We start from the raw sequence: 67,357 nt of genomic DNA, 5'->3' as shown, positions 1-67,357 counted from the left end.
TTAGAACTCAGGTGAGGGAGTGCGCTTTGATTGGCTGGTGTGAGAGCCTGGCAGATCTGCAACAGGCCATGGCACAGTCTGCGCATCCTTGGACGAACCTTCTCACATCCCTAGCCATGTTGCTACCAGAAGCGATCCTTTAGCAGCGTAGCAGTGGTGTTATTGGCCCCTGGGTGGCCAGTGGCCAAAGATGTGCACAGAGTGTATAAGAGGTGTGCGTCGCGCTCTGGTGACATTGACGTCCGGGGGGACAGCCCGGCGGAGCGGCGTTGGAGGAAGTGATTCCTGTTCTCGAGCTGTTCTCAGATTCTATGCAATGTGAAGTACAATTGAGCAGGCCCCTCCCACGACTGTTGATTGACACTGCAGTTTGAGCATAGACCCGCCCTGAGTGAGCTGGACACAGAGTCTGCCATTGTTTCGACGCTTGATTAGCTGTAGACAAGAATGTCTCCTAAACGATTGAGGTGTGTTGTTGTTGGATGTAAGAATGAACATAGCAGTCTTCATTTACTCCCGTTGTTACTCGAGGATGGATCAGTACTGTTTGTGATCCAGCTTCAGTCTCCGGAGCGACAGGCCTAACGTTACTGACCACGGCAGAAATGAAAGTGAGAGCACGCACTTTATGACAGCTCATCGAGTCATTTTACGGATATAAGGTTTACCAGCTTATTTAGCACCCACTGAAAAGGTGTGTATATATTTGTTTACTGTTAGTTGTAACGAGTGTTTTGTGTACTTCGCTGTGTATGTTGTTGATAATGAAAGGGAGAGAGAGAGAGTTTATGGATAAGACTTTAATGCCCACTTCTTATACTGTGTTTATTCAGCTCTTACTGTGATTCTCTGGAGTAAAACTAATGCTTCATCTTTTGTGTGATGTACAATAAACTTCATTGAACTCGTCAGTATATTTTGGTCATCATTCGGACAGGGTCTGCTACAGCAGGCTTGTATTAATAGTGGATAAAAGCAGATGACAAGTAAATTATAACCATAATTAAACTAAACTATACCTGTTCTATCTCCATACAGCATATATTCTCTGGCTCTGTGGGCATTATTGTCCGACTCTGAGTCGAAATGAACACCGCAGCTGAGAGTTTCTGTTCTGATATTATCAGATGACATGTCCTGGTTCTGAGCGCAAGCTCGTGAGGCTCCGCCCTCTGGGCCGGCAGCAGCAGTTAATTTGCATTTAAAGGGCACACACTAAAACAGCATGTTTTTCTGAGCCACATGCTGTAAAAAATGATCTGTTGGGTATTTTGAGCTAAAACTTCACATACATACTCTGGGGACATCAGAGACTTATTTTACATCTTGTGAAAAGAGTCATAATAGGTGCCCTTTAAGTCTCTTGGCTTCCTTTAAGTACTGAAGGTTTTTATGGTCGGTTATGACTGTGAAGGGGTGTTGTGCACCCTCCAACCAATGGCTCCACTCCTCTAGGGCTAGCTTGATGGCGAGAAGTTCTCGGTTGCAGACATCGTAGTTACTCTCCGCCAGGCTGCGTTTTTTGGAGTAGAATGCGCATGGATGGAGTTTGGCTGAGATCCCCTACTGCTGGGACATTACCCCGGTAGTGGAGGCATCCACATCCACGATAAACGGTTTCTCGGGGGCTGGGTGGATGAGGAGAGGTGCGCCGGTGAATGTCTTCTTCAGCAGTTGGAATGCTTTGTTGGCAGACGGTGACCAGGGCAGAGACTTGGGCTTGTGTCTCAAGAGACTAATGAGGGGGTTGGTGATGGAGCTGTAGCCATAGATGAACCATCTGTAAAAGCTGGCGAAGCCAAGGAAATGCTGGATTTATTGATAGTTTATGGTGTGGGCCAGTTCTGGATGGTTTCCACCTTCTCTTCATCCATCTGAATACCTGTGTCGCTGATGTTATAATCAAGGACCTTCACTGAGGTTTGGTGGAAGGAGCACTTCCATCTACAATGGCAGTCGTTGCGTTACTATAGATGCTTATGATTTTACGAACCTACATCAGCATCCAAACACAGCGAATCCAACGCGTTCGTGCAACTCAGCATGATGCATAGACAGAGATTACAATCGAGTTGCTATTAGCTCGATTAGCTACCATTTAAAAAATGGTGGTCACAAGTTTCTGTTCATCTTGTTGGTCACGGTAACCCCGCCTTCAGTCCCTGACGCAAGCGGTTCTTACTTCTAGACCAGCAATGTTTTGGTGCTACTTACGAACCACTTTTACTGATTCAGAGCTGGTGCTTTGGGTGTCGAAAGACAAAGAACTGATTTGAAACTAGGCTCTGGCTCTGAACCAGCACTCAAACTGCCTTGGTGGAAAAGGGGTATGCATGTCCAGTGGGGGTCACAAAGGCAGTCTTCCACTCATCCCCCTCACGTATCCGGATGAGGTTGGAGGGCCTTCTCCTTCATGGCCTTCTGTCCGGAAAGAGACAAGCGATTGATCTTCCCGTGGGGCACTGGCTCACCCGGAATCAGGTCGATGGCGCAGTCCCATGGCCGGTGCGGAGGCAGCAGAGAGCCTCTTATTGGGCAGAAATGTCACTGAAGGGGGCATAGCAGGTTGGGATGTCGACCGACTGCTTCTCGACTGGACTTTCGACGGAGGTGGAGTTCACCGGGAGCACCTCGACCGGTGCTGGAGCAGGGCGAGGAATCAGAGGGAAGCAGTCGGGGAAACACTTCCTGCCCCACTTCAGGACTTCGCCGGTCTTCCAGGAGATGATGGGATCATGCTGCACAAGCCACAGGTGCCCTAGGATCACCTCAGGGTGAGGAATCAGAGGGAAGCAGTCGGGGAAACACTTCCTGGCCCACTTCAGGACTTTACCGGTCTTCCAGGAGATGATGAGATCATGCTGCACCACCCACGGGTGCCCTAGGATCACCTCAGTGGTGGAATTCTCCAGAACCAGGAGATGGAGGGATTCTACATGAAGTTGACCAACCTGTAGCTTGATGGGACCGGTGCTATATCGAATATATTTACAGCATAGTGGTCATCCGGTCACCGACTGGATCTGGTAGATGGTCTGAGTTGCGGTCGTCGGAAGTTGAGTAGGCGGCAGAGGCTTCCGGAGATGAAATTCCTGGCTGACTCAGAATCGAGGAGGGCATGAACTGGGAGAGATACATTTGAAGCAGTAAGGGTTACAGTGGTAGTGAGTGGCTTCAAATTCGTGATTGGACTCTTCAATACACTCACCACTGGGCGTGGAGGATGGATGGCATACCTGTCAACATTTGGTTTTCAAAATCCGGGAGATTTGTGAGGGGACCACTTGCGCGATGGGGGGGATACACCTCACGTGTGTTAAGTGTATTATTTACATTGCAATAACCATAAATGAAAACATAACTTAAGATATAACTTAACTTATAAAGTTCTTATAAAATTATAAGAAATAGGCTAGCTTTAAAACCTTGTCATTAGATTATTTGTCAATACCTGCTCTCTCCTCATCTTCATATTTCTTTTTCTCAGTCTCCTTATCCTGGCCTATTTCTTCCCCTCCTAAAGCTGAACTTAGTCTTTTCATTTTTCATCTGTGTCAGTGACGAAAGTAAACATAGGCTCAACTGATATTTATACGTTTATGAATCATTTTCTTAGACAAGTTAATTTACTCAAGGCTACCAGGAAAGCTGTCAGTATTGCCATTAGGAACCTTCTGCAAGCTTTGGAATTTGAAAACGTCTGTTTTTAAATGTTAAAAGTAATTTTAAATAATACAAATTATAGACTACGTTTACCGCAGTTGTTGTAATTGGCAGACGTTGGCATCGTGCGCTGTGGAAACGCGTCAAAGCATTCTCAGGTATAATTATGCAGCATTAATGCACAAATGATTTTGAATGAATATTTTCATCATGTCGATATACAATGGTCACATAATGTTAAAACTAATCTTGCTATTGATATCTTTGTTAGACTACCGGCCCTATAGAACAAATGTCCGGCTAATATCGAACCTAAAACGAACTTTACCACGCTCAACCAGCGGGAGTGCATTTCACGAATTAGTAATCGCTGGCGTTCAGCGGGGAGGGAGGAAAGTCTGCGTGAACCCGCATAGATGCACTTTATGCAGTTAAGACTGTAAAATGTTTGATAACTTTATTAAATTTCTGTGTATTTCATCCTACCTGTCAGGATCCCTTAGATGTCATGTGCCCCTGGGCTGGGCAAGTGACCAGTTGCCCTAATCGTTAATTCTGCCCTGCCTTCACCTGCCATGTCTATCGGCTCGCTTTCGGGTTATACTTTCCGCGACTTCAACTGGGTTATATAGGTTGCCAGGTTGAGGTGACAAACGGGTTGAAATTGTATATGGTGTGTGGATTGTGTGAATATAATGCATTTAATACAAGATCTGGCAACTGATCAACATTAGACAAACATATTGGTCCGATAATTCATAAAGGAGTTTGGGCCATGCAAATTACGGGAGTTTCCCGGGAGAAATAACAAACCGGGAGGGGTCCGGGAGATAGGGCTAAAAAACAGGAAAAACCCGGGAAAAACGGGAGTGTTGATAGGTATGATGGATGGGCATGCAGAGATGATATGCCACAATACACCACAATACAGGCAAAGCCCCTGGGTCAACCGCCTCTGCCGCTTCGTAAACGGTAGCCGTGTAGAGTCAACTTGCATAGGTTCATGGCCTGGTTCTGGAGTGCTGAGGTGCTCTGGATGGCGGAGGAAGATAGATGGTGTTTCACCCTGGTGCTCTTCAAGACGCGACTGCATACGGGTGGTGAAGCGGATGGACAGTTGGATGAAACGTTCAAGGCCGATGGCATCATCGTATGCAGCGTGATGCAGCCACACTCGGGGATCCAATACCTGCCGATAGGTGGTGAGGAGCGAGCGTTCATTCCTGCCGGTGGCAGCCGCGAGGGTTCTAAACTTGAGAGCATAATCATTTATTGACATATTCCCTTGAGGGAGATAATAAAGATGCACACCCACTGATGAATCTTCCACGGGTTTGCCGAAAACTTCACGAAAGTGTGTGACGAAATCATTCAGGGACTGGGTTACAGCACTGGATTGAGTCCAGATTGTTTCTGCCCTTTGGAGCGCTCACCCCTTCAGCAGGGATGATGAACGCGATCTTAGCCCGGTCATTGGTAAAGAGATGCAGCTTGATCCTGGAGTGGTTCCAGTGACCTCATGATGTTGTCTGTCGGTATTGGTCTGGTCTTCTGTTACAGAGTCAGACAGGAGATTGAAGTTAACAGATAGTTAAGACAACAGCTGAGCGGATGAACAAAGCAGGTAAGTGGTAAGTGCAATGATAGATTGGAGAGCGGAATGCTGGCAGTGAATAGTATGTTTCATAGTATGAATGAGAAGGATCGCTGGAGATATCAAGTAGATCGTCGCAAAGGCAAAGTAAGTAGTCCTCTTTATATGAACAAGACCGGACAATGAACTGTGGTGAAGTGTGAGTCTCAATAGTGGCAGTAATGAGGGTGATGATGAGGTGCAGGTGTGTGTAATTAGAACTCAGGTGAGGGAGTGCGCTGTGATTGGCTGGTGTGAGAGCCTGGCAGATCTGTACCACTGATATACTTAAAAGGAAATTAAAGAATGAAATGGTGCATTTCGAACAAACAAAGTCTGAAGTCCAAAAAAATTATTCAAAGTCCAAATAATGCCTGCTGCGATTTCGGCAATCCTATATGATCATTACAAATCCCACTGTATGACATGGATCTAATAAACTTTGGTACAACATTTATGTAGACTGTACGATGATGACACCTATTTAATCGTATGCTATGATGCAAGATATTATAGAAGAATAAAACATCATCAGCATGCACTAGTGGTAAGAAAAAAAGAGCAAGATGAATCAGCAATTGTGATTTTTATGTGCGCTGATACAGTAAAAAGAGGAGAAATTGAAAGAGGGGAATATGGGCACAGTCATGGCTAGGGAAAAGAGGCCAACTTGGAATGCCAATTTTGCAAATGGAGCTTGAGGTAAGTAGTTTTAAGTTTTAGCGTCATGTCGCATTGATCAACATGCCATTTCATGGTGCAGTTTTATTGGCTAGTCAGTAGACGTATGTAGCACACGGCTCGATACTAGATCCTACAAAATCAAAACCATGGACCAGAAACAGAAGACTTGGATCGACTCACAGAAGCAAGTATTAGCAAAGATGATAGTAAAAATTAATAAAATAAATGAACCACTCAGACTACTGGAATGCCGCTAATTAAAAGGTAAGTGTATTTCTTTTCTCTTTGTTTGTTGTCTTGCATATGTTGTATTTTTCGAAATTGGCAGAATGAAATAAAACAAAACAAAAATAAAAACAAATGGATAACAGTAACACACAGTATTCGAAATAAATGATAAACACAGAAACAGTCAACAATTCCAAATGTCAGTTTCTGAAATTTGACCTCAGTGTCTCAATTTCAAGTTCAATGTCTCAATTTCAAAAAATTAAATAAAAAAATAATAATAATAGGAATGTTCATCAAAAATGAATTAATTAGTTCAGTCCATGAAGAGAAAGAGGAAACTTTGTCCTCAGGGAAATCCAGGAAAAACTTGGAAAAAGAAAAAAAAACCCGTAATGTGTGCAGTTCTGTCCTACCAATCAGAAAACTCTTTCTCGCAACTCTCACAACTCTTTTGCTCTGTTTCCAGGTACGAAAATATGGGGTGGCTCGCCAGTCCAAACCAGGGATAAGTATCCACAGCCAGGAGAGAAATCAGGATCACAGCGTCAATTCAGAAACTCACAAAAGAGAGAAATAAAACAAGAAACAAACAAAAAAAAAACCTGGCCTTGCAAAAACAAAGCCAAAACAATCATCAGTTAAACTCATTCAAATAAACAGTTTCAAATTACTAAAATGTCTGTTTCAATTATTTGGATACAGGAAACAAATACATGCTAGTCACCATGTGCTTAATCAACACACTAGAGTCTATATGCAGAGCTAGCAAAGCTAGCACCGCATGGCACACACTTTACAATAGAGAAAAATATAATCTCAACAAAAAGTATGTCTTTCAAACATTTAAACATAACTATATGCCCTCACATATTATATCAGAAACACTTAAAGCATTTTCAAACTAATTTTTTACATCACTCATCATGTTTCAAATGTATTTTACACATTGAGATTACAAAAACAGTATCCACATTCCCAAAATACATTTCTTATAAAGAAATTGGTACTCACCAAAAAGAAATATAAATCAGAGAACAAAAGAAAAAAAAATAGAAAAATAGTTTCAAGGAAAAAAGATCTCTAGATTGATCCTATCTCACTAGTTTTATCTTCTCTTCGCAATCAGGTTCACAACGAACTTCTCAAATCTTAAACATAAATCTACTTCTCACTTTTTAATGATCTATTGCTGGATTATTAAACAGCTATTCTCAAATCATTTAATCTACTATCACTGTCGTGTCTCTCGTGTCGTTTGCAGTCTCTCTCACTCACTCTCATTTCTGCTTGTACGCGATGATCTTCTGGAAACTTTCCAACAGGGGCGGAGCTAACCTTTCACCTCACCAATAAGGATTTAGTTCAACTTCTATGTTTTGGATTATTTATAGTGAAATAAATAAATTTTACTTTGTGTTCTTCTTTTCTTACCAATTGTTTATAGTGATATAAATAAAAGAATACTTATTATTAATATTAGTGACCCGAGTTAATGACCTGGGTTACACTCTCCCTTCCTGAATGTATGCAGGTCCCTCTGCATGCTCAAGGTTAAAGGGTTTCAATAGGGGAGTCATTTCTAAGGGCCTTCCAAATTGGTAGTAATCGCAGTACTCAGACTTGACAGCAGGGATTGGATAACTAAACTAAGAGGGTTACCCAGTTGCGGGTACTGAAGTCTTTTGGGGGGTTCACATTGTCTCCTTGAACGTCTAAGACCTCCTCCAGTTTCAGTCAATTCACTCTGGTTATGTTGAGAGTCACAAGGAGTGGCACTTTCTGTTTGAGGGGAAAGGATACTTCCTTCTCTGTGCGCATTTCCAGATGATTGTTCACCATCAGCATCCAATTTCTCACAATTCCTCATCGATTCATTTTCATTTCCAGTTCTATCAACCGAACTTTCATCAAGAACTTCAACTTCAGGCAGATCTGATGGGTTCCCTTCTACCGATTCCTCTGAAGTAGGATGATCAGCCTTCTGCACATTGGAGAATTCCATATCAGGTAAGTTTCCATTTTCAGCGGGTTCTTTCGGGCTAGGACATCCTTTATCCTTTTCCATCACAGGTTAGTCCATCCGCATCTTGATTTCTACTCCCAGCTCGGTATTGTATTTTGAAAGTGAATGTTGACAAACTTGACAGCCACCTATAGCTGGTGGCGTCTAGTTTTGCGGAGGACAGGATGTAGGTCAACGGATTACTGTCAGTTATCACAGTGAAATCAGTCCCGTACAAATAATCGTTGAATTTGGTGGTCACGGCCCATTTCAACGCCAGAAATTCCAACTTGTGGGCTGGGTACTTTGCTTCACTCCTGGTAAGTCCTCGGCTAGCAAAGGCAATGACTCTCATCTATCCGTCTTGCTCTTGGTATAATGCTGCACCAAGCCCGGTGGTACTGGCATCTGTGTGCAACACATATGGGAGTTTGGGATTAGCAAATCCTAATACTGGAGCAGAAGTGAGTTTCGCAATGACAGTATCAAATGCCCTTTGACATTCTGGCGTCCATCTTTCACCAAACTGTTCCTTCGGACTGAAATACTGTTTTGCTTCGTCTGTCTTTTTCTTGCGAACTTTCTGTAATGGAGGATACCCAGCAGTGAGATCATTAAGAGGCTTCACTATTTTCGAATAATCTTGCACAAACCTTCGGTAATAACCAGAGAATCTGAGAAAAGCTCTGAGCTCCTTAAGCGTTTTCGGCCTTGGCCAGGTTTTGAGGGCTTCCACTTTCGCTGGATCAGTTTCAACTCCACTCTGCGAAACTATGTGGCCTAAGTACTTGACAGAGGTTTGGCAGAACTTGCACTTCTCAGGTGAAAGCTTTAGCTTGAACTCACGCAACCTTTTGAGCACTTCTTTCAGACGAGCTTCATGTTCTTCCAGAGTTCTTGAGAAGACTATCAGATCGTCAATGAACACAAGCACTTCCTTCCGATTGAGATCTCCCATACAACGTTCCATCAACCGTTGAAACGTGCTAGGTGCGTTCGTGATTCCTTGTGGCATCCTATTAAATTCCCAGAAACCTAATGGGCATACGAAAGCAGTCTTCTGTTTATCAGACTCTTCCATTTCAATTTGATAATAGCCCGACTTTAGGTCGAGGACTGAAAACCATCTTGATCCGGTCAAGACTGAGAAAGCTTCTTCCAGGTTAGGAAGGGCGTATGCATCCTTGATTGTCTGAGAGTTTAATTTCCTGAAATCAATGCACAATCGCACAGAATTGTTCTTCTTCCGCACCACAACTATAGGAGATGAGAATGAAGACTCTGACTCTCTGATAACTCCAGCTTCAAGAAGCTCTTGGAGATGCTGCCTGACTGCATCCACGTCTTGGGGGTGAATTGGTCTGGCTCTGTGCTTGAATGGTGTCTCATCACTAAGCTTTATCCGATGTTTCACTTGGTCAGTGTGTCCATAGTCCAGATCATGTAACGCAAACACATCAGGCATGGAATTCAACAGTGATGTTATTCTCTCTTTCCAATCTGACGATAGTGGAGAATCTCCAAAGTCAATTGGAATCTTTGACAGACTTGGCTCCATCTTTTCACTTCCAGCATCCACTTTGGAAAACTCTTTTTTCATCACTCGCTGGACTCCATGGACTTCAGTTATCACAGTCTTCGGGGGAATCACTAGGTCAGTTTGAGTGTCATTCCTCACTACTACTGGTAACTGAGCAAAGCGTTGCCTTGAAGGTAGACTGTGCAGACAGCTTGCCACCAAAAGACCACCAGGTAAGGAAGACGTTGTAGGTGGTTCAACTGACACCCATTTTTCGAAGAGAGGGCCTTTCACATGAATTAGTCCATCCAGAACTACAGTGCACCCTACCGGTACAACCTCTTGTTGGTTCCCCTTTAACTTCACACATCTCACAGTTCCACTCGAAGCTTGCCATTTCCTCTTCTGCAGCACATTTATCACAGCCTGATAGCCATAACAAAGTGACTTGATAGTACCCGTGCCCCTTTGAGTGCAATCGGCATATAACACATCAAGCGAGTTGGTACCAATTAGAATCTGTGGTATGTTTGTCAAGTCTGGGACTATCAGAGCTAGCGTCGGGACCTCGGCTTCCACCCCCAGGAAACTTTTGGAAAACTTTAAGTTGAGCTCGACATAACCCAAATAGGGTACGGCTTGTCCGTTGGCTCCCTCTACTTCAAGAAGATGCTCCAAGGATTTCATGGGGTGCTTGCACAGATATTTATCATAGTAGGACTTGGGAATGGTTGTCACCTGCGACCCGGTATCTAGAAGGCAGTTCACTTCTCTCCCTTCAACTTGGATTCTGGCGGTGCACCTGGTCCCTACTAATCCAGTAGGTAATTCACAACGTGAAGATTCATGAGCATGCTGGTGCAACAGGTATTCATTCTTCTTAGGGCATTGTTCTCTTCTTCCCGCCCCGCAACTGAGACGGATTTCAGTTTAAATGCTAAGTGTTAGAGACGTTCTGCAGATCCCATCTGGCCTGTCGCTCTCTTAACTCACGGCGCTTCTCTTCAACCTTGCGAGGGTTTGGTTCATTTTCACAGTTAACAGCAAGATGTCCATCCTCTCCACAATGAAAACAATAGCCAGGGCAGGGTCTGCTGTGCGATTGCCAGGTGGGTCTTACATCTTTGTTCACCTCAGGTTCCATTGGCTTGGGTCGGTATTTTGCAGGGAAGGCGCTCAAAGCTGGAGACTCTCGATACTCCCCTTGAACTCTTGGGACGAGATGAGCTTGAAGCTCAGCTATCTTCTGCCTTAATTTCGAAAGAAGGGGATATAACTCTCTTTCCTTCCAGTTGCAAATCAGTGATTAAGCTGTTGTCCCAGCAACTTCTGCAAAATTGCTTGAGGAGACAACAGTTCCGTTCAGCTGCAGCACACAACCTCTTCTAATTGCAGCACTCAGCATTACATGAAGACGGTGAAGGTAGGTGGATGATTTTTCCCCTTGATTTTGCAAGGTGCCAATGAACTTCGCAAACAATTCATCTCCATCTTCCACTGAGCCATATATGGACTCCAACAGTTCCAAACAGTCTAGTGGCAGGGCATATGGACCGATGTGCTTGACGACATCCGAGGCTGGAGGCAGTAGGCTGTCGAGAATCTTCCCAGTCTTGTGTAGATCAGAGAGAGACTCATTCAGTAGGAAATCCACACTCGCACGCCAGGTGTCGAAGTCTGGTTCATGGCTTGGGCGAGGGATTCTTCCTGAAAAGGATTTCAGTCGGAAAGTAGCATGCGAAGAGGACAAGGATTAACTGGTCTTTACCACATGCTCCATCACTACTCGTTGGATTCCTGGTGGACTCAAAGCACTAACAGGTAGGTTCAAGGACATGGTCTCTGCAACACTGGCGTCAGAACTCCGTATGTTATGAGAGGACTGTGCCAGGGTGCTCCCCTTGGCTGGGTTTTCAGGTTCTTGGGTTGGAACACTCAATAATGGAAAGATCTCTGGTGAGGGTATTGCAGCTGTTTCTGCCGGTCCTTGTTGCGCATTAACAGATTGTTGACATTCGGATTCAAATTTGTGGGGGTACTCACTCGCACACTACTGTCATCTGCAGGTTGTTCACTTTCTGCAAACATCAACGCAGATATCTTCTGCAGCTCGCACTGGCGCACTTCCTGCACAGTTCTTCCACTGCCTCTGGCGATGGCCTTCAATTCTTCCAGGTACTCTTCAGTGATGTTTCCACCCGTGTCAGAAGTGTACACACTACTCAGGCTGCGTACCTGGAACACAACATTAGCATCTAGTGTGCTTCTGATAGTCAAGGGCAGTGAGGCTTCTAAATTGTGCATGGCAGACTCGTGTGAGAATTCCACAATAGCACTGTGGTGATACTCTGACTTGGGATCGTCAATGATTACGTTGCGTTTGATGGACCCATATTTTAGCAGGCAGTCTTCTATCTCTAAATCTGAGTCAGAAAGGGTTAAGCCACTTACAATGACTGCTCTCCGGACGTTAATGTCTTCACGTTTCACTACTTCCATTTCTGTCTGTTCAAATCAAGCAAAGCGTTAGTTCAGACAGGCCACGTAGGCATAGGCTGCAATCAGCTGACGCGGTCAGCTGTCAAATTGCTCCAACCACTACCGTTCTCCTATTAGACCGGAAGGATATATATACGCGCCACTTCCGCCTGGGAAACATGCTTAAACTACTCGCAACCCCCCCACCCTCACCACTATAAGTATCAAGCATATTTCTGTGCACCTTTTGGCTGTTGTCTTCTTTGTTTCAGATTATCAAGGCTTCCAAGTCCTAGAGCCACAGACATCATCGTGAGAGACACACCCTTCCTCATAGCAAGCTACAGTATAGACGTCCCGGACTTCACTGCTATGTCTACATGTTTAACCACAGCTTAAAGACATTACTAAACTGTCTTAATCATCTGTGTATTGCTCAAGCTGATGGTTCCATAGGGGGGTTAATGCTAAAGCTACGTATGTCATTAATTATGGAAATTATGGAAAGAACCCCCATAAGGAACCATACCGCCAAAGATAAATTGTGTTCAATAAACTCAAGTAAACTTGCCAAAGTGGTCTCGTCTGAACTGTTATTCTACTGAGCAAGTGAGCTTAAAAAAAAACAAAAAAAAAAAACAAAAAAAAATCTTCTTACTTTTCTCTTAAACTCTTTGTCGTCTATATGTGATTATCAAGTTTTAACTTTTACACTTTGCTGCAATTTTGCTCCTGGCTGGCTCGCCAAGTTTTATGTAGCAGACAGCTCGATACTAGATCCTACAAAATCAAAACCATGGACCAGAAACAGAGGACCTGGATCTAACAAGTATTAGCAAAGATGATAGTAAAAATTAATAAAATAAATGAACCACTCAGACTACTGGAATGCCGCTAATTAAAAGGTAAGTGTATTTCTTTTCTCTTTGTTTGTTGTCTTGCATATGTTGTATTTTTCGAAATTGGCAGAATAAAAAAAAAATAAAAAAAATGGATAACAGTAACACACAGTATTCGAAATAAATGATAAACACAGAAACAGTCAACAATTCCAAATGTCAGTTTCTGAAATTTGACCTCAGTGTCTCAATTTCAAGTTCAATGTCTCAATTAAAAAAAAAAAAAAAAAAAAAATAGGAATGTTCATCAAAAATGAATTCATTAGTTCAGTCCATGAAGAGAAAAAGGAAACTTTGTCCTCAGGGAAATCCAGGAAAAACGTGAAAAAAAAAACCCCGTAATGTGTGCAGTTCTGTCCTACCAATCAGAAAACCCTTTCTCGCAACTCTCACAACTCTTTTGCTCTGTTTCCAGGTACGAAAATATGGGGTGGCTCGCCAGTCCAAACCAGGGATAAGTATCCACAGCCAGGACAGAAATCAGGATCACAGCATCAATTCAGAAACTCACAAAAGAGAGAAATAAAAAAAGAAACAAAAAAAAAAAAACAGCCTTGCAAAAACAAAGCCAAAACAATCATCAGTTAAACTCATTCAAATAAACAGTTTCAAATTACTAAAATGTCTGTTTCAATTATTTGGATACAGGAAACAAATACATGCTAGTCACCATGTGCTTAACCCTCTGAGGTCGACAAACGCGCCGGCGCGTTTTGCTGGATTTTCTCCACATTGTAGCACTATAAACTTAAATTTCTCCGTCATTTATGGTCATACAGAAAAAATAAATATAAAAAAAGAATCTGTGGTATTTCTACTTTTGTATGTGTCCACTTCCAATCAAATCAAAACATTGTGCTTTTGTAAAATAAAGAAAATAAACAGTGTGTGCGTTCTGCCTCTCCGTCGCGGTGAACTTTTTTTTCTTGAGCACGTCTATAAACTGAAACAAAACTCAGCGAATACTTGTCACACATTTATGAGCCATACACCTTTATAAAGATTTAAGTGTGTACTTTTAAATGATCGGATTCAAAACGAAAACAAATATTCTCTGTTTAAGTAATTTGTATAAAACCAACAAGATTTCCAGCTTCTCAAACGCTTCCTAATTATTTTTAATTCGGCCACGCCCACTCGCGCAAAAGATATTCACATGCAAATCTCCACATGGAACGCGATCGCCCTCATTACCTCAACAACAAAACACTTCACTTCACTTTTCGTCGAGTTTGAAAGACGTGCCTGAGCTTACATTGGATTTACATCAGAAGAAGAAGAACGATATTTGAAGACAAGAAAGATAAGGTAAGTAATTCTTACATATTAGTTTGCTATTGTTGGATAAATTTCACATTGCAGTTGAACTGTTGCTAGATATATGGTGAATATTATAATATTTAGACCCGTGTTTACTGTTACTGTGTTTGTGGATATCTGCTCAAACGTAGATAGGCTATGTATATGGTAGGCCTAACCATAATGTTTTATATTTGATCGCAATCGCGTTTTAATGTATCATATTTTTGATCGCGATCGCGTTTTAATGTATCATATTTTTGATCGCGATCGCGTTTGAATGTATCATATTTTGGAAAAGCAAAACGCTCCAAACGGCTTCATGTTTTTACTATTATCTCATTTCATATCATCATAAAGAATGGAAACATTTGAAGTAACATGATAATCAATATATTTTTCTCTAGCTTAGTTGTTACTGAAATCTTTTTGAAAATATATATAGGCTGCTATATTGTTATTATTTTATGCAGCACTGCGCATAGCCTATACCTACAAGGCACAACAAACCTGGTGTTCATTATATATTGTTGGAAACATTTGTGTGAGTGTGTGTGTGTATTCTGTGAATTTTAAAAAGCAATTTTAACAAGAAAAATCTAAAATGTATTCCCAAAATCGTGCAGGCCTTTCTCTTGATATCAGTATGTTCACTTTTTTTTTTTCAGGGCCCAGATGCCACTGAGTCCTGCTGACTTCAACATTCACAGTACATGTCTCTGTACATGAACATGGTAAAGTGAAAATCAAACACCTTAGAAAATGAAAGGTATGTACAATGTTTTTAGGAATGGCACAAAGGTCTCTTTCTTCAATAAGTGCTTTTTTGTTGTGTATCTTTGGATTATGTTGTGTTGTAAATAAATCCAAACAATTTTAAAAGCCATTCTTTTTTAAATCTCCTCATTCTTTGTGCAAGGTTGGTCAGAATGATGGGCCCTGATAAGCTCCTAATAGGGCCATTAGGGAGGTTCTTTGTCTTTCTCAGGTGTGGAAAGCTTTCATATTAATGAGGTGATCCGCCCCTTCGCATATTGCTTTCTAACACAAAACACGTCGTAAAATTTTTAAATCAATATATTGTCTTCTCTGAATGAGCAGTCAGGGTGATTCTCACATAGTTTTAGAGCAAATATTCTAGGCTACGTGATACAATTTTCAAAAGTCTTGTGAAGAAATAATCAGTATGGGTTTCATGACCTTATTTCAGTGAGAATTTATTTTTGTATTTTCACAAACCACGCATAAATGTCATTATCTCAAAACTACAAACTTTTACATACATGCTGCTGATATATTATTGTAGCAGAGTTTGTGCTGAATACAGTGTAATTAGACTTTAGCCATGAAAATGTCACAAGTAACAGAAATAACCACAAATGTCAGAGCATGTCAGAACACCTCCAGGGCCCAGAAAACAGCTCAGACCTCAGAGGGTTAATCAACACACTAGAGTCTATATGCAGAGCTAGCAAAGCTAGCACCGCATGGCACACACTTTACAATAGAGAAAAAATATAATCTCGACAAAAAGTATGTCTTTCAAACATTTAAACATAACTATATGCACTCACATATTATATCAGAAACACTTAAAGCATTTTCAAACTAATTTTTTACATCACTCATCATGTTTCAAATGTATTTTACACATTGAGATTACAAAAACAGTATCCACATTCCCAAAATACATTTCTTATAAAGAAATTGGTACTCACCAAGAAGAAATATAAATCAGAGAACAAAAGAAAAAAAATAGAAAAATAGTTTCAAGGAAAAAAGATCGCTAGATTGATCCTATCACGTTAGTTTTAACTTCTCGTCGCAATCAGGTTCACAACGAACTTCTTAAATCTTAAACATAAATCTACTTCTCACTTTTTAATGATCTATTGCTGGATTATTAAACAGCTATTCTCAAATCATTTAATCTACTATCACTGTCGTGTCTCTCGTGTCGTTTGCAGTCTCTCTCACTCGCTCTCATTTCTGCTTGTACACGATGATCTTCTGGAAACTTTCCAACGGGGCGGAGCTAACCTTTCACCTCACCAATAAGGATTTAGTTCAACTTCTATGTTTTGGATTATTTATAGTGAAATAAATAAATTTTACTTTGTGTTCTTCTTTTCTTACTATTTGTTTATAGTGATATAAATAAAAGAATACTAATTATTAATATTAGTGACCCGAGTTAATGACCTGGGTTACACGTAGGTCAGATAATCAAGCTAAATTTCTGACGCTGTCAGAAAATTATCGCTGGCTTTCTTTGGTCACAAGACTGTGACGACGGCCATCTTTGAACCTGTACAAGGCTTTCTCACTGTACAATGTAGAACCACCATTTAGGAGCCACGACCACAGAAACCGCCATGATTGGTCATCTTTCGTCTGGGACTGCTCAAAATCGTACAATGTGTACTGCATAAAACACAGGCAAAGGTGTGACGTGTGGAAAGATGAAGAATGTATTAGAGTAACCTGCATAAAAGAAATTCATCTGTCTGGCATCAGTATTGTGGTTTTGTTCCAGGGAAAATAGAGCAAAGAACAAAAACAAATAAGGCCCAGTGGGCATCTTTCTCAGAATATCATTAAGGCTTCAGAGCTAGCTGGAGCTGATGATGAAAAAGGAAAAAAAGAGGAGAGGAGGGAAACAGTGTGACAAAGAAGATGTGTGATGATGAATAATAATAAATAAAAAAAACAAGGAGATAAGAACAGTGCAAAACAAATACTCTGAAAGTAAGGCCGATGAATATTGTAAAAGGAGAGGACATTAGTTCTGTGCACCAGATTGCAGGTCAAAAAAGAGAGGAGAGGTCAAAGCGGCTTGCATTATATGTCCTGTCCTACATTGTGCTGAATGCCAGATGTTCTCCATGCAAGCCATGTGTATTGACAAAACATTTGATAGAAAAGAAAAAAAGGCACTGCATTATGAGCACTATTGGCATGTCTTAGAAGACTACATTTATTAGTAAGAATAGATCACTGAATCTCACATAACATTGTAACGGACAAACCGTTACTTGTTGTATTATTGTATTTTAGCTACTCTACTCTTGTTGATACCCTAGTGTGATGTATTTGGGTCACATGTAGTAACAACAGGAGCAGCTTGAGGGTTTGCCTGGAGGTAACCGGACATATAAACTCGGCTACCATAGAGTAAGGCCACATTTACACATAGCCGGGTATTTAGAGAAACGAATATTTCCCCCCCTCCGTTTTCAATAATAACATCATGCACACACCATTGTTTTCAAAAAAGTTGTCATTTACTTCAGCCCGCATAAATATGCCATCGAGCGCCATCATAACTATGCCAAACCTATAGGCGGCAGTGTAGGGAGAAGGATAAAGCCATGCAAACCAATCAGAATCAACAACAACGAATAACACGAGCGACTTCCTAGGGTGCGCATTTTCTGGCGCATAATGTGACATTTGAGAACCTAAAACCCCGTTTCTCCCAGTTGACACTGCAACACATAACCGGCGTTATCAGAAATCTCCACTTTGGCCGGAGTTTTTAGAAATAATAGTTTTCTTTGATAAAAACGGTGTTTTCGTGTAAATGAGAGGCCAAACCGCAGTGAAATATTTGCTTCTTCCCTTCGTGTAAACGGGGCCTAAGTAAGTTCGTTTGGTAGAGGGAAATCAAATGGTTGAACTCACGCTACCTTCTTGCTCCTCTAAAGTCCTTTGTTGAGAACTCTTTAAGTTTCTGCTCACCTATGAGTATGGATTGATTTATATACTTACTGTTGTGTTTGTTTCATAAGATCACTGATGTTAGCTAATTGCTTTCTTTCTAGAAAGGACTTTTAATTTCCACATGTTCTTTTGTGAGCTATTTTGGATACTAGAGATATTGAATCCAAGTGCAGTCCACGCTGGCAACGAGGCTTACAGCACATGGTCTTAACCAATGTGGCACTGAGGACATCGATTCACTGAATGACATTGACTGCGATCTTTTCTCACATTGTGGATTATAGGATTACAACCATTGCATCACACTCAAATAGCCTTGTGGATTTGAAACTCACTTCATCTTCAACATCACATCATCACTTATCAAAAGACAGGACATTCAAACGATAAGTTTACTTCTTCTCATTGACTTATTATTGAAGCAACAAATACCTTTGAGAGTGCTTTGCAGTTTATTTATTGTCTGTTTGGCACATGTATTAAGCACTGGTGGGGGAAATAAAATAGGTTTAAATGATCATTTGTTATGTGAAGAGATTTATTTATCAGTACATGTCAAAAATCTGTTGAACCCCCTCAGAGTAACATCTTTAAAAGAAAGGAGGTGTTATAACATGTCAAGACATATTTTTTAATAAAGAACACCTGAATTTAGTGATTTTCTGACATTCTTCGCTACAGATCTTCGTTCAGGTTGAATGGGGACCGTCAAAGAACAGCCATTTTCAGGTCTCTCCAAAAATGTTTAATTGATGTTTGACAAAGTCGTCCCTTTCAGTTTTCTTGGTTGTGTGCTTAGGGTCATTGTCATAGTGAACAGTAGGCGAACAGAATGGCAACACCTTTACACCCCACGTATGGAAAGAGTTTGACCTTAATGTGATCGGACTTCTGTGAACAACAATAACAGATGCCTTTTGCCTTCGGATAACACCAATTATTGTGGAGAACAGGAGGAAGGGGTTTATCAGCACAGAGTGATCGCGTCAATCACAGGAACTCCCTTGTTCTCCCTCATTCTTATCCAAAAAAGTGTAAACAAATAAATTAAATTGATAAATTCCTTAGGACTCCCAGGAAAAACAAGTTGTGCCACATGGGTGAAGCCACAAATGAAGGACAGATATTCACAGACTCCACACATACTTTTATTACACAAAATGGAGCAGATCCTCCCTATATCCACTAACAGAACTGTATACACTTAATGAGTGCTGTGTGTGTGTGTGTGTGTGTGTGTGTGTGTGTGTGTGTGTGTGTGTGTTTGTTTTTGTGGTTTACGAGGACTTTTGACCTGAATACGCACCAGCACTATGGGGACATTTGGGTTTATGAGGACAGAGGCCATGTCCTCATAAATCCGACAGCGTAGATGTCATTTACTACGTTCCAGACGCTCCCTCTCAAAGTTTGGCGCCATGTCCTTACATACCACAAAACCCTGAAATTTTACCATACACAGTGTATCCCTGATTTCGAGAGTGCGCCCCTGTAGCCAGGTCCTGGTATTACACCCGTGTCATCAAAAATTTGCATCTTTCACACAAGTGTATTATTTGGGGCCTGTGATTGGTCAGATCGATACCGCTAGGCGGGAAATCGCGAAAACAAGATGGCGCCAATGGGCGGAGCTTCAATCAGCTTTAGTGATTGGTCAGATCGGTACCGGTAGGCGGGAGATCGCGAAAACAAGATGGCGCCAGTGGGCGGAGCTTCAATCAGCTTTAAAATGTGTAGCAACTAATGCAAAATACTAATTATTTAAGTATTTTTGCCTGTAATTTATTAATTGTGCATTAAATATATGATAAATAAATAAATAAAATCCCGTTTATATTATGATAAGTACAACGTAATCAGAGGTGTAGTCATTCGTCGTCACGTCATTTCCTGTTTGGACTGGACAAACTCTGCACCTGAGAAGACATCTGTGGACCTGATGAAGGCAACTGTTATCCAAAAGGTAAGTTATAATGTTGTTTAATTGCTTCTCTAATAGCACGTGGGTCCGGTTGGCTTGTTTGTGCATGTTCTGTATGCTCTTCGCTGCTCGTTTTACAGTTAGAAAGCAGCTAGCGCGTGATGCTAACCGTGCTAGCGGACCTATAAGTTAGTGATTCTGTTTACAGACTGACATGAGGGAATCAGCGATGCTTGTCATTTTAAACTCGTTTTCGATTGCACTATATTTGTAACTGCTACCTTTTCTGATCTCATAAAATAGTCTAGCCATCATAATAACGCGTTGGCATGACTAACGTTTCAGTATGTGAAGGGGAGGCTATTTCACCCAGTACAGTATCCTGATATGCTACTGTTAATATTACTACAGTTATGCTTGCTTTAAACACATTAAGACACAAATATGTGCTCTTATTACTCCTGACTATAATAAAATATAGGCTACTCTGAATATTATTAGAACTCTGTTTGATTCAGTCTTATTAATACTGTCACTATTATTGCCTATAATATTAATTGTGAATGAAATCTATGAATGAATAGTTATTATCAATTAACATATTCCTTAAATATCATATAATAAAGTATTAAAATAACTTGAATGCTGTTTACCATAATTGATCAATTTATTTAAAACAAGCTTTTTGAATAATAGGTCAAATGAAATGCAATGGTCGTGAGAGTCTTTTTCTATGCGCGCAGACACATGGGATGATGGCTGAAGTGAGTCAGTGAAGGAGAAGATCAAGATCTGGAAGAGGGCATGCCGTTTACAGACACAGATGAGCTCCAGGGCAGATTCAGCAATCATTATAAAGGTGAGTTCAGGGTTTCCATGCATAAGCAGTGCCATGCGACCAGTGCTCCTCAGAAACAGATTATTTGCCACAGTTATCAGTCACTGAATTATGATTGTGTGTGTAAGAAGTGAGTCACGATCACTTACTGTACATCTAGCACAGGCACAATGTCTCGTATCACTCTCATACATACACACACTTGAACTCAGTGCCGTCCAAATGTATCTAGTTACCAGTGTCCCAGTAAATCTAGTGTCCTCATAGACCAGTATTCTGTCAAACTTACACAACACACTCAGTCAAAGTCAAACATCAGGAACATGCTCTTATGATGTCCTCATAAAACTGTGTCCTCATAGACCAGGATTCTGTCAAACTTACACAACACACTGAGATTCTTCTGTCAAGTCAAACATCAGGAACATGCTCTTATGATGTCCTCATAAAAGGGTGTCCTCATAAAACTGGTGTAAAGCTACACACAACCTGACACACTGTAATGAAAACACATGTAATGTGATGCATAAAAGCCGTGAACATTACCTTGTGGTAGCATTTAAATATTGAAATATTGATTTGAAAACTTTAACTTTGTAATCTTGTATATTATCTCAAATCAGTATTTCATGTGCAAATATTTATTGATAGGTAGCTGTGTATCAGGACCCTTATTATCCTGTCAGTTTATTTTGTATTAATTACTGACTGACTGTACATTATCCTTTATATATTCCATTTATAATGCTTTTTTTAAACTCTTAGGTGAAGTGTTTCTGTATGTAACGCTTAATTTCATATTCTCAGATGAGCCATAAGAGCCAGTGGTCATCAGACAGTGATTGTGCTGCTCTGACTGTGGGTCTAGACGAGGTAAGTGAGAGTTGTGCTGGAAGAGAACGAGCAAACGAAGCAGAGACATCTGTGAGATCTAGTGTTCACACATTTACACCACTGTTTCATGTCTAATGTTATGTTTTGTAGACTCTCAGTGAGGTTGAACCCTCCACTCTCGAAATGAAGAGTCCGTCCCCGTCCCAGTCAGAAGCCAGAGATGTACAGAAGGTATTGTTTTTTTGGAAATTAAATTAGGGATACAGCGATATGAACATTTGGGCCGATAACTGATCATTCTTTATATTCGAAAGCCGATATCTGATATATTAGCCGATGAATCTAAATCCAAAATTTGATATACTTTGAAAGCCTGATTACAAAAACGAAACGCACATCATTTAAAGCCAATGTCCCAAACACTTCAACATAAATCAAACATAATAGTACAGTGGCCTAATGTAAGATTCCTTAACTTTTAAAATGAATTTTACATTCATATTTCCAACTTTCTTTATAAAAAAATGACAACACTTTACAAAAAGGTTTCATCTTGTTAGTATTAGTTAACATGTACTAACAATGAATGAACAATACTTCTACAGGATTTACTTAACGTTTATCTTAACGTTAATCTCAACATTTTCCAAGACATTTTAGGATCCAGTGTTGTATCTGTTAATTTAATGCACTGTGAACGAACATGAACTCACATATTTTATTAACTCACATTAACAAAAGTTTTTCAATATGAAAAGCAATTTCACCAGATGTCTTGAATAGCTCTATTTGGAAATAATTAATCATTCTAGAATGATTGGTGTGATTTTGTAGGGGTTTGCATCTGCATAGAAAATAATAAATTGCAAGCAGAGATAAAAAAAATGAACAAAGATGTGAAATAAACAATGCCTCATATATTCCAGGTAAGTCTAACAGCATTTAGGTACAGAACTTGAGTAATCAACTGTAAAATAACACGGCAGAGTCTTTACATAGCCTGACTTCACAGAGGCCTGTACTGCAATGTCACTACCACAGATGGGTATGAATGATAAAGCAATACATTGTGCAGCCCTACAAGTTAATGTTCATGACTTTAATGCATCACATTACATGCATGTTCATTACAGTGTGTCAAGTGTGTGTGTGTCTTACACCTGTTTTATGAGGACACCGTTTTATGAGGACATCATAAGAGCAATGTTCTGATGTTTGACTTGACTGGAGAATCTCAGTGTGTTGTGTAAGTTTGACAGAATCCTGGTCTATGAGGACACTAGATTTACCGGGACACACATATGGAATATTAGGATCGATACTGATAACCCATAATTCACAGCTCATTGTGGCTAATACCAATAGCGAAAACTATTTGTGCTTGTCAGATTAAATATAATCATTGAAGAAGTTGGTAAAAAATAGCAACCTCTGTTTGGCTTTCAATAAGTGATACTAAAATTATTATTTATTTGTCTTTTTTATATATTTTTACTACTTTTTTTTTCAGATGATAACTCTGAAGAATCAGATGAAACCTGAACAAGATACAGCAACTCTAAAGGTATCCAATAAGTTAATGTAATAACTCTGTTTCCTCAGAAACAGATTATTTGCCACAGTTATCAGTCACTGAATTATGATTGTGTGTGTAAGAAGTGAGTCACGATCACTTACTGTACATCTAGCACAGGCGCAATGTCTCGTATCACTCTCATACATACACACACTTGAACTCAGTGCCGTCCAAATGTATCTAGTTACCAGTGTCCCAGTAAATCTAGTGTCCTCATAGACCAGTATTCTGTCAAACTTACACAACACACTCAGTCAAAGTCAAACATCAGGATCATTTTCTTATGATGTCCTCATAAAACTGTGTCCTCATAGACCAGGATTCTGTCAAACTTACACAACACACTGAGATTCTTCTGTCAAGTCAAACATCAGGAACCTGTTCTTATGATGTCCTCATAAAACGGTGTCCTCATAAAACTGGTGTAAAGCTACACACAACCTGACACACTGTAATGAAAACACATGTAATGTGATGCATAAAAGCCGTGAACATTACCTTGTGGTAGCATTTAAATATTGATTTGAAAACTTTAACTATTTTGTAATCTTGTATATTATCTCAAATCAGTATTTCATGTGCAAATATTTATTGATAGGTAGCTGTGTATCAGGACCCTTATTATCCTGTCAGTTTATTTTGTATTAATTACTGACTGACTGTACATTATCCTTTATATATTCCATTTATAATGCTTTTTTTAAACTCTTAGGTGAAGTGTTTCTGTATGTAACGCTTAATTTCATATTCTCAGATGAGCCATAAGAGCCAGTGGTCATCAGACAGTGATTGTGCTGCTCTGACTGTGGGACTAGACAAGGTAAGTGAGAGTTGTGCTGGAAGAGAACGAGCAAACGAAGCAGAGACATCTGTGAGATCTAGTGTTCACACATTTACACCACTGTTTCATGTCTAATGTTATGTTTTGTAGACTCTCAGTGAGGTTGAACCCTCCACTCTCGAAATGAAGAGTCCGTCCCCGTCCCAGTCAGAGGCCAGAGATGTACAGAAGGTATTGTTTTTTTGGAAATTAAATTAGGGATACAGCGATATGAACATTTGGGCCGATAACTGATCATTCTTTATATTCGAAAGCCGATATCTGATATATTAGCCGATGAATCTAAATCCAAAATTTGATATACTTTGAAAGCCTGATTACAAAAACGAAACGCACATCATTTAAAGTCGGCATGAAATCAAATTTGACAAATCTTCTTTTTATATGTAATATTGTAGTGTTTATTATAAATGATTTATCTGTGCACTTCATTATTTTTTCAAAATTCATGTACCCTTATAATCTTTAATCAAATACATTACCCTTCCCTCCCCCCTCGAAAACGACCTCTCTTCTCTTTTGGTCATGTGCCATGGCGAAAGGGTGCGGCCAGAGCCCATGAGGGTGCGGCTATCGGTGTTTGTCTCGTTTCGCGGGAGGCTCATATAAATATGGTCTGATTCCTGCCTGAAAATTTAGCTGCTTGTCCTTGTTCTCGTCGCTGGGCTCCTCAATAAAAAAATCCTTCATGTGAGGGTAACGGTGGGGGAGTCCGGTGGAGAGAAATCCTCCACAACTGAATGTAAACTGGCATTCAAATCTGCCTCCATTTTGTTTGCAACGCCCAACCTCCAACGATCCAATCAATTCCCGAAGGACGAAATCAAGCCCCGCCCTACATTTTTTTCTAATTTCAGAAGCAGTTTCACTCGGATATACATCACAACAAGGAAAAAATGACAATCTCAACTTCCATTTCATGCCGACTTTAAAGCCAATGTCCCAAACACTTCAACATAAATCAAACATATACAGTAGTGGCCTAGTTTGAACCAGTGTAAGGTTTCTTAGCTTCTAAAATAAATTTTACATTCATATTTCCAACTTTCTTTATAAAAAAATGGCAATACTTTATAAAAAGGTTTCATCTTGTTAGTATTAGTTAACATGAACTAACAATGAATGAACAATACTTCTACATGATTTACTTAATGTTTATCTTACTTAACGTTAATCTCAACATTTTCCAAGACATTTTAGGATCCAGTGTTGTATCTGTTAATTTAATGCACTGTGAACTAACATGAACTCACATATTTTATTAACTCACATTAACAAAAGTTTTTCTCTGTTAGTTCATGTTAGTTAATGCAATAACATATGTATTGTGAAGTTTTACCAAAACATCTATTGCCTTAATAATAATAATAATAATAATAAATCAAATGAAATTAAAATGTTATTAGACAACATTAAACTTAAAATGAAATGGCCTAAAGAGCTGAAGGAACACCCCTAAACCTGAGGCTTTGTTAGATGGTTTTAGCTCAACGGAACACAACCTATATATGATAAATTAGATATTTATACAAAATAAACACAATATTACAACTTATACTTGCACAAAATCATGCACAGATTAACTTGAGCTATTATTAATAGTAATCAACTATTACATAGTGAAACTCCTGTTGTGGATGCGCTCCTCCCAGGACAACACGCTGAAACACAGCAACTAAACCCAAAGAATTCACGACGTTTTTAATGCAATAGTTTGCTCATTATAGTGTTATGTATATATGACAGTCCCAATCATAATTAATGTTTTGCTGACCACCGGTGTGGCCTACAGTGAAGTGTTTACTGTAGCACTCATTAACTCAGCCAAATGCATCCTATATGAGATAAATCAGATATATAACAAAAATAAAAAATATTACAACTTACAATTCCACAAGCGAACTCTCCCTGTAACAATGCGCTGATTTCACAGATTTGTGATTCAAACATTTCAAAACCATCACGGTGAACAGCGCACATCTGAAGCTGAAGGAAGAAATCCATTATTTATTAGTGTTAATATAGCGGCCTAATTTTCTTATCGGATTGACAACGACAACATCAATGAGCATTTATTTTCATGCATCCCTGATTGGTTATGACCATATATTTATAGGGTTTTAACTTTATACTTGATTACAACTTATGTCACAGTGTTTTAAATCTTAAGTCACTATTCATCTCATTAATTTGATCAGTATTAATACTGAGTGGTTTGAAATGTCCCATCATACCTGAATTAGTTTGGCGTCATCAGCCTTCTTTTGCTCAAGTATATCATTGATAATGTAATGTTTTAATTTTATGTTTTATGACAGTGATCAGTCAGTGTTAATGGAGTCAAGTATCTGTGCTGCTTCATTTGGAGAATCTCTGAATCCTTTGTCTCTAATAGATGTTTATTTTTTCTTTCTTTGCCTTGCTTTCAGGTGAGCCCTGAGAAGGAACAATCATCATTGGAGGATCAAGACTGTGTTGAGATGGTAATAAAAAGAGCATTGCATCATTTTAGGAAATGCTAGTCTAGAAAGAACTTTTTCACATCATCTTTGGGGCTGTTTTACACCTGGTCATTTCATTGTCAAAACAATTCCATTTACACTTGGCCACATAAATGTGTCTTCACAAAACGGACATAAATCCGATCTTCAATTCCCGCGCTATATCAGATTTAACGGTGTTCACGTCATCGAAAGCTACCGCTATGAGCAGCATTTTTTGTATCATCAGCTAATTTTAAGATCAATAGGAGAGAGAGTAGCATCAGCACTGGTAAAATCATTTATTCTCACTACTTTTAATGAAGATGACTGTGTGTTGAGCATCTGCGACTTACTTTAATTTATTTTTAGTTTGTATTTTGTGCATCAGCATGCTGAAGAGATCCTCAGCTACTCATCTGCAGTGATGCGTGTTGCAGAAGCGCTGTCATATCTCACTATAACGTGTCATATAGCCTAAAACACGCTGTCACCTGTTTATTATTTGGCATTTTTGGGAGGAGTAAAATTCATAGTGTTACCATTAATTACCTTTACTCTAGTGACTGACCACAGTCTAATCTGTCCCTCCACAGTTTGAACCAAAAGAACCGAAAATATTTTTACGCCTCATAATAACATAAATTGTCTTTGTGTTTTGCGCAATTGCTTTGGTAAAGCATCTCTCAAACATACTAAAATCAAAAGCACAATATGGCTCAATGCCCTTATCAAATCGCAAAAGACGATAAGAAAGTAAGTCTGTAGTCTGTTGTGCTGCGTGTTTCAAACTGAAGAGCACACTTTGCTCGCTCGATCAGCTCATGATCTGGCTTTTTCCATGCCTCGTTTCACAGGGAATGAATGCAGTGAACTCCATCTCTGCATGTGCCATAAGTTTAACATGCATTTGGGAACGCAACCAGCACCAGTTACTCTCTATTTTCACATTCGCATTATATCCACATTTTTTGTAGTAATACAATTTTTCAATAAGATGCGTTTATAAACCTGTTTTCACTTAAACTGCAGGTTTCTGCCAGTATAACAGCTTAAGTGAAGAAATTAAGAAAGTATTATAACCTCTTATTGTAAAATAATATACTCATTATAAAATATTAATTTTTCATTGACAGTATTAGTATATCACTGTCTAGGCGATAATTCTAATAATAGTGATCTTAGTGAAGTATTATAGTTGTTATTAATATGATTATTATTATTAAACGGTGCCATTTGTCATGTTTCATAAATGACTTCTCAATACAGGTTAAACTGAAGATGTTCTTGTTTTAAATGTCTCTTTTTCTTTAAGATGAGATCAGTATGACGGACTCTGATGCCAGTGATCCTGATGAAAGCGGTTCTGAAGGTGATGTTCCTGCTGGAGCTGCAGGCGTCTCCAGTAATGTTGGTATGTGTCAACTAATGATGGGTACACACCAAAAGATTTTACATCTTATAAGATTTTCAAAATGTGATGGACCACAAACATGAGGACAAAAAATCCTAGATTTAACCGTTTTGCTCATATAGTGTGTGGTGTGCCATGATGTGAAAAGACCGTTAGGGTTGGGTATCGTTTAAATTTTAACGATTCCGATTCTGCTTATCGAATCCGGTTCTTAACGATTCTTGGTTTCGATTCCAATATTTATTGGAGAGAAAAAAGAGAGCAAATACTTTTTTCTACCTTTTATTCTTGTTACATTTAGGCTATTACCAGTAAAACTGTGACAATGCATCTTAATTTACAATATACTGTATATATATATATATATATATATATATATATATATATATATATATATATATATATATATATATATATATAACACTTTAAGGAATTATAGACTCGACTCGTATTAATTGTCTGATGTATTTATTCATGATCTCTATTTTAAACAAAACTGGTTCTCATTTTATCCAGAATTATGCGGCTCTAGTTTGTCTTTCTTGCATGTGATACAATTCGCTGTATTTTCATCTTTTTTTGAAAAGCTTAACCAAACTTTCGAAAGTCTGCTGCGCTCCGCCATCGTAAATATAACGTACAGCGCATGTGCGGCAGGCAGGTCCTGGCAGATCAATACAACTGTAAACAAATGCTCACTGACATTCACCTCGCGCATGTGAGCATCACCAAAGTAAGGAATCGATAAGCGGAATCGAAGTGTGCGCGACTTATCGAATCCCCGGTTTTTGGCATTTTGGAACCGGTTCTAGATACCCAACCCTAAAGACCATGCAACCAGAGTCTCGACTGTTAACACTCTAGAGACCTCAGAATAAGCATGGCGGACGATATGCAGGAAGCAATTGCGATGATAGTGTTTGGAAATGTTTTACACAACACGTTGTGTAAACATTTGCGCCACAAATCAACAAGCTGATCCTCCATCTCTGCTGTCCACATCAATTTCAGTTTGTGCTGCGCCATGACTGCGTTTCTTATGCTTCCGTCTTCCTTCATCTCGCTTTTTGATTGGATATGGTTTCCTTTCACGTGATAATCTCCAGAGCATGCGCGTGTTTGTCCTCGGGCTTCCCCCCACATTTCAGGATTTCTGATCGTAAATATTCCACATGTTGAATATTTGCGATTCGCGATCAGGTCGGCTCTGACGTTCTTCCGATCAGGTTCGGACACTCTTAACACACCTCACACCAAGGGAAAATCTGATAAGATAATCTATAACCATCAAGATAATCGGGACACAGCTAGGATTTTCAGAAGGGGGAAATCAGCCCAAAATCAGCCTGATTATCTTTTGGTGTGTACCCAGCATAACAAGTTTGTGTTTATGAACATGTTTATTATTATTTTAAACCAATATATATTGTAGTGCAATTTTACGTTAGTATTTTCACCAAAGAAAAATGGTTTTAAGCCAGTTATATTCACTGAACAAAATTATAGATCTAAGTTCTAAGACTTTTTCTATGTACCCAAAAGGCCTGTTTCTCTCAAATATTGTTCACAAATCTGTCTAAATCTGTGTTAGTGAGCACTTCTCCTTTGCCGAGTTAATCCATCCATCTCACAGGTGTGGCATATCAAGATACTGATTAGACAGCATGATTATTGCACAGGTGTGCCTTAGGCTGTCCACAATAAAAGGCCACTCTAAAATGTGCAGTTTTATCACACAGCACAATGCCACAGATGTTGCAAGTTTTGAGGGAGCGTGCAATTGGCATGCTGACAGCAGGAATGTCCACCTGCTGTTGCCCGTGAATTGAATGTTCATTTCTCTACCATAGCCGTCTCCAAAGGCTTTTCAGAGAATTTGGCAGTACATCCAACCGGCCTCACAACCGCAGACCGTGTGTAACCACACCAGCCCAGGACTTCCATATCCAGCATCTTCACCTCCAACACCGTTGAGGCCAGCCACCCGGACAGCTGCTGCAACAATCGGTTTGCATAACCAAAGAATTTCTGCACAAACTGTCAAAAACCGTCTCAGGGAAGCTCATCTGCATGCTCATCGTCCTCATCGGGGTCTCGACCTGCAGTTGGTCGTTGTAAACGACCTGCGTGGGCAAATGCTCACATTCGATGGCGTCTGGCACTTTGGAGAGGTGTTCTCTTCACGGATGAATACCGGTTTTCACTGTACAGGGCAGATGGTAGACAGCGTGTATGGCGTCATGTGGGTGAGCGGTTTGCTGATGTCAACGTTGGGAATCGAGTGGCCCATGGTGGGGTTATGGTATGTGCAGGCGTATGTTATAGACAACCAACGCAGGTGCATTTTATTGATGGCACTTTGAATGCACAGAGATACCGTGATGAGATCCTAAGGCCCATTGTTGTGCCATTCATCCACAACCATCACCTCATGTTGCAGCATGATAATGCACGGCCCTATTCTGCAAAGATCTGTACACAATTCCTGGAAGCTGAAAACATCCCAGTTCTTGCAGGGCCAGCATACTAACGGACATGTCACCCATTGAGCATGTTTGGGATGCTCTGAATCGGCGTATACGACAGCGTGTTCCAGGTCCTGCCAATATCCAACACAGCCATTGAAGAGGAGTGGACCAACATTCCACAGGCCACAATCAACAACCTGATCAACTCTATGCGAAGGAGATGTGTTGCACTGCGTGAGGCAAATGATGGTCACACCAGATAATGACTTGTTTCCAGACCCCCTGAGACCACACAAAACTGCACATTTTAGAGTGGCCTTTTATTGTGGCCAGCCTAAGGCACACCTGTGCAATCATCATGCTGTCTAATCAGTATCTTGATATGCCACACCTGTGAGGTGGATGGATTATCTCGGCAAAGGAGAAGTGCTCACTAACACAGATTTAGACAGATTTGTGAACAATATTTGAGAGAAATAGGCCTTTTGTGTACATAGAAAAAGTCTTAGAACTTTTAGTTCAGCTCATGAAAAATGGGGGCAAAAACAAAAGCGTTTAGAATTGTTCATAGTGTATGTATATATATATCATACTATAGTGTGCCAGTAGATAATATCAAATTACATTTCTAAACATTCCTTTTGCCATTAATTGTAAAAATCAGTTATCAATAATCAGATATTATTATAAATAACAATTTTTCTAGAACAAAATGAATGGAATCAGTACCAAACCAATAAGTTTATCATGTTCATGTTGGTCAAAAACTTTGAAAAGGAGATGTTTAACACAACATTCCATCTCCAGAATAATGTTTTGAATGTCATTTGAAATGTAATTTTTAGAGATCAGATGTATAACCAGTTTTAAGTTCTAGATGCAGGTTTGAGTTACATCTGAGTTTCTGATCTGTCTATAACTGATTTCCTACAGGTGTTCAGAAGATGCCTATCGAGAAACCACTGAAGTTCCTCAAGGTACCTGAGGTTTAAATCTGAATATGACTACCATTGTAAGTACATGAGCTCTCATATAGTTAGAGTTTACTAAAGCATGTATTCTTCTGTACAGAGAATGAACATGAGGCAGGAATTGAAAACCTTGTGGAAAGGACAAAAAGTGTGCTGGTCAAATGCTGAAGTTACAACTGTAATTGAACATTTTAAGGCACATACACTCACCTAAAGGATTATTAGGAACACCATAGTAATACTGTGTTTGACCCCCTTTCGCCTTCAGAACTGCCTTAATTCTACGTGGCATTGATTCAACAAGGTGCTGAAAGCATTCTTTAGAAATGTTGGCCCATATTGATAGGATAGCATCTTGCAGTTGATGGAGATTTGTGGGATGCACATCCAGGGCACGAAGCTCCCGTTCCACCACATCCCAAAGATGCTCTATTGGGTTGAGATCTGGTGACTGTGGGGGCCATTTTAGTACAGTGAACTCATTGTCATGTTCAAGAAACCAATTTAAAATGATTCGAGCTTTGTGACATGGTGCATTATCCTGCTGGAAGTAGCCATCAGAGGATGGGTACATGGTGGTCATAAAGGGATGGACATGGTCAGAAACAATGCTCAGGTAGGCCGTGGCATTTAAACGATGCCCAATTGGCACTAAGGGGCCTAAAGTGTGCCAAGAAAACACCCCCCACACCATTACACCACCACCACCAGCCTGCACAGTGGTAACAAGGCATGATGGATCCATGTTCTCATTCTGTTTACGCCAAATTCTGACTCTACCATCTGAATGTCTCAACAGAAATCAAGACTCATCAGACCAGGCAACATTTTTCCAGTCTTCAACTGTCCAATTTTGGTGAGCTCGTGCAAATTGTAGCCTCTTTTTCCTATTTGTAGTGGAGATGAGTGGTACCCGGTGGGGTCTTCTGCTGTTGTAGCCCATCCGCCTCAAGGTTGTGCGTGTTCTGGCTTCACAAATGCTTTGCTGCATACTTCGGTTGTAACGAGTGGTTATTTCAGTCAAAGTTGCTCTTCTATCAGCTTGAATCAGTCGGCCCATTCTCCTCTGACCTCTAGCATCAACAAGGCATTTTCGCCCACGGGACTGCCGCATACTGGATGCTTTTCCCTTTTCACACCATTCTTTGTAAACCCTAGAAATGGTTGTGCGTGAAAATCCCAGTAACTGAGCAGATTGTGAAATACTCAGACCGGCCCGTCTAGCACCAACAACCATGCCACGCTCAAAATTGCTTAAATCACCTTTCTTTCCCATTCTGACATTCAGTTTGGAGTTCAGGAGATTGTCTTGACCAGGACCACACCCCTAAATGCATTGAAGCAGCTGCCATGTGATTGGTTGATTAGATAATTGCATTAATGAGAAATTGAACAGGTGTTCCTAATAATCCTTTAGGTGAGTGTATAACCAAAGAAAAACTGGCCACACTGACTGAATGCCAGCAGTGTAAGACCGCTGAGGATCCTTTCCGTGGGTTTTCAATTTCTGCCTCACTCTCATTCTCTGTACAGAATAATACATGCTTTAGTAATCTCTAAACACATGAGAGCTTTTGTACTTACAATGATAGTTGTATTCTAATGACACTATACTCTTCTAGAGCTGATGTACAGCCCAAACTAACTTTGTTGAATACTTTTCCTGTTATCTCTGTAATTCTGCTTTGAAACTTGACAATTCTGTTTACATTTTCTGGAAATAACAGAATTGTCTTTAGGTAAACCGTCCCTTGTAAGTCGGTTTCTCTACATGTTGCAGCATTTATTGCATGTTGAGTGAGTTCATTTTATACATTTCAAAGCCTGTTTAATGACGTCTTTAAATTGTGCCTGTTTCCAAGGGCTGTTTTGTCAATCTTTTCGAAGTTTTGAATGGTTCATCTGCTTGTCATTTTAATATGTCAAAACAGTAATGATACTGTATGCTTTCTGAAAGATCACACAGTTGTGCAAGTTTTATTGACCATGTTTTTAAGTTTGTGGATGTCACTTTCCCCTTAAAATGGTATGTCATGATTGTATTACATGGTAAAACTGAAAAAACTCAATGTTTATGATGATATTATTGAAGTCATAATTAAAGCACTTCTAAAACACCTCTGTCCCTGTAATGTTGCAAGTTGTTTTGTGTATTGTATTTGAGATCCGGTACTCTTAAATCACCTTAGTCTTGGTAATACACCGTGTTGTCAGGTTTGTGTGTGTGTGTGGGCATGTACCATTAAACACACTCGTCCTTATAATGTTGGATTATGCAGTTGTGTATTGTGTTTAAGATCCAGTCCTCTTAAATCACCTTAGTCTTGGTAATACACTGTGTTGTCAGGTTTGTGTGTGTGTGTGGTCATGTACCAGTAAAACACATTGGTCCCTGTAATCCACTGAAATGACATATTTAGTGTATTGTAAAAAGAGTGTCCTCATAATCAAGTCGGGCCCCAAAAATCACAATTATGTCATAGGCGGGAACATTTTAGGATGGGCGGGAATGTCCTTGTGTACCACCAAAATATCATATGGTAATATTTTCTGTTCTGTTGTGTGTATAGAACATTTGAAGTCAGATTTGTGATCTGCAGATTAAAACAAAATTTTTGATATTTGTATCATCACTGTAGGGCATTGGGAAAGGGGTGTCCCCATATACCACCACCAAACTTGTTTGGGCATCAGTGTCCTTCTATACCACAAAAACAAGTATGTGTGTGTGTGTGTGTGTGTGTGTGTGTGTGTGTGTGTGTGTGTGTGTGTGTGTGTGTGTGTGTGTGTGTGTGTGTGTGTGTGTGTGTGTGTGTGTGTGTGTGTGTGTGTGTGTGTGTGTGTGTGTGTGTGTGTGTGTGTGTGTGTGTGTGTGTGTGTGTGTGTGTGTGTGTGTTCGTTCTCTCTGTTTACAAATAAATTAACATGGGAAATTCAATTTATTTGCAGACATCCTTGCAACTTAAACGTAGACACACATTTGCACACACTAGTACCAATGCGATGCAAGTGTAGGTGTGTGTTGGGATATTTTACATTTCAAACCCTCCCACATCTGGGCCTGATATCCGGTTGTGTTAAAAGGAGGGAAATCACATACAGACACACACAGAAGCACAATGTTTATCCATCATATAGATAGATGATCTTGGTCCGACACACACATACTGTATGCTTCAAGTTTTCAACAAAGTAAGACTTCTTTCGGAAATATAGCAAACAATACAGGAACTCATCCAAACATACTTTTAGAGCCTCACAATGGTCTTTAAAATGAATACTTTTTTCATCCAAAAATGAAAGTTCTGTCATCATTTGTTCACATTCATGTCATTCCAAATGACTTTCTTTCTAATCTTGTTATACAAAACAACATGTCACTGGCACCAAATTTAGCATCATTAGCTATGTTTCCATTCATGTTGTGAATAAAGTAGCTTTCCATCCCATATGTTCAAGAAAACATATTGCCTTCTGGGGAAAATTAGTGCAAAATCAAATGGAAATGAAAGTTGTAGCCACTGAGGCTCTTGTAAAATGTAATACAGTACTTGCAATTTAGAGCGCAGACAAAACACTCAGACAAACTTTATGTGCTAATGATCAGGGCAAATGGCTTATATTAGTGATTGGTTTTTCTTTTCTACTTCAAGCAAATTATTCAGTCACGTGACTTGAGACAAACTCACATGACTTTATTGTCCCGCATTAAGAATTTATTTGTATCCCATGGCACTGGTCTTCTTAACAAAATGTATCCACTTCAAGCGAGAGCATTTTTTGTGTGTGCATATTTTAGAATTTTATTTGCATCTTTATTTAAACCCAGCATTTAAAAATATACATGAATGAAAACATGCTGCCATACACAACTTTTGTGACAGATTGTGACATGCTATGTGTTTGAATGTGAGTTATTGAGAATGAAATTTGGATAGAAAAAGGGAAGATATGGATCTCATCCACACATAAAGTTATTCAAAAGACTTTGAAAATAGTGACTCCTAAAGATAGTTTGAAAAAAAAAAAGTTGTATGGTCTACATATATCATGTTCTGTACTGTTGCAATATTTCTTTCCGAGATTAATATCCGGCGTCACATTAATGTTTAACAAGAAGGTCAACAGACTAGTAACTATGATCTTTCTTGAAGAAAACTACTGGATCAATGTCAAACTCAATCTACTTCATCCAAACCCTTCTGCGTTTGAGCAGATATGAGTTCAATCCATATTTTCTCAGTCTCCTGCTTTATATGAATAATCATTTTAATCTAAATGGACCCATCTCTGAAAGGACACATTGGTTGTGATGATTAATCACCACACGGTCTGAAATAAATTAATTTACATATCTAGGAACAAAAACATTATTTATTTGAGTTCGACACACCTGGTCGGCAAACCGCTGCCCACACCGCAACACACTGCAGGAAAGCGCAATAAAGCCAGAAGAGTTATGATTATCATCTCAGTCATAATGCTTGCGTCAATAAGATGAATGCAGGCGAGGGAGCGCAGGGACGCCGACTCCTGCTTTTAATAAATCCCACATCACCGCTCGCCAAAGCTCGTCATCACTGCCATGACAACCGCATTTATTTTAGGACAGTTTGATAAATTAATTTGTTTTATCGGATAAGAATACATTCACCGCCGAATTGGTCTTGACTGAGAAATGAAATACGGCAAAGCAAAGCGAAACTCTCTGGCTAGCTTAGAAGTCGTGAGGTAGTTTTGAGTCAGGTGTGTGGTAAAATTACAACTTTTTAGGTTTTGATGGTGAAGCAAAAGTCAACTTTAGACATGCATTTGGCAGATTTCATCCAAAGCATCGTACATTGTATGCAACGTACAGTATAGATAGATGATTTTATGTTATGTATTCCTTGAGAATCAACTGAATCATTGTTGCCCCATGCTCTGTTTGAGTTACATAAAGGCCCAATTTAAAAATGTAAATATATATTAAATATATAATAAATATTTAGTATGTTAACAAGCTGTATGAATGTGTTCATTTACTCCGAACTTACGCAGACTCTTGTGATTTATTGAATATAATTGACATTATGTACAATAAAACATGTATGCAAATGTTTTATACAGAAATTCAATGCTGTTTTTTGTGAACATTAAGTATAAAATATGATGAAAAATATGTAACATTTAACAATCTTTAACAGTTCCACCTACTAAAGAGTCTAGAAGTCTATGCCTTGTTTTCATGCACATAAAATAAAAAGGCACATTCTCTGACTACTCTATAATCTCTACTTTCAAATATTTCATGCTGCCTAGAAAAAAATGGCACTCACTGATATAAGACTGCTTTTTAACAGATACAAGGGACTTTTTAACTATTTAGAATAGTTAGTTGTTGTTGTTTTTTTAACAAAACTAAGCGTTTACCTCATACACAAGTAGTTGTTTCAGCTGTCTTTGAGTGTTCGTCAGCTATTTGAGAGTGTGTATTTGGGTTGACAGCTTTATGTTTGATCTATACTCTTAAGAAGAAAAAGAGGAAAGCTACTGAGAAAGTGATAAGAGAAAACTCCAGTGTGTTGCAAGAGAGAGAGAGAGAGAGAGAGAGAGAGAGAGAGAGAGAGAGAGAGAGAGAGAGAGAGAGAGAGAGAGAGAGAGAAGAGACATATCTGATATCAAGCCACAGGTCAAGCAGACACACACTCGCGCACAGACACACACTCGAGAAGACAAACTGGAGGAATGTGAGCTGGTGGAACAGCCTGCCTGATGGGTATCAAATGGAGCATCTTAGATAAAGACGCTTCTGCCAGACTTCACTTACACACAAACACACAAACCAAAACATCCCCACCAAAACAGGCCGAAGTCATCACCAGACACATGTTGGTACGTGCAAAGACACACAAAGTGCGTCCCTCGGAAGGAAGACAGCACATATTGACGTTTTAGAAACCAGAATTTGCGTATACCGCAAAAGTATCGGTAAAGCAATCAGCAAAATCCCCGTACGAGCAAGGATGTTGGTTGTTATCGCAAATCTACACCATATCAAGTTGCGATACACAAATGCTAAACATCGAAGTGCAAATGGTTGTCGGAGTGCTTAGGTGTAGTTAACCCCCTTATCGTAACGCAGCGCACTGCAGAATCAATAATAACCGTGCCGCACCAATCTCCATGTCCGCCCAGGCGAGGAGGGAGCCAACATTCCCTTCAAAATGGAGGTAACGTTGAAATGTTTAATCTCTGCGGCAGTATGATAAGATTGCTTCCTCCATTTTGGTTCCAATGCATCTGAACCATCTCCCCTGTGCCAGGTCTGTGTGGGATGTGGCGTAGAAGCCTTCTTTATCTCCAAACCCAAGAGTATCTCAGCTTTGTATCTCGGGCCCCCACATGAACCGAAGGGGAAAGGGATGGCGGGTAATCTTCATCATCTCCAATCCAAATACACTTATAAATGCTTGCTACTTGCCTGCTTCAAGGCTCCTTTCCTTAGAAGGTCACCGTCAAGGCCTCTTAGATGGTTGCCTGACATTTACTCATACCCACCCAATTAATACGGTAAATGCTGTAAATGTTTTCCTCACGTCCATGAAGCGCCATCTACAACCATTTTACTTACTTAATGTGAAGCATTTGTAACTACACAGACAATTCAATGGAAAACAAGTGAGGTTTGCAAAACTTTATTTCCCATCTAGAATCAATTAGCATTGACAGGGAAATATCTTATCTGTCCACTTACATGGCATACGCAAATGTACGTTTGTACATTTCCGTATATGAACGAGGCCTGAAACTGATCTGAGAATATAGAAATCCAGTTTTTTTTTTGCCAGCAACCATTAACCGTGTAACGTAAATGCGGCCAATAATGTTAACATTTAGCACAGCGTCAAAGTACGACAATTTATGAGAATAGCAGCGTATTTTTACTCTAGCGCCAGTCAAGTGTTTGAAATAACTTCCTTCTGTGAACTAATGGGCCTTCTTATCACAGAATGAAGCAGAAATTATATTACAGTATTTTATAGTATCTATACAGGGATAACGGGTCTGTCAATTAGCATTGCAATATAAATATACACTATCCTTATGAAAATACCCGAGATGGCTTGAAGATTTCAATCCCAATCACAATACTGTGTTTATTCTCTTCATGTTTGATCAATCAAAACATCTCTATCTGTATTGTATTGTTACCGATAGCTGATGATGCGTTTGTCCATATAGTACAAGGTATTTCCTAGAATGCCATAAGATGTATTTACTCCTATGAGCCTCACTTGTGGACATTTTAGTAAAATCCAAATAAGTCGTACACTGGTGAGCTAACTTTTTTAGCAGAGCGGGTAGTGTGTCTCATCTGTAATATCTGATGACATGTAGTAGTAGCTGAAAAGTCGCTATAAGGAATAATAATTAAGCAATAATAAGGGCCATCTCTGGTAGTTGTGCACATCAACCAGAGGTGTGTTTCCCAAACCCAACTATGGTCATATGTTCATCTGTCTATGGTCATCTGTCTTTACCAACAGAGTTCAACGGAACTTGCCATAGTTGGCAGACACTGCTTTTGGTAAACGCACACCAGATAGTTAATGGTGCTGGATTATTTATGTCATATTATCACATGTGCACTATTCATTTTTAAATATCATGATTATCACCAATACTTGTGTATTATGACACCCCTAATATGAAGGACTCAAAAAATGTATCTGGTGTAACCATCAAGTGATAACGTTTTTCTTACACACTGAATACAAGTAAGTGCAGACATTTTACTGTAGGTAAAGGTGGTGTTTTTTTAGTACCCTGAATTGGTGAGTATTAAATATCATTACGTTTTTTAGGGGGGTTCTACTCATGGGTAAAACCTCCCAAAAAAAACGTAATAATATTTAAAAATGAGACTTTACAACCTGTAAAATGTCATTGGGTCTTATAGAGTTGTTTCTGTTGGCAGTTTTGTTAAATAAATTACTACTAATTAAACTTTTTCTCTACCAAAAAGTCATAGTTGTTTCAGAAGCTGACATTGATTATGAAGACTTTTTGTTTTCTCTTTAGAAAAAAGTGCACAGAGCATACACAATAACACCAGAAATGTGTCAACAGGGTCCATGTTGATTTCCTAAATGAATCGTCTCTGCTTTTCCTAAAATCATTGAATAATTGCAGTAGAATGAATGTCAGAAATTGTTAGTAACAGAGGCCTACTCCATGCTGCAGTGTTCAAATCGCTGAGGCGACTGCAAGGCCATTATGTTAACCAGCTCTGGAAAATAGCTCACCTCCCACCTCCCCATTCTTAATGTCATCGAAATGCTCTTTGATGGAGGCGTAACCTTATTTCAAACTGTGTTAACCTTGGCTCTTCCTCCTTCCCTTTCGCTCCGTCTCGTTTATTTACCCAGGAACTATCTGCACGCGGGGCGGTTTCGCGCTCTGATGAGCGCTTTATCTCTGAGCCCACCTTTCGCCTGCGTTGGTCTTGCGTTGGGTATCGGTGTTAATTATCTCGCCGTATTCCCCCTCTCCCGCCTATCAGATGGCCTCATCGCCACTACGTAATTATACGCGGCTCACGGCCGCCCGCCTCTCTCTCACGGGACTTGTGGAAGAAGTGTGGAGGGAAAACAGTAGAGACTCCATTTCATGGTGTGCGGATTGCTTTGATTTTATAACAGGAGCATCTACAAATCAAAGAAATATACAAGATGACATGTAGAAGACAAAATCTAAATGGCTATCTCTCATAGCTGTTACTAAAGGAAGTTGCAACATGTAATTTGCACCATTTGTTCTGTCTGTATTGATGTCCAACCACTCAAAAGCCTATTAGACTGCATGAAAAATATTTCCAACATTGGGTAATTGGAAAAACACAGCTCTACTTAAATGTTTGCAAGACTACGAAAACATACAATTCACTTCAGGTTCCAGCTTAAATGGCCAAGAGTGGCAGTAAAACACCAATTTGTACTTTTTTTTACACAAATTATTGGGGCAGATTATTGACTTAAACAAAATCATGCATTTCCTTGCACAATACAATGTAATGGCCTCAAAATACTTTCCCCATAGTGTATGATTTGTAAACTAATAGTCAAGTTAAGTCCCAGACTAAAAGGCACGTTTGAGCCGTTTTAACTGAAAGCAACTTGCACTGATATATCTTAAAATATGTCAGTGCCACTGTTTTGTCTCAAGATGCACATCAGTATTTTTTTTGTCCTAAGGCTTGTTTTAAAAAACCTACTTTAAATGTCCTAATTTAAGGGGCAGTTGTGGCCTAATTGTTAGAGTCAGACTGGTAACCCGAATGTTGCGGGTTCGATTCTCAATGTTGGCAGGAAATGACTGAGGTGCCCTTGAGCAAGGCACCTAACCCCCAATCGCTCCCCGGGCGCCACAGCAAATGGCGTGTGTGTCCACGGTTTGCATTATGTGTGTGTGAACTACTCGCTGCTCCTAATGTGTGTGCAGTGCACTAACTTGGATGGGTTAAATGCAGAGGACCATACCATACTTGACCTTCACGTCACTTCACGTTACTAAATTTAAGTAAGGCCTAATCCTGGCTAAGTCTAAAACCAGGCCTTTGTAGTTTACATCACAAAACCAGCTCTTGAAGCCAAGTAAACTTGGTAGCTTACCAAGTACAGCATTGCACTTGCGATGTGGAGCGCTTAGGTAGAAGTCACATAATACACGAGTCACGATAGCTCAAAGACTTGTAGAAACAAGCTAAAGGGCATGTGTTTTGATCTCACGTTTCCTTTTGTTAACACTATTGGTTAGGTTTAGGGTAAGGTTTAGTGTAGGTGGTACGAAACAGGCATTGACCTTTTAGCACCACTGTCACTGCAACTGACCATACTTTTATATATACTAACTGGACTTTTCAATTTGAAAGTGTTACTGGAATGTTTTTCCAATGAGCTTTGGTTAACTATTTCAGAGCATTTTACCAACCGCATAACACACTAGCAACCACCCACAAAGCACCTTGAACACCTTGGCCTAATAATAGACAAGCACTCTAAATCCATTGGCAACTGCATAGCAACATCCTGGCAATGTGGCAGTGAGTTTTACTCTACACAACAAATAAAATACAATAAAATTGTGTTTTCTTCAACATATGTATAAATGTGGTACCAATTATAAGCTTGTACATAAAATCGCATAATCTAAACTCTCACCTAAAACATTTACTTTTTGCAATTTTAATAAAAGAAAGTAATTAAGACATAATTTAGTCTCTGTATGGACCGTTGCATTGGATTTAGCTTACTTTTGAGTATTTCAGCCTCAAATATTTAAATTTTGGCCACAAAGTGCAATTTAAGTTTAAAAATGTGCACACACTTGCTTAGTTGTTGTTTGGCTAGTGCTTTAATTGGCACAGGTTTAATTTCATAGTTTCTCTTTTCCATCACCTTTGCATCTGTCTCCCAGTTTCCATTCCCCCTCCATTCATTTAGTCTCTCTTTCTTGTAATAAAGCTGTGCTCCACTCCAAAGACTCCATGACCTTCTCTCAACTCTCCGACGCCATTGTAGCAATGAGAGAAGTAATTAATGCGTTATCCTCTCATCTGAGTGTCGTCTTTTTAACGGAGGTGTACGGCTCCCTCTGTTTCTCACACACACTTAATTAACTTGCGTTCCCCTTCGTCCAATCCTTACCACACAGTCCTTTCTTTTCTCTTCTGACGGACGTTCATTCACAATGAACAATGGATGTGGACTCGCAGTGAGTCACGGATGTACCGTTCAGTTGAAGTTGTCAAGTGAGGGTGAAGAGAAAGTGAGTAAGAGTAGAAAATGATGAAAAGGGGAGATAAAAGTAAAAGAGTTCAACGCAAATGTATGTCAGATTTTAAAAAGGACAGAGAGTATGTCAGGACAAGAGGCAAGGAAAGAATAATTAGGCTTTAGGTATTTAGATTACAGAGAACATACTGTGCAAAATATATATTGAGCTTTGATGGTTGATAATTATACATTTATTTTTCATTCGTAAGTTTGATCCTTTTTTTTTCACAAGCCAATTCAGCTCATTCGGGTCTCAACAGAAAACTGTTGTAAATTGTCACTGGGCACATAGTTTTGATGCAAAAAGATGCATGTGAATATCTTAGACTTAACTTGTATTGTGTAGTCGCATCAGACCCAAAAACAGGCCTTCAGACATTATGCATATGTGCTTTTCTGAATGATACCTGACACTGGCTTTTTCTACATATATTCTTGCTCATTGTAAGAGGAAATGCAAATCTAGTCTCAGGTCATTGGCAAAGGGCACGCGCCCCCATCGCTAACACATAGCTGCTTCATTTTACCCCACGCTGACCCATCCAGGTGCTTCTCCAACTGTGGGCCTGCATTCACTCTCAGTACAACAGTATGAAAGCTGATCTAGGATCAGGTTTCTCAGTGTCCATTTTGATATGGGATTCAACAACAATGCTGATCTAGTGACAGCTCTCAGAGTCTCTGAGGCCGGCGCAGTTGACTATGAGGTTGGTGTGTCCTCAGAAATCTTAAAATCCATCCAGACCACTGAGATGCATTAGCATGCTAAGTGACTGGCAGCCTGGTGTTTATATAGGCTTTGTTCAAGACAAACTGACCCTTGAGGCACCAAACAAGGAGCAGGGGTCCCCGTCAGGTCAAGGGTCAAAATGTGATGACCCTTAGGCTGGCTTTGTCCCCTTTGATTAAAGCCCTTAGTGTTTCAGAAAGTGCCCTTCATTGTGGTAAAGACAACGTCATCTTTAAGGGTGAAAAACCTGGAACATTGATGAGAATTAAGAGCCCAGTAAAAACCTATATGATACAGCTTACTCATTGGGCTTGGATAAAAGGGAGCTCACCAATAAAAATGTTGTCCTGGCCCTAGATAAAATTAGCAATATAGCATGAAAATATCATGTATCTGAGAGCTTATGGTAGTGACAAAATAAAATATGCACACACACTATTCACTAGACAATCTCTCTCTCTCTCTCTCTCTCTCTCTCTCTCTCTCTCTCTCTCTCTCTCACACAAAATATATATACATATACATTACATATATAAATATCTAAAAAAATATACATACACATATACATTTACACACAAGCTAATAAATTGTATTAATATAATTGTATCTCACACACACACACACACACACACACACACACACACATACATATATATATATATATATATATATATACACATACACACACAAACATACATATACATACATACATATATAAATATATACACACACAGGCTGTAAAAAATAAATCTGCATCGTTTATCTTTTTGATCTTTCATTAAAAAAAAATTGCAAAAATATAACCTTTCATTGAAGTAAAAGAATTGAAAGTGGGGGGGGAATCACATTATGAAATACATTTTTTTCTCCAAAACACGTTGGCCACAATTATTCATACCCCTATAACTTTTTATGAATAAAATATCTCTGAAGTATATTCCCATCACTATTTACCTTTTTTTAGCACACCAGGGTGGCTAGGAACATGAAATTGTCCATCTATGACTTCTTGTTTCACAGGAGTTTAAATATGAGGAAGCACAAAGGCCAAATTCCCTTAATCATTCATCACAATGAGTAAAACCAAAGAATATAGTTCTGATGTGCAGCAAAAGATTGTTGAGCTTCACAAAATAGAAAGTGGCTGTAAGAAAATAGCTAAAGAATTGAAAATCCCCATTTTGACCATCAGGGCAATAATTGAGAAGTTATAATCAACTAAAGATGTTACGAATCTGCCAGGAAGAGGACGTGTGTCTATATTGTCTTAATGGACGGTGAGGATGAAAGTTTGAGTGGCCAAAGACTCTTCAATAATCACAGATGGAGAATTGCAGAGATTAGTTGAGTCTCGGGGTCAGAAAGCCTAAAATTTTTTTATCAAACAACCCCTACATCCCCACATGTTGTTTGGGAGGGTTTCAAGAAAAATGCTCCTCGCTCCTCCAAAAATAAACTCCAGCATATTTAGTTGTCAGACACGACTGGAACTTCAAAAGGGACCGGATTCTATGGTCAGATAAAACGAAAAAAGAGTAACCCATTCCTACGGTTAAATATACTGCTGGATCTTATATGTTGTGGGCTTATTTATTTGCTGGAGGTCCTGGACATCTTGTTCAGATACATGGTATTGTGAATTCTAGCAAATACAAACAGATAAAAAATCAAAACCTGACAGCCTCTGCTAGAAATCTTATAATGGGCCGTGGTTGGATCTTCCATCAAACAAACATCAAAATCAACACAAAAATGTGTTAGGGAGCACAAAAAGAAGCTTCTGCCATGACCCAGTTCCCTGACCTGATGAGTGGAGTGAACTAAAGAGAAGAAGCACCAACATGGATCTGGGAATCTGAAGGATCTGGAGAGATTCTTTATGGAGGAATGGTCTCTGATCTCTTGTCAGGTGTTCTCCAAACTCATCAGGCATTATAGACTCAGAGCAGTTATCTTGGCAAAAGGAGATTGCAAAAAGGTATTTAATAAAAGGGTATGAATAATTGTGGCCAATGTGTTTTGGAGAAAAACATTTATTTTATAATGTGATTTCCCCCCACTTTCAATTCTTTTACTTCAATGAAAGGTTAGATTTTTGCCAATTTTTTAATGAAAGATCAAAAGGATAAACGATGCAGATTTATTTTTTACAGCCATTTTTGATCATATTTACCAGGGGTATGATTAATTCTGAGCACGACTGTAGATACGCATACACACACACACACACACACACACACACACACACACACACACACACACACACACACACACACACTTCATATATATAAAAATTAAATATATAAATTACATATATAAATATATACATATATATTATACATATAAATATAAAAAAAATACATACACATAAATGTACACACATCCAAATAAAATGTATAAATATAATTGTATCACACACACACTTTATATATATATATATATATACACATTTTTTTTTTTTTTAACTATTTACAATTTTGGTGATGGAGTTTACATGTAATTTGACTGAAAAAATAAGCACAAATAAGTAAAATGTTATTAAAACAAAATAAAGCAAAATTTTCAACATCTTGGTTTAATTTGATTTTACTTTGTTTTCATAAATATCTGGCATATTGACAAGTGGTTTTGAAGGTACATGTGTATATTTTTGCTCATCTTAACTATAATATATGTTTTAATAAATATGTTGATTTATGGTCAGAAGAATTGAGTTTAGGGCTAATGAGTGATAAAATAAGGAGTAAAGTGAATAGTGCATTTGTGTTAAAATAAAAGAAAAAAAACATGTTTTTTATCATAATCATCATTACTTTCAGAGTTGAAATGTTGCTATTTTGAAAAACGAATGGTAGAAAACTAAACAACTAAAACTGGGAAACATGTTTTATTCCAGGTTTTAAGAATTAGAAATACAATTTAAGAAAAGAGAATTTCAGTAATTGTAAATTTGCTGACAGAACGGGGAAGAAAGGAGAGAGTGTATCCTTATAGGGTCACTCACCCTCAGATGTCAAAGAGCAATGTATATCATCTCTTGTGTTCATCTTTATTATAATTAAAAACTCAGCAGAGGCCAGTGTTTTAGGGTATAGCTATTATAAAAATCATTCCGACATTAGTCGGGCTGTGTTTGTGACATGGTTTTATTTTGCTTTTTGAACTTAGCAGTAATAAATTACACACTAGCGAAGCAAGGCTGAGCAGCTCCTATCTTTTTAATTTTCTAAATGCAATTCATTGCTCCGAACATGGGCTCGAAACATTAATTAATTTGTATTTGATAATTTGCACATTTTCCTAGCATGACATGAGTGAATTTCGCCTCTCTCTTTAAACTTTGCTCTGCCTATACAAGTTTAATTAAGCAGAATCTTTCTGCATTATCGACAGCATGAATTGGAGGCTTTTTAAAACATATGAGGTGTGGATGGTGTTATATATATATTTTTTTTTTAATTTGGAAATGAGAAAGCATTTGAAAACGAAGCAGAGGGATTGCTGGAGGTGGAGGACATTTAATCGTAATTTACAGAGAGAGAGTGAAAAATAAATATAACTTAGAAAGTCAGTCACACGCTCGCACAATTGTGTGACTGTTGTAATTAAACCAGTGCGTGTTTAGCCAAAGAGTTTTTGAGCCCATAGGTACAACAATTATTAGTCGTACAAGTGCTTGTTTTCCTGTCAAGAATGTTAGCGTGAGATGTTGAGGCGGAAACTTGAGGGGAAGATTGATTAGAAGTTTTAAAAACGTTTGTATATCAATCTTATCACAATCAGCCTCATTCCATCAGATTAATGCACAAACACACACTCCTGTGGTCTGCATGGCATGCACTCTTGCTTTTTCAGTTTAATCCATGTTCGATCACCAATGATTGCGACATTTACGCAACACGACAGATGAGCATTTCAGCACAATGATAAAATTTTTTAATTAATAGCAAGGTCTCCCTCTCCATTTCTTCCTGAGATAACCTTAGAGAAGAGACACAAGAGTCACCCTTGTCAAAAACTCTTCACATGTGCATATTCAGAAACGCTCATGTCCACTTCATTCAGTGCTCTTTATTTTCTCCAGGTTCTTAAGTTTTCTGTTACTGTTGTATGAGTGAGAAACAACTTCACACAACTCCAATTGAACAAATAATTCAAACTGATTCGATAACAAATTAAGACCATATTTCCAATTGCTTGCTCAGCTCTTTGAGAAGAATCGACTCAAAAGAGTGATTCATTTGAGAATGGAGCATTAAAATAAAGTAACGAGAAGAACATCGACCAGTGTACCAAAGTAAAAGTACATTCTGTCATTAAAAATGCTTGAGTTAAATCAAGTAAGAGTAAAAAGTACACTGTAAAAAAGCTTTTTCGAAATTGTAAATAGAACAAAGGTTATTGTAGTGCGTTTTATAAGAAAAAACTATTTCCGTCTTTCTACTTTAAAATGTAATGTTTAATTGAATGCATTTACTTAAATTTGCTAGCAATTTCTAAATAAAAAATAGTTTCAAAGTAAATCCTACACCATTTTTTTTTTGCGAACCCACCTTCAAATCTATTCTTAAAGGTATATATTTACCAAAAAGTCACATAACTAATGGAGTAAATGGTTCTTGTTACTGCTCACGTGACACATAAAATATAATAATAATCAATAAAACTCCAATTATAATGACCTTTATAAACCTAAACTAGTCCAAATAGAATGACTTGTTTTCATAGAACCATGAAATAAAATATATATTACTTCGTTACACTGGGCGATGTTACTCTCGTTACATGCAGATTTTGTTACATAATATTTCTCAAACTTGGTAAAACATGCATTTTGAAGTAAACCACAATTTTTTACACCACACAAATTGCTAAGGAACATATGCCACCTCAAATAAAGAATGACCCATCAACTTGAGTCAATGTTGGGTAACTTGAGTTACGTAATCAGATTACTTTTAAAAGTAAAGAGACATTAAAAGTAACATTACATTTAAATTTACAAAGAAATATCTGTTACTTTTTCAAATAAGTATCGCAAGTTAATTTGTTTTCCCATTTATTGACCTCTACTGTACAGGCGTGAATTTGCATTTACTTCAGACTGAGGCTTATTCATTTCACTTATGTCATATATATATGTCATATATGTGTGTGTGTGTGTGTGTATATATATATATATATATATATATATATATATACTGTATATACAGCCCAGATGAGAAAAAGTAATGTAAAAGTCACTTAATGCATTACTTTTAATAAAAAGTAACTAAGTAACGCAATTAATTGCTTTTTCAGGGAGTAACGCTATATTGTAGCCGAACGCATTACTTTTAAAGGTAACTTTCCCCAACACTGCCCATCAATCACATCTGAATATGTTTTTGATGTACTAGCGAGGGTTAGTGCTCTCTGAAACCCCAAACTGATCATGAGGATTAAGAGCCAATGATGACTCAATAAAACAATGCCAGTTGGCCCCGTTTATACCCAATTCTTAGTCCTGCTTCAGTTCACACTAGACAAATTACCTGTGTGGTGGCGTCAACCACAGAGCTAGTGAGTGGGAACACCCCTTGACACAATGCCCTCTACCCACTATCTCAATTATTCAAAAAAACACCTGATAAAGAGAAAAAAAGATTCAAAATGAATTGACCTGACTGACGGGGTTTCCTCATTCAGTCAAAGCGCCACAATGGCTCCACCTCACCCCTCCAAGTCTTTCCACCCAACACCTTGATAAAACCTCTATTCTTTCATTCTCTGTCTCTCGTTCCCCTCTTTCATTTGCTCTTCGATCCCGGGCCACCAGGGAACACATGGGCCTTTGTTCACTGAATTGGTTTTCTGATGTTTCTCTTTCTTGCTTCTCTCTCTTCTCGGCTCGTCTTTTCTTTGGGGAGAGCCTGATTAATATCGTCCGTAACGCGGAGCGTTGACGCGCAAGGCCCTTCTCAGCCATTACCGCGCAGAGTCACTGAGCTTAATACCCGAAATATTACAGTCACAGCGTAATGGGATTCCAGCACGGAATATGAAAAGCATGAATTTATGCATTTTTAAATGAAGGCAGAATAACTCAAGCGGCTCATTAATGAGACTCACTGTGTACAGAACTCATATAGGACGTATGATGTGTAGCTCTGATGTACCGTTTCTGATTCATGTTCAAAATTAGCTTAAAACATGAGAGCAAACAGTATGTTGTACTGTTCAAGCTTAGAAAAGCATGAGTGCTAGATTAAAAATGGATGTAATTATTGTAAAGCCTACAAAATGTTAGCAAAGTAAAACTTTCCACCATTAAGAAAACAATTTGTGTAAGAAAGAGTGAAAGGAGAACCATTTGCAACGTTTGAGCAAAAGTATAAAAAGATCAAGACAGGGAGGAAAATACTGCCATGGTGCAAACAGGCTAACAAAACATTAGCAGTTAGCAAACTATCTTATTACAAAAGAACTTATAAATACTTTTATGATTCAAATTTCAATGTTGTTTAGAAAGTTTAGAGTTAAGGACCGTTCACAAGAGGTTAGTATAAAGTATTATTGTAGTAGTTTTTCTTCTTCAGTTTTGTAATATTGAGAATATGGAAACTAGATCAATACTTGATCACATAAGAGGTTGATCACATGTCAGCTGTTAACTAATCATGTGACTTAATAAATGAATGTTATTATTCTGCCGAAAACGCAGAGATTTTTGTTGTGTTTAGCCATGAAATAATCGAAAAAAGAGCCATAGTCATCCTATCAACTTTATTCATGATATTATTAGTGTTTTACAAGAAAATACTACTTTAGTCTTTCTACTTCAAAATGTATCACTTGCTGATTTTTGTGAAATTCACTAACACTTTTGTTCAGTGTATTATGCTAATATATATTAGCATCCGATTGCTATTTTTTATTAGATACATTATTGTAGATGTTTTACCAGTGCCCAGCTCTTTTTGGAAGACTCTTAAAAGCATAAAATGTACAAATATTACCAGTCTGCTGCCATCGATGTCACATCGCAGGATAACTGCTAATGGGATTAGGTGATTGGCTAACATTTGCTAAACATATACATCCAGTGGGTCCTGCGCTAGCCAGGCTTAAAGATGAATGCAATGCTAACAGCTAGCTAAGCTTTCTCTAGATAGAAACAGAAAATTTACTAAAATCATTTGTCTACTTTAATGCTGATAATTTGTGTGAAAAGGTCTGTCTCGTCAGCTAGCTACGTTAGCTAGCTAAAGTAGCCTGAGGAACTGAACAGTCTGCAGTTCATAAACACATTCCCTGACTTCCCCATCTTTACGCTCCCTGTGCCAAAAAAGGTTTTGATAAACGAGATGGTTTAATTAATACTTTTCCAGTGCTTAGTGCAGAGAGCTTATAATTAGTCCTGGTTTTAAGAGCATAATCTCCTGACATCATTGAGATCTTATCATACTCGCACACAAACACACTCACTCGCTCAAGAGCCTGACGCACACTGCTATGGATTATTGTGTTTGTGTGTGTGCGTCTGTATTCAATCGCTGTCAGTCTCGAAAGATTTAAAAGTTGGTCTCTAATTGTAAACAGTTGTTTTAAACATTAAATCACTGTAGTACGGTGGCAGAAAAATATCCAGAATTAGTCATAGTAACATACATTTAAAAAGAAGGTTCTTTAAAGGTTCTTTACACGTAGTAACAGTTCTATTTAGAAATAGTTCTTTGCGTTAGAGTTTAGGGTAATTTAATTTAATTGTTTTTCAAATCTGTAACTGTCAAAGCCTCCTCATTACTGGTGTATCTCAGCTATACAACTACACATACTGTCAACATACTCTCATGAGGTAAATTATTTCTTTCTTAAAATGTCTATACATTTAAAAAAATGTAACCTAACAATCATGTATTTTTTTATCCATATTGCCTGTTTTTTTTTTTATTATTATTACTGTATGCCTAAATACCCATTCCCCCCCTTGGTCTTCCTTACATATATATCGTGTTCATTTCCAATTGTTATTTATTCATGTATTCAACTAACAACTGTTATTAGAGCACTGTCATTTTTGCTACAATCTGCCATGTCAATAAAAAATAAATGTACCTAAATGACACAACATGCTGTTTTTTTGTTGTTGTTGTTGTTTTTTTAGTTTAGTTTTTTTATGTAAAACCCAAATAGAGGCAACACGATATAAGACCAGGCAAAAAAGTTTTTCACTAAAAGTTTTTAGTAATATTTTAGTAATATTAATAATATAAAGATACTAATATACTAAAATTAATGAAATTTTTTTTTGAAAAGGTTATTTATAACATCATTAATGTCCTATATAGCACTGTCAAAGCATAGTTCTTTATGGAATCTTATGAAAAGGGTTCTATTTAGCACCAAAATGGGTTCTGCTATTGTTACAAGCAGAACCCTCATTTGGTACTGTTTAGAACCACTTGTTGGAGAACCACTGTTTAGAAGTTACTTTTGCTGCAGTATAATCTGCACACAGTATGTTTAACATGTTAATACTACAGAAAAATGCCCTATTAAATAGATGAAATATCCTGACTTTTAAATTCGTATTAACTTAAAATTGTTGCAAAATGTATTAACAATAATTTATATTAAATTAAATATATTATATTAAAATAATAAAGTCATATATTGGTACATAGCAATATAATAGTGCTTAATACATTTAATGTAAGAGAGGAATAGAATAGAATAGAATAGAATAGAATAGAATAGAATAGAATAGAATAGAATAGAATAGAATAGAATAGAATAGAATAGAATAGAATAGAATAGATAAATGCAATATACAATTTTTTTTTTTACTTTTAGGTTAAGTTTAAGTTAACCTTATATTATTTTAAATAAATTCATATTAAATTTAAACACTGTATTATTTAACCCCCTGCTGTACCTCAGACTCCCTATTGAAGACATCTGACCTTAACGCATAAATACACACAAACAAAATGAAGCTGCATGTATAATCTACAAAAGCATTTCAATACTTACCACCTTAAAAGCAGCAGTAAGTAAACCTGCATTAAAAAGAAGAAACAACTCTGTATTAATTACAAACTGGTTAGCAGTGGCTTTGTGAAATGCTGTATCATTTAATTGAAAAACTAATGATCCCAATTTCACTAACTTCTAATTAGAAACAGCACAAATGTTATCATTGTCTCACTGATGCGTGCAAACACGCACAAAGGCCATGCTCACACACTCACTGAGTCAAGCACACAGACACACACACACACAGACACAAATACACATACAATTCAAAGGTTGCATCTCGTAGAAGCAGTTGTGGGTATTTTCTGGGTATCAGTGGCATGTCTTCACAGATAGAGTCAAACACAGCGCCTCACAATGAGAAATCTGATAATACCGTCATATCTCGATACATTGTCTCCATGTTTACACAACCATAACAATGTGAGATTTTATTCCCTCAACACTTATACAATCACGCTGCGAGAACATTACACATTGTGAAGTTAGAACTTCAGTATAAAACAATAATGAAGCACAGAAAACTAGAACTGTAGTTACTGTAGTAATAAATATAAAATATGCATAATTGCATGCAACTAACCCTAAACCAACTCTAATCCCAACCCTATAGTAAGTATATGTAGTGATTTTTTATTACTCTGTACTTAAACGTATAAGTACACTATAACAAGGACACATTAAAATCAATGGTTACACTTTATTTTAATGTGTAATTGTTACAGTGTAATTGTATATTTAAGTACTGAGTAATATTACGCAACTACATGTACATACTAGGGTTAGGGTAGGATTTGGTTGAGGGTTAGTTGCATGTAATTATGCATAATTTACTGTTATTACTACCATTACTACTACTATTACTACCAAATCAATTGTATAGTGTAAGCATTGCAATTGCAATTAAATTAAAATTGTTTCAATTTATATTAAATGCAATTAGATTAACTTTAGAGTGTTTGTTTTGACCCACTTAAGTAGGACTTAAGCACATCTTCTTAAGTAATTTCATTATTCTTTTGTCTTTGAAATATGAAATATGACTTTTGAACAGCCAAGGGACATGGTTAGGCATGACAGCAGAGCTAATCATAATCAAGAATCTAAACTATCCACTTTATAATACACTATTATAATTTCTACTGAAACGTCATGTATTTAAATATTATAATAATATATAATATATTAATATTAAATATTTTTTTCATTACACATTTGTTATGCTGAATATTATATCATCATATGATTGTGTAAAGTGTGTGAAAACGGAAGTGAATTGAGTAAACAAGATGGATAAGGTTCGCTACTCCTGTCTCGTGTGATTCATTACTTAATAACTAACCACCCTCGTTAAAGCGGTGCAGCACACAGTAAAACGCAGAACAACGTGGAAACCGCACCTAACAATTCTGCTCAGGTGGGCAAGAAGTCGTCATGCTTTCGCTGTGGATAGGAGGTACACTTAGCGAACACTGCGAACTGCCCAACTACAACATGCAGGAAATGTAAAAAGATTGGACGCTACGCTAAACTGTGCGCCGTGAAAATTTAATTACCAGAAATGATTGTACTGTACACAGAATATTTAGCCCGTACTCCAAACATTGCAAGCACAGTGACTATATAAACCTCTGACTCACAGACTTGTGTGGTGGATTTAGTGGTTGACACTGAGTCTTTTGTATCTATTCTGCCCTACAGCACTTATGCATGCCATTTCCGAAACTTTGTGATGTCGCAACCCACAGCCAGGTTTGTGACGTATTCGAAAGCCCAAATTCCGGTGGTTGGATGTTTGTCACCGAACGTTTCCCTCGGAAAACGGAAAAGGTCTCTGCAATGTACTTCATTGTGTGAGAATTGAAAACAATCAAGTCCTGCCTCCTAATAATTTTCCTGTGCCCGTCTTTCAGTCAGAGTCAACTGAGTTTGGATGTGATAAAAACTTTATACACCGTGTAAAGCTGGATGAAACTGTCATACATTGTGCATTGACCTCAGAGAGCCAAATAAAGCCGTGATCATGGTCTCTTTTCCATTGCCACACATGGATGAACTACTCTCTGCTCTAAAAGGTTCTACTGTGTTCACTACCATCGACCAGACTAATGCTCACTACTCACTGCATGAGGACAGTAATGACCTCACGGCCTTTATAACTATGTCGTGTTCCTTATGGATTGGCTTCAGCACCCGTGGCATTTCAGAAGATGATGACCATCACCAGGGGTTGAAAATTACCTGGATGACATTATCATCCACGGACATGACATGTTTATGCATGGCAAAGCACTTCAAGCAGTCTTACAGAGACTAGAAGCTGCTGGCTTGCAGCTCAATAAAGACAAGTGTCTTGACTCAAAATGCTCCGGCTAATTATCTGTCACGTTTGCCCTTAACCTGCTTCTCTTGCAGATAATGCTGTTGCTCCAGCTCCTGATAATGTTGATAAGGAGTTTTTTGCTTTTCTATCTTCTGCCTGTAATTCTCTGTCTGCTGCTGATAGTGATGCTGCATGTGCTTCTTGCCCTGCATCAAACAAACTTTGTACACAGATTTCTAATGGTTGGCCTCCTTCACCCAAGGGACTGGACGTTGAGTTGTTGCCGTACTGTAAACTGCAACTGGAACTGTCTGTTATGGACAACTTCATCTTTCAGGCTCACGGCCGATTGCACCTGCTGCTCTTGGATCTGTGCTGGTCTCTATAGCGCATAGAGGACATCAGGTGAGGTGAGAACCAAACAACGATTTAGTGATCTCTATTGGTGGCCAGAGATGGATGCTCAGGTTAATGCTGCTGTTCGTTCCTGCCACATGTGTCAGCTCAATGACAAAACTGTCAAGTCACACCCTGCTCCTCTCCAGCCAGTGCTGCTGGCTGTGGATATAGTCGGGCCATTTGACACTGCATCAGACTGAAGGATTGCATTAACATTAACTGATTATTACAGCAAATGGCCTGAGATCTCCTTTACTCACACTGTCATAATCGATTATGTGGTTTCGTTTCGGTCATCAGTCTTCAGCCGCCATGGAAAACCATTGAGTATTGTTACTGATAACGGTGTTCAGTTTACATCTGCTGCTTTTGTTGCTTTTCTGGAAGGGAGGAATATTCGTCATCATCGTTCCTTTCTTTACTTCCCGGCAGCTAATGGTGCTGTAGAGACTTTCAACCATGTTCTCAAACACAAATGGCCATCCAGCTACATGGAAACCTGCTGCAACTGGTATTTCACACTTTTAGCTCCTCTATGGAATATCTATGGCAGGCAAATGTGCACATTTCTCTCCTGTTAACCTGCCAACTGACTGTATGCCAAAGGGTTACGCACCTGCAACATAAAATAAAAAAGTACATTGATGCTAAGCAGAGTGCCTACACTCCTTGTTTCCAGGAGGGGGATAAAGTTAGGGTACGGAACCCCTTGCATATTCCCAAGGGACACAGATTGTTTACTAAACCTCTCAAGGTGGCCAAATGACTGACCAAATGGTGGATATAGACGTTCTTAGTAATAGAAAGACATGGCATGCTTCCCATCTAACTGCATTTCCATTCACACCAACAACTCCGGCTCGAACACTGCTCACTAATCTCACTCATACCACTAAACCTACAGTAAACGTGATGTTCGGAAGCCTAGTTGGTTAAGTGATGTTGATACTAATGTAACTTAGATCTGATGTGCTGTTCTGGATCTGATGTGTGGATGTGTATGCATTGTTGGTGCGGCTTTGATGTTCTATTACGTTCTTTGAAAAAGGTAGAAATGTTGTGTTTGTGGGTATTTTTGACTACTATTTTAAAGAGGAAGTTAAAACTGAAGTGAAAGATGAAGTAAAGACTGAAGTAAACAAGATTAAGATCGCTATTCCTGTCTCGTGTGCTTCATTACTTAACTCCTGAAGATACCACATGCACTTTGAAATAAAACTTTTAATTTGACATTATTAGACAGTGCTTTTTTTTTAAAGTGTACTTAAGTGTGTTAAACAGTCATGAAAGTGTACTCTCTTTAAGTAACTTAAGTGGCCTTTTATTTAATATTATATTATGAGCAGGCCGTTTTAAAAATATACATGCTTTTAAGATGTGAAGTACACTAAAAGTGCACATTCAATACAATTAATTGCACATTTTCCAAATTTCCAAATTTCTGCATCTTGGATGAAAATGCCTGTTCAGAACTGAACAAACACTGTTCACTGACTGATGACAGCAAAAGCAAACAAAAAACACGCCCAAGCATAGTACTTGTTAGGGTTTTTTCTTAAATTCTTGTAACAATAATAGTGCCTTAGTTAGCTAACAAGGAAACACATGACCATAAAATGACTTAAGCATGACTGTATAGACATCTATGGATGAAAGCAACAAACAGGATCAAGTCAACACAGGTATCACCTTTATAGATGCTCAAAACGTATTGCTGCCAGCCATTTGGCATTCTGACTAGAAAGGCGGCCAACGTTTTCAATTAAAGATGTGTCTTTTAGCAGGCAATAACTCAGATTTATAGTTTGGGTAATGGAATTAATGTATTTGAATTGGAAGATATGCATAAGGGCACAGAGTTTGTTTTTTCCCTCTCGTTCAGCTTAAATATAAGATTCACAATTAATTTTCCATGAGAATTTTTTCTCAGAGACCTTATTGATGACAATACGAATGATTTATTTGATTTGTCTAGACAATCCCCATGCTTTCCCAAGGCAGAAGTATGCGTGTGTGTTCAGCATCTTCTTCCCCAATGTGTGTGATCTGTATTAACTGACTGTCAGGGTGAGAGGTGAGGCCTGCCGTGAAGCAATAAAAGCAGAATTAAATCATAAATACAGCGTTACAACAACAAACTGTCAGCTTTAACAAATGATATTGATGATAACCATAGAAACCAAACAGATTGCATTGTAATACATTGTAAAACAGATAAATATTTTTCTGGCTTCTTTACTGTTATTGACTAATTCCCACAAAGGTCTAGACAGCTGACCCCAGTGATGGATTTTTTTAAGCCATGTGTACATAACAGAACAATGTGTCCTTAATGTTTATTTTCGCAGTAGACAGACTCATCTATTTAGAAGATTCTCATTAATATTCATACAACCCAAGCAGAAGCTGTAAAGTGAATATAAATGGGTAATTCTATTATATATATACACATACACACACACAAATGTATTTAAATGGCTGAAATATCTGATTTATATATATATATATATATATATATATATATATATTAGTGTATATGTATGTATTTAAATGGCTGACATATCTGATTAATATGTGTTTACAGCAAGCAAATTTATTGGTACTGCAAAAGTGCTACATTATTTCAACCATGTTACAATGGAATTAGTAGTGCAATATACTTATTACGTTATACTTATATGTTCAAATACTTATTTCAAGAACTGAGTGAATTATGGTAGTTTCACTCAGTTTTTATGTTGCTTTTAAATAGGCTACAACATAGCATTCAAGTCTGCTATTAAATGGCATTTCTCTTCCAAAATTTGTTTAATGTCACATTCAAAGTGTTTGTTGAACATTACATGGTTGAAAGCAAAAAGGACTAATAACTGTCAGTGAGCTGAAAGAGTATGAGTATGAGATTTGGAAACTAAGAGAGTGAGGTGTCATTCTGATTTATTGGCTGTCATATTCACTGACCTCATAATCTATTGAGTGTGTTGGTGTTACACAATGCAATCGTTCATAAATCTTAGTTGAATAAATGCACAGGTGAGAGCCATCTGAATTCCTCATGCACTTATGAACGAAGAATACTACAGATTTATGACAGTCTTGATCGATTCTCTTTCCTGGTAAAACACACTTGGGCCAGGTGGGTGGTTTGGAAAAATTAGAGAACTCATAGCTTATTCTTTTTTTTTTATCCGAATCATTTCATGATTGTTCTACAGCCACGACGGCGACACACGACTATTCTATTTTAGAAACGGTTTCTATTTTTCTGCAACGTCGCATTGGAACAACAAACAAAAGTGTGGCAATGCTAATCTCAGGTACTGTTTATGTGCTTTATTTAATGTTAAAAGCGTGTAATGTGACTTTGAATATCATTTAGTGCTCCCAGCTTTGTAGCTGTAAAAGCAACAATGGATAATTCACCTCAGATCTTGAAATTAAACAAATGGAAACAAGAAGGTTGAAACTGTAAACAAACAAGTGTATTCTTTGACAAAGATTGTTTTAGTAACTCAGTAACTTATAAATTGTGTAACATTTGTGAATTTGATTATGTACTCCATATTCTTGCGAGTGCTGTCAAGATTACTCTCTGCTGGTGCTGTGCACTTGCCCCGAGACTCCGCCCCCACACGCTGTTCTGATTGGCTGTGGGTTTTGATTGATTTTGACCAATCTCGCAGTCGCGTCGCATCTAGTGTGAACAGACAAATTATTTGTCGCTGGAATCTTATCGCATTGCGTCTGGTTAAGACACGGTGTTATATGTTATAAAATAGAGTTTAATATGTCCTCCAACATGCAGAATGTATTCAAATTAATGTACGATGTGTGTGTGTGTGGGCCCAAAGGCTGAGTGACGCCGGGGTCCTATGAGGAGCTGGTAGCTGCCTCAATTGTGCCTGTAGGAGCGGTAACCATAGTGATCATATACCATCTATGACTGAGCTGAGTCTGTGATTTTCTGAACTGAAAAAAATCGACTGTATAAATGCCACATAAAGGCAATGAAGAGACAAAAAACAATCACCTCGTTTTTTCAAAAACCAAACAATGTAAGTATCCTATGCCTGTTGACTTTCCCAGATGTGGCAGATTAGATTTGTTAAGGGGAATAGCTAGTCTGACAATAATGGCAAGAAGGCTTTTGCACTTAGCAAACACAGCAAAGTGTGGAGACCATAACTATGCATTTAGGAGAGTGGACAGAGGCAAATAATGAATGAACACAAAAAGAATGGTTGGATAAATCAAACAATTTATCGTCGTCAGGAAATAATGTTTTATCTAATCATTTAAAAAATTGTACTGTATAAATTGACTGAGGTATGTTCACTGTCGTGTAAGCCACTATAAAAATAATTATAATAAGTAAATTTGTGTGGTGCAAGGTTTATGCAAACAACAAATAAAGGCCTACATAAACTTTTGACATCCTCTTATAGCAGGAAATCATGTTTTTTTATTGTACGGGGCAACGGAGGATATAGATTCTTAAATTATGGGCTATAAAAAACATTTCTTAATATGTCATACATCATTTGAAAGACATTTCTAATCTATAAATTGCAACAAACTTGTAATTAACACTTACATTTAAAATTTTGAGTTATTCTTAGACATTTGAAATAGTAGTTTTAGCCATTCATTCTTAGGAATATGTTGTATTTCACATTGTTGTGAAATTCTATAGAGGGTTAACTGAAATGATAAGATTTAAAATGTTGTCCTCCTGGCCTGCAGGCAATTTCTGATGGCAGTAAGGCAGGCCCTAGTCAGTCAAGTGAGGATCTGCAGGAGGGCAGCCACTGTAAAGACAGCATGAGGAAGGAGAGACAGTAGAATTCATAATGATAGACTTTGTATGCTGAGATAAGCAAATGTTTAAATAAAACATACTTTGCTGAAGACATGAAGTTTTGGTGGGTGATTGGCATACTAGTCAAATAACAGTCTGATCATGCATTGCTAGTGGTGATCAGGTAGGCCTTTGTTTACCTTTGTTCATTGTTGTTTATCCATGATTTCCAATAAGAATCCCCCAATGGGGCAAAATAATCCTATCTGCTCCACTGCACTCAGGGGTCGTAGCACACACAGAGAGAGTGTAAACGTCGGTGGCATCGTGTGTTTACTGACAACAGAACAGCGTGTAGTGAGAACGTGGGTACAAAGTAATGGTGACCGGCGTAGATTATTATTGTGTGTCATCCTGCGTCTGCCCCGACCCGATTCTGAAGCAGCGGCGGGCCGGGACACTACTTTGGCTAATGTACATAGCGAAAACACTAGTTAATCCTCTGTTTTACCGATTTTTGTCACCTTTCGTAGGGATAGTGAGGGCGGGGGACGGATTGGGTCACTATGAATCTGGGGGGGTCATGTCCCCCCCGTCCCTAGTGCCATCTGCGCCCCTGGGGCGCATCACTCATTTCTCAAATCTTGTGCTGTTCTTGGCTGTATCACACCTTCCACTCTTCATATCCTTGTAAAGAATCCAAATATTAAGAAAAAGTGGTTTACTAAGTCCTTAACCACATTAGTCGGACCTAAATATTTTGATGCATTTCAGCACAGGTTTTGCTTTGTCCATAAGGTATTAATTACAATACAATTACAGTAGTCAACATTTGAAGTGGATCTTCAATCAAAGTTGTCCTAAGACAAGAACGGGTATTGTTCAAAATTCATGCATAACTTTGATGAAAGGTTTTGATCGACTTCAAATGTTGACTACTGTAATATGTATCATAATATTGATTGATACAAATGAATATGACCCCCAATAAGGTTTGTTGTCCTCACAAAACTTTTTTTTTTATTCCCCTCCCTAGCTCATCTCTCCTCCCTAGCGAAAGGCCTAAGAAGGAAGAAAAGACTATGAGGATGACGAAGAAGACAGAAGAAGTGAGATAGATTAGACAGGTAGGGGTGGAGAGACAGGGTGTGTGTGGTGTAACCCTAGCCCCGGGGCAGTGTAAGAGAGCAGAGGGGGACAGTAGGGCTGGCCCGGCTCCAGTCGCCCGGCCTGGCCCCTAATGGGGTCCCTTTCTCTGCCTGCGTGCCACTGTGCTCCCCTAATTGAAGGTAATTGTTGGGAAGAGGCTTCGGCTGCCCAGAGCCACACAGAATTCCCACTGTTCCCCTCTCCCAGACGGGTAGACCCAGAGCGGGAGGGGGCGGCCAATGGGGCGGATCACATTTCCGACTGGCCCAGGTCCCTGCTCGATGTCTTACGGCATGCATGGGCTACACACACACATAAGTGTATAATTGTGTCCAACCTAAATGGGCATCCTGTTCTGGAGTGACAGCTCAGAGGGTGGGTGAAGCCCGATGACAGACGGACAGAACGGGAGAATAGAATGTGAAAGAGAGAGACCAATTGTGTCCGTGCTGATTCATCGGTAGAAACCTGTAGTCACCATCCGCAGTTAAACGCTCACACACACACACGCAGGTGATGAAATAATGCTGAAATGAGGACTGGACGTGCTGAATGAGGAACTGTTACTGTGTGTCAGTACGGGACGCATCGCTGCTGCAGAACTGGGCTCCGTGCCCAACTTGACATTACACCATACACTGCGAGAAAGAGAGAGAGAAACAAAGAAAGAAAGAGAGAGAGAGTGAGAGTAAGAGTGAGAGAGAGAGAGAGAGAGAGAGAGAGAGAGAGAGAGAGAGAGAGAGAGAGAGAGAGAGAGAGAGAGAGAGAGAGAGAATATGCCAGTAGAAGCGTTGGTCCATCATGCTGAAGCAGGTCTGAAAATGAGATGAAACCACTGGAATTTTCACAAACACACATTGTGCAACTGTATATCACAAAACGTGCCTAAACTTCAGCTAATGCTGAAAAATGAACCACGTGCTAAAATTCCATAGCCATTTTATTAGTGGTGTTTGATAATTCTAATGCAGTTATTACTATTATTTAGTATATGAAATTTAAACCTGTAAAGTACATGAAATATACCTTCCTTAAATGTACATTAAAGTAGGTACTTGAGACATATCTAGAGACCAGAACATCAAGACTTTCGACTTTAACAAGGAAGCAAACTCCCAGAACACCCTTGTGACTTCATAGAAATGTGTGAAATATTTTTTCTCAAATATCCAAATAACTCACCTAACAGGTCTGATACAAAAAAAAAGAATCTGTCTAACTTCATCCAGCCTCACAAACCCAGAATGAACATCAGTTTACAGGCATAAAGTGGATGCCTTTGAAGCATACTAAAAGGTAGACACTCTAAACGTTCTTCTAGATAACTTCCCCACCACACCCAACACAATATCATTGATGTCGGCCTGAACATTACACCAAAGTTCTGTGAAATCGGCAAAACGTCATATTTCCCTCCACACCGGATTTCCGTGGGTGTGAGATTCTGTCGAGTGTGCGGAGCACTGGGCTGAAATGAGAATTACCTTCCCGCTCTGCGCGCTCAGAGACACCGCGCTTGGCTGAGTTTAGCCGTACGGACGCAGCCAAGCGGGAAATCCAGATTCCAGCACTATCAGGGAAATGGCACATATGACTGCGGTGCCTAAGTCGGCCCTAATCAGGTCAGCCTAATGGTAACTCACCATCGCCATCATTCCAGCCAGACTGATTGAGCCTCTAAGCCTAAATAGCAATGCTCTTTTCCGCCTAAAGCGATTCCTATATTACTTTTCGCCCCTAAACCCAGGAAGAGAGAGCGAGAGAGAGAGGGGGGGAAGTTGAGATGGAAAACCGAGCGTCCCGTGCGTCCTTTCCTCGGCGGAGTCAGCAAACATTCTGATTCATTGACTCGCTCAGCCACGGTTGCAAAATCAACAGCGCTATCTCCTCCGTGTGATTGTTCCTCGGCCAAATTCAAAGTAACTTACGATATTCATTTCCACACCGCAGGAAGAGATGATTGAGTTCATTGTGTTAGCTAGAACCGAAAGATCTAATGAAGACAGCGAACCGACGAGTTTTTGTTGCACAAAGAACATCGGGCCTCTTATTGTCTGACCTCTCTTGCCCAATCGCGCTGTTGGCGTCTCAGATGGCCGCTTCGAAACTTCTGCGGCGTCGACATCAGGATGTGGGCCGATAATTAGTCAGATGAAATGAATTTGGAGTCTTTCTTTTCCATGAGAGATTTCCACCATAATTACTGCGGTTTAATTAAAAGTTCCCGTCAATCTGACAGATTGCCGACTGGGCCCGAATAATGGACGAAGACGGCGAAATGAAACCTTAATCCAGCGTCAACGTTAATATCTGATGCCTGCAAAGACAAACCTCTTTTTTAGGGGTTTTAGAATCTCTAATAGAGCACTATTATATCTTTTAAAAACTCATTATGGGATCTACAGGAATACTGCAAGCGGGATCCTTAGAGGTTGCGGCAGTATTCTGTACCACAATGAATCTGGAGAGGAGAGGTCCCCATCTGGGAGGTGGCATGCAATTAGAGTACACTGGATTAGTTTCTTTTTAAAGTTATTGAAACACAATGAGAGCACAGAGCACTTCTTTTCCCACTCTTCAACTCGTCAAACTAATCATCTGCATTCTTTGGAAGTGTCTTTTTTTTTCTTCCTTCTAAGCTCCATCTATCATATGCACTAAGCGTTAAAAGCCTCTGTTTCAAACAGGAGGGTTGAAGACACGTTACAGGTCACAATTTAAGAGGAATTAGCAAAAAAAAAAAAAAACAGCGCGGAAAGCTTTCAACGACGCTCTCATTAATGTAAGTGCTGACCTGGGAATTCATAAACTTCACCCGAGAAACTTCACCCGACACGCATGCTAATAATGAACCTGCGTGAAAACGTTATTACCGGAATTAAATGCCATTGCTCATGACAATGAGGTTGTGTGGATAAATGTGGATGAACATAATATTTTAATAAGTGTGAAGGAATTCTTGATTTTTCTCAGTGGAAAGATCATCTAAAGAAGGGGGTTGTCAAACAAGGGCTGCTCCCTAAAATCCCTTAAAAAAATTGTAAAAAAAAGTTAACATTTACAGAATTTGACATTAATACTGATACATTCTTCTTTGTAAAAACGTGCCAGAAATTGCGTTGTTTTTTTTTTCCTCATGAGTATGTTATTATATTGGCAGGCCTATATTTAAGGATGTATTTATTTAAACATATCAGCATCAAGTTTTGTTTAATAAAGTAAAAAAAAAAAAAAAAAAAAAAAAAAAAGTTAACCTCTCCTTCCTTGCAACATACATTCATGAAAATTTCTTAATGGCTTTTAAATAAGATATACTGTAAAATTTCACATTGTATAACCAAAGCTGGTAAATAAACACGACCCAATTGTTTGTTTTCAGTTAGCAAGTTAACCACTTAGCCAACTAGCTTAAAGTGTTAACTGGTTATACTGTCCTATAGTATGCACAAGCTACAACACATAATCAGCCATATTTAATGCTAATATCTTCTATTAGCTATTCAATTTTAATTAGATGATGAATTTTAAGAAGACAACCCATTTTTGGTCAGGTATTACAAATACAAATGGCTTCTTGTCTTCCAAGAAAACACACCACTTTTTATGCCAAATCCTTAGCATTTTTTTTTTTTTTTTGGAAAATGGCTGAAAAGTATCTTAGCTATGCAGCAAATGTTTTTAAATAAAAAGTTGCATATTCTCTCAAAAACTTAAAAGTATGTCGCTGTTTAAAAAGTGGTATGAAAGAGTGATCTTGTATACTTACACTTCTTTCACTTCCCTGTCTTATTCAACTCCCCCTTTTCTCCCGATTTCAGAGCATCTTTCTTTCATGAGCACTACTGAACCCACGGAGGGATGTTGGATTTGTGAAAATCAAAAGGCCTGCGATCCGTCCAGCTCCTCCATAGCCGCAAGTACATGCGACTTATGATTACACGTGCAGAATATATTAAATTAAACCATTCTGCCCCCCAAAAAAGGAGAAATTAATGAGGCAGGTAGGAGAAACGCTATGATAATGAGCCGAGTTAAGATGCCCCCCTTGCAAAGATATGTTGAGCGTTAATCCAGACCCCTACATATGAAAGCATATTTAAGCCGAACCAAATTCAAATGATTTAAATGTAAAATAATCAGCAGGTAAGAATCTTATAAAGCAAAAATGCAGAACTAACTACCTTGGCCCTCTGTGACTTCTTTTCATAGTTCAGCTTTAATTTTATTTCAGTTAACTTTCTCTTAACACACTTAATGCGAAAAACACTATTGGAAAGAAAAATCACAACTGAGACCTCATTGTCTCAGTACTAAACACTAACGTTGTTAAACACTAAATCACTATACTTGACAGCATATTGAATATTTACAACATATTTCTAATGATTTTTGCAAAGATTTAAAATTCTGTATCAAAATTGGTACCCCATTGCTTAGACCTCTAAAGTTATGAAAAAAGCAATGAAATTTCCTCTGGAAAGTTTCACATGGCACAAACACAGCTAAACACACGTTACATACTCTGTGCTCATTACTTTTGAACTCAAGAGTAGTTGGGAGTCAATGACTGATATCTGAAGACAGACACAACACACACACACGCACCCTAGTGTCCCGCAACCCTCCATCATGGCTGGCAGCCCCTCAGTGCAGTGTTAAGGGCCCATCACTCATTCTGTATCCTAACCAAAACAAAATGGTGCCAACTGGTAGCGCTTAGAAATGTTTACAGTGAAGCTATTCCATACACTCCCATGATTAATGTAGCCTGCACAGACAGGTAAACAGTGTGTGTGTGTGCGTGTGTGTGTGTGTGTGTGTGTGTGTGTGTGTGTGTGTGTGTGTGTGTGTGTGTGTGTGTGTGTGTGTGTGTGTGATTAATTTGCGACATGCAGACAGGTAAACAGAAGAATATTTACATGGCTTATCCCCCCTCCCCTATCGACTTAGTTCTTCTAAGCTGCAGATATTTTATCCTTTGAGCTAAAACTGTTTATTTTTTGTGCTATTCTGTGAGGCTCTGACACTTCTTTATTCTCTGTATCCCCCCCCCCCTTCTCTTTATCTCTCAACTGGAAAGGTCACATAATACAATATATAAATGGAAAAAGAGGAAACCGCTAAAAGAGACCGACCACACTATTTGTTATCAGTAACATAAAAAAATATATTTCTACAATTTATCGTCTACTTGGTGATAAATTTAACTTAAAGATGCACACTTTTAATGTTACTAAGGCTCACCATTATTATCTGTAGTTAAACAATTAGTGAATTAATGATCAAATGGAATTCAAGCGGGCCAAATACAGAGCCCTGAGGTATGGTGGTTGATGGTCATTTTGATGGGAAAGAGCATCTTAGACATTCTGCTATAAAGAACTCATTTTCTGTTTTAAGAAAGAAAAGACATCATATAGGATAGTCAGATAGTTTATAAATGACATTGCAGTGACTAAATGATGGCAGAATTTACATTTTTGAGTGAACATTTTCTTTAAACTTCATGTTTGTTTGATGTTTGAGACCCTTTTAATAGGTTTCATAAACCCTGGCTATAAAATGAATTGGAGTGACGCATTGAGATTGATTTTCTTATTGATGTACATACTGTGGATGAAAACTCCTACCAATTGTTTATCTGCATCTCTACATTGTTTTTTCTTTTGGGTGGGTGGGTTAAAATTTACTCAGAACAGAAACAATGTACTGGATAACAGTCATATTAGTTACAAAAGAGAGGGTTTAGGGTTAGATAATGTATGCCGGGTTGGTCAGAGGACCATAAAATAATTTGAAGGTAAAATAAGAGAAAATAATTTCAGAATGATGACTACTATTATTTAGCACTTTTTTTTTTTTTTTTATCTGTGGGAGTCCAAACATAAAGACGGTAAAAATGAAAAGAACATAGGGGTTGAAACATAAATCGTACTGGCAAGTGAACATCCTCTGACAAGTTGAACCATTGTCCTCTTACAGGTGACGAGTTCGAGTTTAGCTTGCGTCATTTCCTGATCTCATTCCCCCCAATATTTCCTGTTCTCCTGTCTGATAAAAATATCAAATATGCAAAAAAAAAAAAAGTATAATTTTTTTCAATCACTCTTAATAGATGCATAACTTTTCATAACAGGACAAAGAAAAGTAAATGTCCAAAAGGACTTTGCATTTGTGAAGACGACGTGCTCAAACATGTACTGTATTTAGTGATGTTAAAGTGAATAGATCACCTTATTATGACCCCATGTGAAGCAGGAATGACAGACATTTGGGTAAAGTACTGAAGACTGGTGGCTGTGAAAGTTCAAACATGTGTTCCATGTCAGACTGCCAGAAACCCATGAAAGCCTTTTCTACTAAGGACACATGACAAAGTATTGTCACACATATACACCCTCATCCACCTCATGTCAATCATGTAGAAAATCACATAACTATCATTCCACTACTGTCACGACACCGCAGCCATTGTAGTGCCCAACCTAGGGTCAGTGGAAATGAGTTGCGTAGTTATTTTATGATACACAGTTAAAACACGGCATTCACGTAAAGAATGCCACGGTTCAGATATATAATTTCAGAGCCAGTTAATCTGTGTCTTTATCAGTCACTGTACTTAATATTCAATTATCTCTGCGTTCATCCA

The 67,357-nt window shown here is 38.6% G+C and overlaps 1 protein-coding gene across 6 annotated transcripts; it reads left to right on the top strand.

Annotated features, from left to right (window-relative positions):
- The first annotated feature begins 20,001 nt into the window (after positions 1 to 20,001).
- Positions 20,002 to 33,592, top strand: LOC308686339 (uncharacterized protein). Of its 6 annotated transcripts, none has more exons than XM_081394741.1 (11): positions 20,002 to 20,094; positions 20,796 to 20,911; positions 21,698 to 21,763; positions 21,875 to 21,955; positions 23,235 to 23,288; positions 24,055 to 24,120; positions 24,232 to 24,312; positions 26,571 to 26,624; positions 27,937 to 28,035; positions 31,437 to 31,515; positions 32,274 to 33,585. In XM_081394741.1, exons 2-9 carry the CDS (start codon positions 20,876 to 20,878, stop codon positions 27,949 to 27,951), a joined length of 453 nt encoding a protein of 150 aa, XP_081250867.1. In that variant the 5' UTR covers positions 20,002 to 20,094; positions 20,796 to 20,875; the 3' UTR covers positions 27,952 to 28,035; positions 31,437 to 31,515; positions 32,274 to 33,585. The 6 variants fall into 6 exon arrangements, with proteins under 6 accessions (XP_081250867.1, XP_081250868.1, XP_081250866.1 ...); XM_081394742.1 differs by having other exon boundaries at positions 31,437 to 31,480; positions 32,274 to 32,286; XM_081394740.1 differs by having other exon boundaries at positions 31,437 to 33,592.
- Positions 33,593 to 67,357: the final 33,765 nt, after the last annotated feature.

The sequence above is a fragment of the Scardinius erythrophthalmus genome, assembly GCF_964197995.2.
Source record: "Scardinius erythrophthalmus genome assembly, contig: HAP1_SCAFFOLD_172, whole genome shotgun sequence".
NCBI lineage: Eukaryota > Metazoa > Chordata > Actinopteri > Cypriniformes > Leuciscidae > Scardinius > Scardinius erythrophthalmus.
The sequence above is the reverse complement of the archived record's forward strand: the minus strand, read 5'-3'. Positions and strand labels throughout refer to the sequence as shown.

Bases quoted from the DNA above. Each gene is read 5' to 3' on its own strand.
- LOC308686339 (XM_081394738.1), top strand. From the start codon at position 27,961: ATGCCAGTGATCCTGATGAAAGCGGTTCTGAAGGTGATGTTCCTGCTG. The intron at 28,036-29,885 runs GTATGTGTCAAC...TCTCTACCATAG, and splicing joins AGGCGTCTCCAGTAATGTTG to CCGTCTCCAAAGGCTTTTCA.